Source organism: Cebidichthys violaceus, unplaced genomic scaffold (assembly GCF_023349555.1).
Source record: "Cebidichthys violaceus isolate CVI_PGR_0920_01 unplaced genomic scaffold, fCebVio1.0.p SCAF_3, whole genome shotgun sequence".
Classification (NCBI taxonomy): domain Eukaryota; kingdom Metazoa; phylum Chordata; class Actinopteri; order Perciformes; family Stichaeidae; genus Cebidichthys; species Cebidichthys violaceus.
This window is the reverse complement of record NW_027176483.1, coordinates 13,222,617-13,283,564: the sequence shown is the minus strand read 5'-3', so window position 1 is coordinate 13,283,564 and position 60,948 is coordinate 13,222,617. Positions and strand designations below refer to the sequence as shown.

Genomic DNA, 60,948 nt, shown 5'->3' with positions numbered 1-60,948 from the left:
AATCAAAAGACAGAAGATTGGACCTTTTTTGAGTGTTTTAAGCTCTTTCTAAGCCCTTTTTAGTTGTTTAGTTTAAGGTCACATACTGCTTCAAATTCAGCCCACTCTCTCTGCTTAGGGCTGTATCTCAGCCCCCCTTTCTCCGATTTTCACCATTGAGACATCCTTCGAAGCGTAGGAGCCAATAGAATTGTCTGGAATTGAAAGCTAGATGATTGACAGCACTATTAGCCAATAAAGCTCAAAAACGTCCCATCTGATGGCAGATCTGAAATCTAATTTGCTGAGCTTCCAACCCTCCCAAGAAGCCGAGGAGTGTCGGAGAGACACGAATCGAACGGATTCACACGGAGCACATGCAGCTGGACATACCAAGCAGTGGAAGTACGGAGATATTTCATTTTTTCGCTGAGATTCGACCAAAAGTGAGTACAATATTCGATGAAAGCTGTGTGACTTTTTGTGTTCGAAGCTGAATATCTCTGCGATGGTTTACCGGAGAGAGAAATGGAAAATATGTCCGTAATCTCCGTCAGGCGGACATGCTTTTTCATGCTGCATATTCGTAGGTAGCACGTTGCTAACGGAGTGTAGCAGCTGTTTTCGCCGGTCTTTTCCAGTCATATCGAGTATGATTTATGATATTTTGTTATTTGTTTGCTTGGCTGATGGGAGATGTGTTTGTCTCATGTAGAAGTGACCGAGTTCATGTTGTTCCCAGGACGCTGAGGTTTCTGCAGAACTATAACATCATTATATTCGTTCTTCGTGGGTTCTCTGCCAGTTACTTTTAACACAAAACTCTCTAAGTTTTTATGTACTCTGAGTCCAAATGGGGGACCCTCGGGTGTATAATAGAGGCTTTCATTGCATATTGATTGCGTACAAAATTTTGAAATGAGATTAATAGATTAGGATCCAGAAAGTTTCAGGAAATATGGAGTTAGAATGGTGAATGTACTAGCTCTGTCATAGGGGCTGTACTACAAAAATTGGAAAAGGACTTTGCAGATTTGTTTTCTGGCTGCAACAATTCATTTGATGATGTCTTTTAAAAGGAAATAAGTTTAAAAGAGGTAATGGAATCTGAAATGAAAGTTGATGTAAAGAAATCTAGTATGTTTCTGAATGCAAATTTTTCTATTGAAGAGGTAAAAAGGGTAATAAATAAATGCAAACTGAAAAAAGCTACTAGAATTAAATATATTTCAAATAAAGGGTTGCAGACGCCGAGGCTGTTGACAGTGTTGTATGAGTTGTTTCAGTATTGTTATTAATCCTATTCTTAAATCTTCAAAAAACGACCCCAAGCTGCCTCTCAGTTATAGGGGTATAAGTCTCATTAGCTGTGTGTATACATTGTATTCTTCACTTTTAAATGGCAGACTTGTAAACCACCTTGACAAGACAGGTTTTTTTGTGGACGAGCAAAATGGATTTAGAAAAGCCAGATTATGTATTGATTATTTATTATTATGTATTATTGATTATTTTTATTTTTATTTATATTGATATGTAGTCTCTTCCAAAAATACGTGTTAATATTACGGAGAATAGGTCTACATTTGTTTGTTTTATTGATTTCCAGAAGGCATTTGATTGGATTAATAGGGAACTTCTTCAATATAGGATAGATTCTGGTGTCAACAGGAAGTTTTATTTTACCTTTAAGTCTCTTTATCAAGCACCTGATGCCGATGTTCAAGTTAATGAATACACAACTGGTTGGTTTTCCCAACAATTTGGTGTGAAGTAAGGAGATTGTTTTGTCTCCAACATTATTTTCTATTTATATTAATGATTTAGCTCAAATTAAAGCTTCTAATTTTGGGGTTAAAGTTGATGATCAGATGGTGGCCATATTGTTATATGCGGATGATGTCATTTTACTTGCTCAACAGGAAAAAGATCTGCAGATTATTCTGAACTTTGTTGTGGAGTGGTGCTGGAAATGGAGGCTAGTGGTAAATCAAGACAAAACACGAATAGTACATTTAAGACAAAAATCATTAGAGAAAATTTCAGTTGTTTTGAACTGGTTCAACAGTTCTATCATACTTTGAACAGTATACATATCTTGGCATTACTCTCGACGAGCACATGTTATTTAAAAAAGCTGTCAGTGTTCTAGCTCAGTCAGCAGGAAGAGCACTGGGATCTGAACTGAATAAAATTAAACCATGTGGTAATCTGAGATTCCGTACTTATACACAACTCTATAATTCATGTGTATGTCCTGTGTCTGACTGTGTTTGTGGTGTTTGTGGTTTCCGTGACAGCACAAGTTGTAACACTGTGCATCACAGAGCTATTAGATCCTTCTTGGGAGTTCACAAATCTACTTATGTTTTGGCCATTAGTGGGATATGGGTTGGGAACCTCCATTTGATTTTGTGAAGATGTCTGATCAGAGACTAAAAATATATTTCATTGGGACATTTTTCATGGTCATCCCTAGGCTAAGGGTTTGAAATCTCTGTTTAACATGAACAATATGTCATTGATATTAAGGGGATTAGGACCAAACAGATTTTCATGCATAGAGAAAAATGGTCTGTTGATATATGGTGTAAACAAAAGTTACAAACGTATTGTCTCATAAAGAATAACTACAGTGCAGATCTTTATGTGAAGTATAACTTAAACAAAAGACAAATATCCATATGTACAGTTACGCTCAGGAACAGGACCGTTAGCCCTAGAGACCAGCAGGTTTAATTCCACTCCAGAGGAGGACAGAATGTGTTTGCTGGGTGAGCTCGGGGAAATTGAGAATGAGGTGCACTTTTTGTTTTACTGTCCTATCTACAAGGACATGAGTGATGCACTCTTAAGCAAAATTACTTCAGTTTATGTTAATTTCCATTGGCTGGATGACAATGAAAAACTTGAGTTGCGTTTCAGGAAAGGAATCTTTTCTGAAGCAGATTTTATTTGCCAGGCCTGGGAGAGAAGGCAGAACGTTTTGTATAAGATCGAGCAGTGAAGTAACCTGTCATTTTCTAATTGAATGAAACTTAATCAAATGTGTGTCCACTGCAGTTGTACTTTTGGTGTCTTATGAACCCATGGGGGTTGGGCACAGTATGTGTATGACACAAAAATAAAGTTATCTATCTATCTATCTATCTATCTATCTATCTATCTATCTATCTATCTATCTATCTATCTATCTATCTATAGAATCATTTGTTGTATTTTGTTTTGTTTTAGAGGAAGTGAAATATTACTGCCAGTGGAATTATGATATAAAAAAAAGTATTTACAGCACATCAAAGCCAATATCTTTTAATACAAATGTGTCTACAATATCTTTGGGGATCAATTTCATTTTTCCTGTGGGACACTTTTGCAGTCTTTTTGCATTCATTACAATATACAGCATGTCATATGCAAAGCTTTTCAAATCTTTTACTGGTCTCAGCCAAATTCTTGAATTCGACACTGCTGTTTATTCCTCAGAGGCACCCATGTTGATTGGTCCTACAGAAACCACAACCTTCGGCTCAGTCTTTCTCTGGTCCACAGCCGTGACATCTCTCTTACTTTTTGTGAAGCACACTGGTTCATAGGAGTAGCCCGCTGAAGCAGCGGACACAGTTGTACTGCAGTGAATGAACACCTGAACAAGTAAAACCATGTAAGCAGAGCAATACAAAAATATTTTGTTGCAGCAGTTTATCATCAATAAATTAAATCATTACCTGTTCCCTCAGGGCTTGCTTTGAATTGGGGTCCAAAAAGGTAAACATTTTGAAAAAGAAACGTCTGTAGTGACTGGGGAATTCCAGACCAGAGGAGGGACCGACTGGAACCAGTGAGGACAAGTAGCGGTCATCCCTGTATGGACACCTGGATGAAAAGAAAATGACATCAAGGCAACTCCTCTGTAATTAAATTTAAAAAGGAAGTCATTGTTTTCATAGCATTCATTTCTCTATCACTAATCCTGATGAGCAGAAGTGTAAACGCTGACAAAAATGATTGAACATGTTGTCATAAACAGGACAGTGTTAAATTGGTGTTTTAGTTACCCGTCTATCAGAATGTCCCACTGGGGCAGACTGTGAGCTTCGGGGCCTGATGTTGCCCAGCAGCGACCAAGACTCAGGACAAGGTTGGGATCTGTCTTTTCATAGAGTTGAACCTCCACGTACACAGGGTCCCTCAGTACTTTGTTCAGAGGAAGGTCAGCCAGAGTGTAGAACGAGGTATAGGCCGCATCCACTGTGAGAGCAGTGACCAGTTAGTATGACAGCCATCTACAAACACAGCAGCGCTGTGCCAGACAGACATCCACTTACCTTCATTACAACCCTTTATACTGCATTGTCCATTAGCCAACTTCAGGTGTACTCTGATGGGTCCCAGAGCAGCAACTGGTAGAGGAGGATGTAGTAATGGCATTACTTCTACAACCACAGTTTCAACAGAGGTGCCGATGTACCTAGCCTGGAAGAGCAATCTGAAAAGAGAAAACTGGCATTATGTTGCTTGGTCAGATCTGTTATTTAGATATTACAAAATTACTTTAAAAAAGGATCACCTACTCAAAGTGACTGTCCCTGGTAATGATTCCAAGAGGCCCGACTCCCATTTCATATGAGGAGGACATTCTGTTCTCATAGATTATAACACCATTCTCCTCCTACAAAAGGTAAAAGAAAATGGCATTGTAGGGTAAAAATATGCATAGGCCTTATTTAAAGTTTTCTTAACTGGTTGAAAAGTTGAGAAAATCAAAAGTCTTACCATAACAACAGAGCCACAGGAGGTAACAGGAAAGTTAAAGATGGCAAAGGCTGAATTAGAGTCCACATACGTACAGCCAGGACCTTGTCCCATTAATGAGATTGACTCGAGGTTAATGTTGGGCACAGTGGCATCTTTCGCCACTACAACAATGAACTGGCCGTCCTTGGTGCACTGAACGGTCACTGGTGGCACAAAGACAGGCATTGACAGGTTAAATATTTAGAACACCTTTTTTGATTCTTTTCAAAAACTCACCTGCCTTTCCAAAGTAGCACTGCTGACCATCAAAGCAGCAGTTTATGGCTCCGCATCCATCAGCAGAGATACCAGAACCTCCACATGGGATTCTCACGTTTAATGCGATGTCACAACTCTGGACAGGAAGCGGTGTTTGTTTGGACGGATTCTGTGGGATTTTAGAGTCCTGCGGCACCTGATCATGTGCATGTTGAAACTTCCACCAGACTTGATGGCTGTGATGGTGATGTGGCTTTGGCCAATGATGCCATGATGGATAGCTCTGTGCATTTGGTGGAGGACCCTGTTGCCAAGACTGCCATGGATAATGTGACTGATCAGGACCGCCCTTATAGTCCGCAAGTGAAGGGTGTAGATGGACTAAGCACCCTAGCAGTGCTAATACCACTAAAGAGGTGACACTCCAGCGTTTTACCATGGTTCAACAGCAGTTTGACCTGGACAGTCCCCAGGTGTACAACTTATGTTATAAATGCTGCCACATTTATATGTGACTAGGCTTAATGTTTTAAAAACTCCTCCTCTGAGGCTGAATAACCACCAATTACAGCTTCCTATCTTTTCATTAGCCACTTAAAAGCTTCAGGGGCGTATTATGTCATGTTTTTTATATTATTTAGTGGGATGATTTGATAAGCCTTTTGGCAACTTCACAAGATCAGACACATGTGTCCTATTAGATCAGGTCACTGGGTTGAATGACATTAAAGTATTTGTTGGCAAGTCATACCTTTGGGTCACAAAAACCTTTTTTTTTAAAGGTCTTTGTGGCCTCAAGGGTTATTTGTCACCAAATGTTTATTTTGCTAGTGCACAATGACAAACATATTGATCTTTTCTCTGGATCTGTAACAAAGTTTGCCATAATATGCGCCTCAGCTCAATAGGTCTGTTCATGTGTATACCTTGCAGCTGTGTCATTATGAACACGTTTTTTTAAACATAACCATGTTTCAGTTTCCTAAACAGAGGAGCTTTTAATCCACTGCAAGACAAAATGCTCTGAAGCTTAATGGGAGCCAAATATATCATTAAATCCCGGAAGACTTTATAGATTTATTACATAATACATACATACAGTATTACATAACTTGTGAGGTTACAGATGAAAAAGGTGAAGGTCTTTTATTATCTAGTTATAATAACTGGAAATTGTACAATGTCATAGGGAAATAAAATAATCATGATAATGTAATGTTTTGTAAATACTTGCAGCTAAGTTGATTTATTCCTACTGAATGAATTGTTAACCAACCTCACATTAGACCCAATGATAGGTTACTGATATCAATACCACCATTCTTTATTGTTTATTATCTGCATACCTCACTGTGTGGTAGCCTACTGATTTATGGAATTATATTTGTGTCAGTTCTGAGTGTGTGATGGGAAAAGATTTTTTTTAACCAGCACATACATTTTCTTATGCTGGAATAAAATTAAATGTGCATTAAAAAAAATCTATTCTGTCCACATATGTGCAAATAATAAGCTTAGCCCTATTCAACCTGACACAATGTTCAGGAGTGCGACAGAAAATCAGAAAATTGGACTAGGATAGAAGAAACCTACATAATAATGTGGTTAGTTAATAATGTTCTCCATTTTGGCTTTGTTGTTTTTAACTGGTTCAACAGTTCTATCATACTTTGAACAGTATACATATCTTGGCATTACTCTCGACGAGCACATGTTATTTAAAAAAGCTGTCAATGTTCTAGCTCAGTCAGCAGGAAGAGCACTGGGATCTGAACTGAATAAAATTAAACCATGTGGTAATCTGAGATTCCGTACTTATACACAACTCTATAATTCATGTGTATGTCCTGTGTCTGACTGTGTTTGTGGTGTTTGTGGTTTCCGTGACAGCACAAGTTGTAACACTGTGCATCACAGAGCTATTAGATCCTTCTTGGGAGTTCACAAATCTACTTATGTTTTGGCCATTAGTGGGATATGGGTTGGGAACCTCCATTTGATTTTGTGAAGATGTCTGATCAGAGACTAAAAATTTATTTCATTGGGACATTTTTCATGGTCATCCCTAGGCTAAGGGTTTGAAATCTCTGTTTAACATGAACAATATGTCATTGATATTAAGGGGATTAGGACCAAACAGATTTTCATGCATAGAGAAAAATGGTCTGTTGATATATGGTGTAAACAAAAGTTACAAACGTATTGTCTCATAAAGAATAACTACAGTGCAGATCTTTATGTGAAGTATAACTTAAACAAAAGACAAATATCCATATGTACAGTTACGCTCAGGAACAGGACCGTTAGCCCTAGACACCAGCAGGTTTAATTCCACTCCAGAGGAGGACAGAATGTGTTTGCTGGGTGAGCTCGGGGAAATTGAGAATGAGGTGCACTTTTTGTTTTACTGTCCTATCTACGAGGACATGAGTGATGCACTCTTAAGCAAAATTACTTCAGTTTATGTTAATTTCCATTGGCTGGATGACAATGAAAAACTTGAGTTGCGTTTCAGGAAAGGAATCTTTTCTGAAGCAGATTTTATTTGCCAGGCCTGGGAGAGAAGGCAGAACGTTTTGTATAAGATCGAGCAGTGAAGTAACCTGTCATTTTCTAATTGAATGAAACTTAATCAAATGTGTGTCCACTGCAGTTGTACTTTTGGTGTCTTATGAACCCATGGGGGTTGGGCACAGTATGTGTATGACACAAAAATAAAGTTATCTATCTATCTATCTATCTATCTATCTATCTATCTATCTATCTATCTATCTATCTATCTATCTATCTATAGAATCATTTGTTGTATTTTGTTTTGTTTTAGAGGAAGTGAAATATTACTGCCAGTGGAATTATGATATAAAAAAAAGTATTTACAGCACATCAAAGCCAATATCTTTTAATACAAATGTGTCTACAATATCTTTGGGGATCAATTTCATTTTTCCTGTGGGACACTTTTGCAGTCTTTTTGCATTCATTACAATATACAGCATGTCATATGCAAAGCTTTTCAAATCTTTTACTGGTCTCAGCCAAATTCTTGAATTCGACACTGCTGTTTATTCCTCAGAGGCACCCATGTTGATTGGTCCTACAGAAACCACAACCTTCGGCTCAGTCTTTCTCTGGTCCACAGCCGTGACATCTCTCTTACTTTTTGTGAAGCACACTGGTTCATAGGAGTAGCCCGCTGAAGCAGCGGACACAGTTGTACTGCAGTGAATGAACACCTGAACAAGTAAAACCATGTAAGCAGAGCAATACAAAAATATTTTGTTGCAGCAGTTTATCATCAATAAATTAAATCATTACCTGTTCCCTCAGGGCTTGCTTTGAATTGGGGTCCAAAAAGGTAAACATTTTGAAAAAGAAACGTCTGTAGTGACTGGGGAATTCCAGACCAGAGGAGGGACCGACTGGAACCAGTGAGGACAAGTAGCGGTCATCCCTGTATGGACACCTGGATGAAAAGAAAATGACATCAAGGCAACTCCTCTGTAATTAAATTTAAAAAGGAAGTCATTGTTTTCATAGCATTCATTTCTCTATCACTAATCCTGATGAGCAGAAGTGTAAACGCTGACAAAAATGATTGAACATGTTGTCATAAACAGGACAGTGTTAAATTGGTGTTTTAGTTACCCGTCTATCAGAATGTCCCACTGGGGCAGACTGTGAGCTTCGGGGCCTGATGTTGCCCAGCAGCGACCAAGACTCAGGACAAGGTTGGGATCTGTCTTTTCATAGAGTTGAATCTCCACGTACACAGGGTCCCTCAGTACTTTGTTCAGAGGAAGGTCAGCCAGAGTGTAGAACGAGGTATAGGCCGCATCCACTGTGAGAGCAGTGACCAGTTAGTATGACAGCCATCTACAAACACAGCAGCGCTGTGCCAGACAGACATCCACTTACCTTCATTACAACCCTTTATACTGCATTGTCCATTAGCCAACTTCATGTATACTCTGATGGGTCCCAGAGCAGCAACTGGTAGAGGAGGATGTAGTAATGGCATTACTTCTACAACCACAGTTTCAACAGAGGTGCCGATGTACCTAGCCTGGAAGAGCAATCTGAAAAGAGAAAACTGGCATTATGTTGCTTGGTCAGATCTGTTATTTAGATATTACAAAATTACTTTAAAAAAGGATCACCTACTCAAAGTGACTGTCCCTGGTAATGATTCCAAGAGGCCCGACTCCCATTTCATATGAGGAGGACATTCTGTTCTCATAGATTATAACACCATTCTCCTCCTACAAAAGGTAAAAGAAAATGGCATTGTAGGGTAAAAATATGCATAGGCCTTATTTAAAGTTTTCTTAACTGGTTGAAAAGTTGAGAAAATCAAAAGTCTTACCATAACAACAGAGCCACAGGAGGTAACAGGAAAGTTAAAGATGGCAAAGGCTGAATTAGAGTCCACATACGTACAGCCAGGACCTTGTCCCATTAATGAGATTGACTCGAGGTTAATGTTGGGCACAGTGGCATCTTTCGCCACTACAACAATGAACTGGCCGTCCTTGGTGCACTGAACGGTCACTGGTGGCACAAAGACAGGCATTGACAGGTTAAATATTTAGAACACCTTTTTTGCATCCTCCATTACGGTCCATTGCATGACATTCTTTTCAAAAACTCACCTGCCTTTCCAAAGTAGCACTGCTGACCATCAAAGCAGCAGTTTATGGCTCCGCATCCATCAGCAGAGATACCAGAACCTCCACATGGGATTCTCACGTTTAATGCGATGTCACAACTCTGGACAGGAAGCGGTGTTTGTTTGGACGGTTTCTGTGGGATTTTAGAGTCCTGCGGCACCTGATCATGTGCATGTTGAAACTTCCACCAGACTTGATGGCTGTGATGGTGATGGTGATGTGGCTTTGGCTTTGGCCAATGATGCCATGATGGATAGCTCTGTGCATTTGGTGGAGGACCCTGTGCATTTGGTGGAGGACCCTGTCCATTTGGTGGAGGACCCTGTTGCCAAGTAGGCCATGGAGGACCCTGTGCATTTGGTGGAGGACCCTGTCCATTTGGTGGAGGACCCTGTGCATTTGGTGGCGGACCCTGTTGCCAAGACTGCCATGGATAATGTGACTGATCAGGACCGCCCTTATAGTCCGCAAGTGAAGGGTGTAGATGGACTAAGCACCCTAGCAGTGCTAATACCACTAAAGAGGTGACACTCCAGCGTTTTACCATGGTTCAACAGCAGTTTGACCTGGACAGTCCCCATGTGTACAACTTATGTTATAAATGCTGCCACATTTATATGTGACTAGGCTTAATGTTTTAAAAACTCCTCCTCTGAGGCTGAATAACCACCAATTACAGCTTCCTATCTTTTCATTAGCCACTTAAAAGCTTCAGGGGCGTATTATGTCATGTTTTTTATATTATTTAGTGGGATAATTTGAAAAGCCTTTTGGCAACTTCACAAGATCAGACACATGTGTCCTATTAGATCAGGTCACTGGGTTGAATGACATTAAAGTATTTGTTGGCAAGTCATACCTTTAGGTCACAAAAACCTTTTTTTTTTTTAAAGGTCTTTGTGACCTCAAGAGTTATTTGTCACCAAATGTTTATTTTGCTAGTGCACAATAATATGCGCCTCAGCTCAATAGGTCTGTTCATGTGTATACCTTGCAGCTGTGTCATTATGAACACGTTTTTTTAAACATAACCATGTTTCAGTTTCCTAAACAGAGGAGCTTTTAATCCACTGCAAGACAAAATGCTCTGAAGCTTAATGGGAGCCAAATATATCATTAAATCCCGGAAGACTTTATAGATTTATTACATAATACATACATACAGTATTACATAACTTGTGAGGTTACAGATGAAAAAGGTGAAGGTCTTTTATTATCTAGTTATAATAACTGGAAATTGTACAATGTCATAGGGAAATAAAATAATCATGATAATGTAATGTTTTGTAAATACTTGCAGCTAAGTTGATTTATTCCTACTGAATGAATTGTTAACCAACCTCACATTAGACCCAATGATAGGTTACTGATATCAATACCACCATTCTTTATTGTTTATTATCTGCATACCTCACTGTGTGGTAGCCTACTGATTTATGGAATTATATTTGTGTCAGTTCTGAGTGTGTGATGGGAAAAGATTTTTTTTAACCAGCACATACATTTTCTTATGCTGGAATAAAATTAAATGTGCATTAAAAAAAATCTATTCTGTCCACATATGTGCAAATAATAAGCTTAGCCCTATTCAACCTGACACAATGTTCAGGAGAGTTTTTTTTATTTGTTGAAAAGAGAAAATTATAGTCATACCATAACAACAGAGCCACAGGAGGTAACAGGAACGTTATAGATGACAAAGTCTGAATTAGAGTCCACATGTTCAGCCTTGACAGTGTCCCAACAGTAAGATTGACTCGAGGCCAGTGTTGGGCAAAGTGGCATCTCTGGCCACTGCAACAATGAACTGGGCATCCTTGGTGCAATGGAAGGTCACTGGTGGCACAAAAACATGTATTGACAAGCTGAATGATTCAATATTACGGACCAAAGAAAATGTAACAAGACAGCAGGTGCACAGCTATTCAGAGGACTATTTGAGGTTTCACTTAGGGTACAGCTAAGCTAAATGCTGGCATCAGCATGCTAAGATGCTCATAATAAGGTAAGCATGTTAATATTTGGTAATTAGCACCAGCTTAATCTTATGGGCAAGACAGTTTTGCAGGAATTGGCCAAAATACAATTTTGACCCGATGATGTCGCTAAAGAAAAAGTCAAAAGAACACCAAAGTAATTAGAATTCCTCTTCTGAGGTTCTTGAATTTCTGTCCAAAATTACATGACAATGGCTAAAACACTAAATTAGACCATAACCGTAATAATCACAGTGGAATTCAATTCAGCAAATATTTATCAAAGTTAAACATATCAACATCAAAGCAGCTGCTAATCACTTCACATGCAGCAGCAGAGATATCAGAACCTCCACATTGGACTTTCTGGCTCTCTGCCACCTCACAACTCTGGAAAGAAAGTTGTTTTGCTGGGAAATGAAGGTGCCTGTGGTGATGTAGGTTGATGTGGTTTCTGTGGTTTATTCAGTTGATACGGTTGATGCGGTTGCTGTAGTTTATTCAGCAACCTTGTGGAGGAGGAGGGTGGAAGGGTGTTGAGGAGCCCACATTAATGGAGGGACCTGCACTTTGCCATGCTGCCAACAGCAGTTTTACCTGGATAGTCCCCAAGTGTACAACCTATGTTGTATATGCTTACTAGGTTTGATGTTTTACAACTCCTCCTTTGAGGTCAAATCATCACCAATTACAACTTCCCATCTTTTCAATAGCCACTTAAAAGCTTCAGGGGTGTATTATGTCATTTTTTTATATATATTATTCAGGGGTATGATTTGATAAGCCTTTTTGCAACTTCACAAGGTCAGTTGTATGGGAGAGAAAGGGAATTAAATGTCCTGTCAAATCAGCACTGGGGTGATTGTCAGTTTGACATTAAAGTATTTATTGACAATTTAGGTCACGAAAACCTTTTCAAAGTTCTTTGTGGCTTCAAGCTTTATTTGTCACCAAATATTTATTTTGCTAGTGCACAATTCACAGGACGTCTCCGATTTGGTTTAGTTGGCAGTTGGTCTTGCACCTAACTAAACATTCAAAGGTTCAGAGGACACTGAGACAAACCACTAGATCCTAGAAGTGTTGCCATACTAAAAGTGGGCTTCAGCTTACTTGCAACAATAGACCGTGATATTTGTAGTGAAAAAGGCTTTGATTGTCTTATTGAAAAGAACATTGCCTTCCTTCAGCTTGCTAGATGTTGTCTTCATTATCCACAATGGAGATTAATGGAAGAAAACACAAGCAATCCAAGCTTACCAGTCAGAGTTCTTGCAGCAATCTAGAATCAATAATTGCTTTAGCGGTATCAGCTGTTATCGCTGTATAAGACCAGCTCACATGCACTAGCATGCACTAAAAGCACACGCGGCTGGCCTGACTTTGTCAACAAAACAAGGAGAAGCTTATAATATAATATATAATTCAAAGAGGGGGAGCACCATTATTTGCTCCACTATATCTTTACATAGAAAACACTTGTTTGCTGCTGTATTAATGTTGAGAATGTTAAATACAGCTCCCTTTATGGAGGGAGAACTGCCAACACAAACCTCTCCAACTGTTATTGGTTTAATAAGTTCACTTTAAAATCAGGTGTTGGGAAAATATTAACCAAGCTGAAGTCAATTGTGTTATAAAAAATCCTCTTGAAAAGTAGTATTTCTGCGATATAACGCTGAGTCACATACTTATACGCTCTATGCAAGTAGTCCAAATGATATTCTGACTCAAACCATTTTTAACCAATCAATTCCTCTTCACTTCAATTATTTTCTCCTGAAGTTCTCCTTTTTTTCTCCAGAGACCTTCATCAAAAAGGTTGCTTTATGATAAGTTCAGTCTATTCTAAATAACTTAACTTAAAGAATGTGTAATATTTGCTAAACAGCTGCCTTTAAGGCTACAAGTTCCAATTACAGCATAACATTGCATTTCCCCTCAATTTAAAAAATCTCTGGTGTCAGTTGCTTTAAAAACAGCATGAAGCTGAGAGCCAGTGGAACATGACCACAAGCAGAAAAATAACATGCCACCTGCTAATTCTTGTTTTACTTTTTTAATAACAGCAGTGAAATTATGATCTGTTATATGCTGAAATGTAGCATAACAGTAGCACATATATAGAAGGGTCAAAGTCAGCAAACATACTCATTAATGTCTGTTACTCATCAGCATCTATCTGAAGTTTGGTAACATTAGCACACATTAGCCAGCATTAAACCAGACCATGTAAGGCTGTGGCAGAAAAGACTCTGAGTGTCTGGAATTGAGCAAAGGGTTTAATAGATTTTCAACTTTAAATTTTAAGAAGCAGATTATGTATTTCTTCTCTCAAAAATTGTGCAGTCTTTATTTAAGTGGAGGATCCTCCTGATAAATCAAGGATAACAGGTGGCAATATTGCCTTGCCAAAAGTAGGCAAATACAATACATCATCAAAATCTACAGGCAAAGTGTGTATGATTTGGAGGCCTCTAGAGGTGTGCTTGCAGATTGTACTAGCTGAATACACCTCCGCTCACTCCATTTCCAAGACTGCGGTAACGTGAGCCGAGTGCAAAACCGTGTTACCCTCGTTTGCCTCACTCAGAGGCTATTCTTACCATAATAACATTACTTTAGTTGCAAACGGAAGTCACAAAGTGGCTGGCGGTACCACGGTTTTGCACTCTGCGGCTCACGGTACTGCAATTTCACACACATGTTGGAGAACTACAGTGGCCTTCAGGTAGCGCAAAAACATGGAAGGCACTTTTTAAGGCCAGTGTTTGGTTTGTCTGTTCTGGGCTAATTCAGAAACATGGATGTGCAACATGGCAGACTCCATAAGCCGTTATAAGCTAATTTTAAAATGAAAATACAACAATTCTTAGTTGCAGGTGATTATACACTAATAAAACATACTGTTATACTGTTATTATTGGATCATTATTAACAATGTATTAATATGTAAGTGGTACTTTAATGTTGTTGTTGGTCAAGGTGAGAATAATTTTAACTACTTGTCTACTTTTGGTAGTTCAATCTGTGACAATGGATCATATTTCATAAACCATATGTTTATGTAAAATCTTACTTTGATGTAACATAACTCACCATTAACTCAAATCAAATGAATTAACCTCACTTCTCACACAAGAAATGTCCTAGTTTCACATTTAAGGAGAAACAACTGCAAATAACAACAAAGCAACAGTGTCATTTCAGGACATAATCCATAAAGTAATTGGGTAGTCAAAGTCAACGTCTGCTGGGGTGCAGTGAAGAACCAGAGCCTTGACCAGGAGTCTTAGAAGGGACAGTGTCGGACTGGCTAACTATCTCTTGGCCCGATGGAGAAGCAGTCGATGATGAGTATATAGTGGTGGAGGTGGGTGGGGAGAGAGGGCTGAGAGATCTGAGGGGCCAATGAGGGGAAACTGCTGAAGCCAGGTTTGTTGTAGGTCTTCCTTGCTGCAGACTTAGCAGGTTTAAAGGGCAAATCACCTGACAATGCAGTTAATCGAGGTAGCTGGGGCTGCAAAGTTGAATCACAAACAGGGGACTTATGTCCATGATCCGGCACAGGAGTATTGTAAGATCTGAGATGATTGTAATGGACAATCTGGGACTGATCCAAGAGGTAATGAATCTTGTATGGCACTCCAGGAGAATCCACATCAGATCCGAGTCACTCCAATATTTCAAAGGGGCCTTCACAGAGAGGAGCCGGTTTTTGTTTTGATGTAGTGGGGTCATTTAACCATACGAGGTCTCCAGAACCATAGGGAGTGTGGTTGACACTTTTGTCATACAGTTGTTTCTGTTGTTTGTGGGCATAGTCCCTGTCCCATGCAGAAGAACCAAAGACTGACTGATGATTCTCGGTCAACTGTTCAACATCGACAGCAGGAGAACCTGGAGTAGATGAAGATGGTGTGTTTCTAGGTAACAGGCAGGCATCCTGGCTTCATGACCATGTGTGAGGTAGGATGGAGTGAACCCTGTTGAAGAGTGAGGGCTAGTGTTGCAAGCTAAAGCAACTTGGTTAAGGCAGTCATCCCACTCACTAGGCTGTTGATAAAGTGACTTGGCTAACTGAGGAATGAGTGTTCTGTAGCATCTCTTCATGATACCGTCACACTGATGATGATACCTTCTGGTTCATTTATTCTGGTTGCACAGCAGTTGACACAGGTGTTGTACTAGGCCAGACTGAAATTGACGTTCTTGAACTGTGTGCATAATTTATGGAATACCATGTTCACAGATGAAGTGTTCAAACAAACATTTTGCGACTGTTGTTGAGCGCTGGCTCCTCCTATCAGCATGTCCAAGCGTCCTTGAGCAAAACCCTGAACCCCAAGTTACTCCCCACTGCTCCTAAATGCTTCAGATGGGTTAAATCCAGGGGTCAAATTTCATGAATGTGCTTCGATGTATGGGGCAATTGAAATAAAGTTCAAATTTGAAATAAAATTGACCCTTAGAGAAATAATTGCCACGACTTGTGATGGGAAGGTCAAGCATGTCAGCTGTAACCTTTAGAAAGGCTCAGTAGTAATACTTGTTTTCATTGGAGCTCTCTGGTGTAGCGGACATTCACAGAATTCTCTTGATAAAACTGAAATGTCTATGACATAATCTTAACTAATAAACTAATAATAAACCCTCAGGAACCCATAGGTCACTAAGTGGTTAGACTCTCAATTTACCATGTGCTTGGACAATGTCGAGATAGGACTTTGGGTCAATCATGGCCCTCAAATCATTAAGGCTGGCCCTACAATGTTTTATGTCCACACCAACGAACATCCACATTCCTGAGGCAAGAATTATTCCAATTGAAATAAACAACTCAAAGAAATTTTTCTTGATATGCTATCCTAGTCTTAGTAATTCTTGTATTTCGTCCTATGTATAATATCTACATAGGACTGTCGATGTCACGATAACAATGTCGATCCCTGTGTAATTGGTTAATTCATTCAATCTTGAGTTGGTCAGGTGTAATTCAGCGATTTCTATCAAACTGTTTAGTACCGTTCTGCAGCTGAGACAGCCGATGGTCAAATATGGAATAATTAAATAGACTATGTAAGTGACTATTAATTCTGTAAAGTAAGGATAAATGAAATAATCAAGACAGTTGCTAAGTTTCTGGCAGAAGGCAAACTCCTCTAAGGTGCACATTTGATAAGATTCACAACACTTAAAAAAAGAAAAATTAGTAAATGTATACTTACTTTGCACCATTGCTTCCTCTCCACCTCTGTAATCTATATACAAGCACTTTTTTTTATAGCGCAGTGTGATTTACATTCGAATTTATGGTGGGTTTCCCCTATTTAAGGAGCTCAACCACCGTGGCCTACATTTCCCACAATTCCAAGTCGTCTAATCCGAATCAGTGCGTCACGTTGGCTGAGATGAGAACGGAGTGTTATAAGACTTAACGCTGAGGTGTTTTACCGAAGGACATGTCTCTGTCAGCCGCACACAGCTCAGACACGAGCAGCCGGAGAAGGCGGCCGACTGAACAGACACAAGGTGAGCGGCTGAAGCTCATATTTAGCTTGTGGTGCTAAAAAAAACTTTATTTGTAACAAACAGAACGTGTCTTTAACAGCGCTGTGAATGCATTCTCCATTTTAAATCCGACAACATGGGCTGTTGTGCTTATTCAATCTACCGTGATATCATCATGTGAATCAAAAAAGTAAACACGGTCAGCTCGGTACGGAGAGGGCTGTTGCATATCGGACAGTCACCTTGTATTGATTACACACTGCGTGTGTGCGCGTGTTTGCGCGCGCCAGTGCCGTCTCTGTTTGTGTCCCCAAAAGAAGAGAAGTGCACATAACAATGTAATGGGACATCTACTGTGTTGTGTGCTATGTGATATCTATTTTTGTTTCCTTTGCTGCTATGAGGCAAACCGTAGGTGTCCATACTGGGGCTGCAGCTAATGATTATTAAATTAATCAGTGTATTTTTTGTAATGACTATACAATAACAGAAAATAGGGAAAATAAACCAACACCGTTTTCCAAATTTCAACATGACATCTTCAGATTGCTTGTTTGATCAAACCAACAGTAAAAAACTAAATACATTCCTTTTATTATAATGTTTAAAAAAGAAGCAAAAAATCCACCTCACTGCAGACGCTTGAACCACAAAAGGTTTGACAAGTTTGACTGCTAAATGGCGTAAATGATTATCAAAATATTTTTTTAACTAATTGATTATTGAAATATTATTGTAACTCTGTTTCACTCCATGTCAGCAAAATGCCTCAAAAACTGAGTCTATATACGTAAAGTACCCTTAGTAGGTTAATGAATTATATCTTGAATGGACACATTTTCTTTCATTTATGCCTCACTTTATTTAGGTTATACTAAACAAAAGAACAAACGTTTTATCTTTCACGATCAATGCTTCCTTTACGAGAAAGCGATTAGATGTCTCGACTTATTTTTTTATCCCTATTAATTAATTGTGAACCATAACGTCTTCCTTTTCTAGACAGATGAAAAAAAAACTATGAGTAATGATTTAAAAACTTACAAAAAGTCAGTGCACAATCATTAACACGATCACTAATGCTGCTTTTTTACCTATGTTTGGGCTTCAGGAAGCAAACACCAAAACAGAAAGAGGAAATAAAACAAGACTCAAAAGTGTGTGAAGGCACTGTTTTGAGCAGCTTAAAAGGAGAAGTAATGATTATTGTGCTTTCTTGTCTCATGATGCCAGCGGTTTGGCGGCACTTATTCATTCATCAAGTTTGTGTCTTGTAAGACTGAATCAATGGAAGGGCGTTTTTTACCCTTTACTTTATTGGTGTCAGGTCTCTGGTTCCCCCGCAGAACAAATCCAGCTGTTGTCAGCTGTCTGAGGCAGTTATCAGTTGAAAGATAACATTTCAGCCCCTGAGGCAAGACATCACCATCAACAAGACATATATATATATATATATGCATGCATGCATGCATGCAGTCAATGTGGTAATGCATTTAAGGCTGCAATGGAAGAGAGGACAATACTCTTGCAAAAATGTGCTTTTCTTACAGTTTTAAAGTCCTTAAATGACTGAAAAATGTACTATTCATGTACTATTGTGAGTGTTGTGAATGTGATGACTCAGTTCCTGAAGCTTTAGTGGTTGTGGGTGTGGAAGGGTAAGGATTTTGGAGGCAGTCTGTGTCTGATAGGGGCATTTTTGTTTTTTAGTTTTTTCTGACTTTACACTGTAAAGAAAGAAGGGCAGCGCAGATAGTCAGCATCAAGTCAGCAGATGCGGACATATTAAAATATTATTCACATCAGAGGGACAATATTAACCATATCATAAAAACGACACCATAGACAAATTAACACAGTAGTAACGCTACTGCAGATGTAAAAACAAAAGCAGTTCACTTAACACAGAACAGAACATGGAACACACACAGAACAGAGAACAGAACACGGAACACAGAAAAGGACACAGAATAGAACACGGAATAGAATATGGATCAGAACACGGAACACACACACACGCACACACACACACACACACACACACACACACACACACACACACAGAACACACACACACACACAGACAAAGTTCAACAGCTGCCAGATCTATATATGGGTCTTCCCGCCTTCTATATGTGTCGTCTCTCTGGTTCGAGTTGTTGCTGTGTCTGTGTGTGTATGTGAAGATCTGCAAAGGTTCTCCTCTTCATCGCCTCAGACTCAGAGAGACTAGAGCCTCATTCAGACGTATGTGTGTGTGTGTGTGTGTGTGTGTGTGTGTGTGTGTGTGTGTGTGTGTGTGTGATTATTCTCACCTTGTTCCAGTCGGGATTAAAACAGTTGATGGGACGATTAAAAACTTCTTGCTATACATGAAGCACGTGACTTTAATGAGCAGGAATAAGTGACATCACAACTAGTTGTGGTACAATATGCAACTTAACACCGACATGATATGCAAAACAGACCTACATTTTCATAGATTGTGGATTTTTCAATGAGACAGAAGAAGCTGATGTAATATTAGGAGTTTTTAACAAGGTAATTATGGAAAAGCCATGTCACTTACAAATCATTCATCAAAGCAAGTCTTAAAACATGTCTGAATGTGATCTTTAAATGAAAAATTGACTGCTGTAGTGACATTCATCTTATAAACAGAACAGTTGACTGTACACAGTGTGACTTTTGATCAATACGCTCAAAAGTCACAGGTTGAGGCACAACTTTCCCAAAATGTATTGTACGTCACTGCTATACCAAAACAATAAATTCAAATACATTTACACTAATTTAATGTTGTTTTAAATTGCCAGACAATTAAATATATGATTCTATACTCTTTTTACGACCCCAAATAATGAGATGTGACTCTCTAATGATACAGTGACATTATGGCTTTGAGTAGTACATGATAGTTTCAGTGCATACTGTCTTTGTACTTTTCGTTAAATCAGTATTTCCTATAATGGTTATATTATCATGTTGACCAGAATTCTGACCACTTGCTTTGTGACTACATAAAACATCTTTTAGTTTTTTTAGTGTAATTCTTTTTTTGCTTGGTGTTGCAGATCTTCCATGGGAACATGATGTCCAGGTCGGTCACAATCATGAACAGATTCATGACCAACTGTGCGGAGATCCACAACCGAATTCAACAGACACTCTATCTTCTCATCAGTCAATATGTCCTGCACTGTGCACAACAAAATGCATGCCTGAACATGCATGTGAGTCCTGACTTATTTAGATTTTTTTTAACAGCAATACTGATATGTTTCTCAAACATTTATTTGTCATCTTGTGGCTTGTCAATTTAGGTCAGAACCATCGGGCCTGTGATGATAGCTGGGAGGAGATCCAAAGCAAGAGAACCATCAGAGCGGAGAACGAGGTGGAAGCCAATAAACTGGTCAACAACTACAGGGTAAGAAGTCTAAAGGGGTTTGAGTGCAGCACAACAGACAGAACGGCTTTTCCCTCTAACTCAGTGTTTGGTGTCTGTGTCAGTTTGGTTTCAGAAAATGGAAGAGCCATGTGACAGAGCGTCCGTTTGAAGTCCGGTCAGAGGTTGTGAAAGAGCTCTACTCTGAACTCAACGTCATTAAACCACATGCAGGTCCAGGTACAGGTTATAGTATTCAAGTAGTGCGTTGACAATTCACTTGATGAGTTTGACGTTATTGTTACCGAGAGAAAATTATGACAAAACCACAAAAATACGATCAAAGTTGTATTAAACCAGCATTATCCTTTACATACAAATTTCATGAAAACAAATTGTTACCGTGGCTGCTGGAGAACTCGTCAGCCTTTCACTAATCTGTCTGTAATTTTGTCTTCTTGCTGTCAGGTCATCTCATCACATGTGGAAACGTAGCGTATGTGCTTCTCTTCGGTTGGTGGGTCTCTCTGGCATATTTCTTGATCGGTCTGCTTATGTTCATCACTATCACTGGTGTACCGTATGGTAGGTGAGCCAACCAACAAAGATTAATGATCTTGTTTATTTTTGCATATATTTAGTTTTTCTCTCACTCTTTAGGCAAACTTTGCTGGAAGCTGTCCTGCTACTTCCTGTGGCCATTCGGCAAGTCGATCCATGAGGTACAGTTTGGTTTCAGTTGATTTTTTTGGGATGTTTTACTTTTTCTACTAACTGAAATGAGGGAGATGCACAGTAAATCGTGTAGCTTCCTCACAGACTCGTGGTCATGAAAGCAGAGGTCTTGCTTCGCAACACCACAAGTCTGCAACACTACACAGTTTGCTGCAACTCGTTGTTGCACATACATCGTTGAGGTTTCAACCGCTTCTGCCGTATTGAGTCCTGAGCTTCTACCTCTGTCCCAACTAAGCACCCTAGCAGTTCTTTTATATTATTCAGGGATATGATTTAATAAGCCTTTTGGTAACATCACAAGATCAGTTGTGTGGGTGAGACAAGGGGAGTAACTGTCCTGTCTCACTAGGGTGATTGACAGTTTGACATTAAAGTATTTATTGACAGTTTAGGTCACAAAAACCTTTTTAAAGGTCTCAAGCATTATTTGTCACCAGATTTTTATTTTGCTAGAGCACAATTCACAGGACGTCTCCGATTTGGTTTAGTTGGAAGTTTGTCTGACACCTATAACTAAACATTCAAAGGTTCAGAGGACACTGAGACAAACCACTAGATCCCTTCTTCAGAATCTGGAACCAAGTGTTGCCATGCTAAAAGTGGGCTTCCGCTTACTTTCAGCAATAGACTGTGATATTTGCAGTGTAAATGCTTTTAGTGTATTACTGAAAATGTTGTCTTCACTATCAACAATGAAGCTTAATGGAAAAAAACACAGGCAACCCAAGTTCCTCCAGCAATCTAGCATCCATAACTGCTATAACTTTTACAAGTAGCTACATTTTAACAACACCTTGAGTAATAACTCACATGTTGCAAACCTGCCCAATTAGAAACATTTTAGTGGTTTATGTAAGCCCTGTCAATACAAACCTCTCCAGCTGTTATTGGTTTAATAGGTTTACCTGAAATCAGGTGTGGAAAGTGCTCTACGTATAGTTAATAATCATTATAGCGGTCTTTTGTATAACAACACTGTGCAGCCTATTTAGTAGATTTGCCCAGTTGTAATAATGGGACAACGATTTGTGTAAACTTCAGACTACAAGCTGTGTCAAGAGTCCCATTACACTAATGCAGGTGATTGATTTCTAATAGAAGTGTTGGTGCCATAGTTAAATGTATTAATGTTTCCTCTGGTTATGTTTCTCCAGATTGGAAATACATTGAGAAGATGTTGTGAACAAGCACCAGACTGTGAGTGTAACATAGACGGGACAGAAGATAATTCACCAGTTCTGTTGCCTTCACCCACAGAGGTGCTAATTCCAGAGCTGCCAGGACGACCTCTGCGTACTCCGTACTGGGTAATTTAGAATTTATCTATGGAACATTTATATAAAATACATTTTTGCTACATGGAAATCATTCTCCTTGTTACACAGCATCGTTTCTCGACTTACGTGTGGCTGCTGCTGGGATATACTCCTCTGGTGGTCATCCACTCCCTGGCCTGCTTCCTCTCCTGGATCCTGGTCTTCACTATCCCTGTTTTCAAGATGAACGCACGGACACTAGGTGTCATCCTTCTCTTGGCTCCTGAGGATGTCTCTGTCTCTACCTGCTCACGGAGGAAGGCAAGTGAGGGATTTAATAATGATCAACTACAGAACATAAACCTGGAGATATTCGTCAGTGTTGGTTTAACGAACCAGCTTCTTTATTTTCTACTTGACCCTTAGCCTCAAGTCTATGAAACCAGAGCACTGCTGTGCTGCTACCACGCTGCAAACTGGTATTACTACAAGTACACTGTTGATGGGATCAATGTGTTCGCTGTCAGTATCCTTTACCGTTATGTACATGAAGTGTGTATGTGTCAGTGTGTCAAATGAAGACCTGTTATCATCCTTGACCTCCATCTCAGACCTCCTCCCTCTAGTAGTAGTTGCCATTGTAATTGGATATATTGACCGAGATAACCAGTATGCCAGCTCTAATGTCAAGTTCGCCATAGCAATCTGCTCCATCATACCTCTGTCTTATTATATTGGTATGGGCATTGCCAGGTGAGTTGTTTTAATAAAATGTATTTGATGTTGCCCGATGCATCTAGTGTACCAAAAATGTTAAATGAGTTACAGATTTTTGTACAAAGCGTCTGATGTTAATTGTCAATCATTTTTGACACTTGCAGTATCTCAGCCCAGAGTAACTTTGCAGTGGGTGCAGTAGTGAACGCCACCTTTGGCTCCATCACAGAGTTAACCTTTTACATCACAGCCCTACTCAGAGGTCACCAGGCCTCCAACCCTTGTCTGCAGGAGGTTGTTAAAGCAGCACTGACTGGCACGCTGCTTGGATGCATCCTCTTCATCCCGGTGAGCCATCCTGCATTCACATCTAATTGTACAGCTATTACCATAGATGAAAAAAAACCATTTAAAATTAGAGGCTGTTTTCATTTGTAAATTGAGAGACAGCATACCAACATATATTTGCCTCTTTAAAGACTTTTTCCTTCCCAACTGTAGAAACAAAAATACATTCTTCCCCCCCAAACAGTTCACGTCCTTATTATACTGTATCATTTCAGCAATCAGTTACATCACAATAGAGACAAAAGTCACATTCAAATACACAACACAAATATTGCATGTGCAGTATGAATGTTGCTTCTTGCTTTGTCTTTTTCTAAGGGCATCTGCATGATAATTGGAGGGTTGAGACACAGTGAGCAAAGATTCAACAGTCGCTGTACAGGAGTGAGCTCCGCATTGCTTTTCATCTCTGTAGGAGGCAAGTATTTAATTGATATGGACTGTATGCCTTCATCCAGCCATACAGTTTTCGAAGTGTCACACACAGATGTTGATAACAATAAAAAAAAGTTACAGAACTTTTTTATTAAAATAAGAAACCATTTTCTCTCTTCTAACTGTATTTTAAGATGCAAACCACATCATGAAACTAGCTCCTGAGGTAGTCACAAACTGATTTGTTTACATTTAGTCAGCTCAATTTTTTTTTTTGGAAACCAGCAGCAGCAGCAGTTTAGACCTCCAGATACAAACACTTTTTGATTCGTAAAGGCAAAAAAAGTAGTAGCTGCTTCAGTTTTGACACTTGCTCCACCTGCAGACAACAAATATTACAGCTATAGTTGTTTTTTGCAGCTACTGTTTTCCTCGCAAGCTTTGCGTTTTACACTTAAAACTTGCATCACCTGTTAGCTGAAATCAAGTCTACAGATTCAACATAATTGTTTTACACAATTCTATTTTTAATGATATTAAATGATCAATCAACAAACTGTCCAACTAGTGTCTGTAAAACATTAAATGTTGAAGAGTTTGTAAATTCATACACTTGGTCCTTAGAGAAGTAATTGTATGGAGAATAGAAAGTCACATGTTCAAAGATATTCAATCAATAAAGAAGAGATGTGTAGATTATTTCAATAATGACCAAGTTTATACATATGTCAAATACTCGGCTCCAGGTGACATCAAATTTCTTTGCTGATACTCAAGTGATGGTGGCAGCAACAGAACCAGCTGTACACTGCCAAAACTGAAATCAAATGCAATGTAAAAGCTTTACCAAAACCTTTTACACTGACTAATCCTCCTGATTGTCAATGGTAGGTGTGTTTGCCCCCACGTTGTTCTCCAAAGCTTATGGAAATCTGGTGTGTGACGCGTGCACCAACTCCACTGGAGGAAACAGCACTGGTCAGTTTGTCTGCCACAACTGCCACTACGATCTGGTCAGTATCCCTTTGTAACAAGCACATTATAACAAACATTATATGAATTACTTACACTGTGTTATGTATAACATAATTTTTTTCCCCAACAGAACAACGGTACATTGTTCCGCAACCATGTTGAGTAAGACATTTTTATTATTATTTATATATTTATATATATTTATATATATATATATATATATATATATACTGACTGTAATAAAAAGGCTCTTTTTTTGAAAAGTCTCCTTGCTGGTGCATTTATTGAGCATTGAAGAGTTAACGTTTCCACAATGTCCCTGTTTGCTTACTTTCTGTCTTGGTTTAATTTAAGTTGACTAAAGTTGACTCTAGAGCTGATGCACTAACGACTTTTCAACACATTTCTCTTCAAAGTTTATTTTCATTCTAGTGAAACAAAAGCAAAACAGTAACTGTCTGGATGGAGATAAATAAATCTAAAAGTAGTCTATTCTGTGGAAAGTTGTTGGCGCACTTATAAGGTGTAAAAAGACCGGAGGCAAATAAGCTAAAACCTACTAAGCCATCATATAGTCTTTTGAATTTATTTTATTTCCCTTTCATTTACTGTGTGTGATCTTGTTGCCAGGCCACTGGTGTACACAGTATCTATCCTCTTGCCAGCTGCCTACATCATTGGTCTGATATTTACGCTGAAGACGCACTCCCACATTTATGACATTCATGTTGGAGATGGACAGGGTAGGAGTCTCCTTCTCATGAATCACAGCTAAAGAGATAGTTTGGTTTATTTGAAGTGGGGTTGTATTACGTACTTAAAGTCAGTGTATTACCTACAGTAGACACTTCCAGTATGGAGAAACAGACAGAAGTACCAGCACTGAAGCTAAGTAATGTACTGCTGCGGACGAGGACAGAAGCAAAATGTATTCTGGACTCCTAAAACAAGGCCCACCTAAAAAAAAAAATCCTTAACAATATAAGTGTACACTATATTAAGAATATTTTTACCGCTTTAACTTACTGTCAGAGAGCCCTTTTAAACAGTAAATTAAAGCTGGTATCTATGCTTTCTTCAAAGCCTCCAGATTCCATTGACAAAAACAGTAATTTTCTATCGCACAGCACAGGAGTTGCTGGTTTAACAAATTTCCCCCTGGGGAATATATAAGTATATATATATCTATCTATCTATCTTACCGCTGCCTCGATCGGTTCATTTGTTTGTGTATTCATGTGACTTTGGTGTTTTAAAGCGATACAATAACACAAACAAATTAACCAATTGAGTCTGGTTGCTTTGATAAGAGCATAATCACCTTTTTTAAGTGGCTAAAATACATTTTGCTCCTGCACCCATCTACTGCAGGACATTGTGTTGCTCCTCTCCTGTCTGTTTCTCCAAACTGGGGACATATTGATGGCCATCTACTGTAGTAACACACTGACTATGGATAAGTACCTCATACAATCCCACTTCAAAACATCCAAACTATCCATTTATTGGCTAACTCAAAATTGTACCTTGCATTATTCCACTACAAGACAGTGAATATAATATAGTGTCTTTGTTTGTCTGTGCAGTGACGGGCCACCATGGCGCAGTAGTCCACTGGTCACGGTGGAGGTCTCTGCTCATCCTCATCATGGCCACTGTGCTCACGTCTGCTTGTGCTGATCTTGCCACCGAGCACATCCAGCCAATACTAAACCAGCCCAACATCTCTCAGGTCAGGACGTGCCTCTGAGTTTTTATGTGGTCGTTTCCTCTGGCTGTCCTAACGTTTGACTCTCTCTCTCTCTCTCCAGTATTTCATTGGGGTGACAGTTCTTGCAATGGTCCCTGAGATCCCAGAGATTGTTAATGGGATTCAGTTTGCTCTCCAAAACAATATCAGTCTTAGGTAAATCCTCTCTTATTTATTAAGGTACTCTGCACATTTCAAAAAGTGACATTTATAATGATTTGTCTTTTTTCAGCTTGGAGGTGGGAAGCTGTATTGCTGTTCAGGTCTGCATGCTACAGATTCCAATTCTCGTCTTATTTAATGCCTTCTATGTAAGACACCCTACAGTTTCATCATTGATTCATTCATAGAAATACCTACTGTTTGCTGTTTTACAGTTTCTGTAATCAACTCTTTTTGGACAGGATGTGGGATTTGTGCTGTTATTCAGTGACATACACCTGTGGGCCAGTATCTTCAGTGTGATTCTTGTCAACTACATCTTCATGGACGGCAAGTCTGATTATTTTCAGGGTAAGTTTAGTGTGGTTTTTTTTTGTTTTTTTTTTACAGAGATAGAACATCCTTCATTGGAAAACATGAAATTAAATTAATCAAAATGAATTAATCTTCAAACTAGAAAGATGCAATTCTCTGTAAGGTGTGCCTTCATCCACCACTGTTGCTATGTAAGGTGTCATAAAACACACTTCATTCAAACTTAAAAAACAAGCGCCGTATAAGACACGCCATACACTCCAAATTAAACTCATACTTCCGGACTCTTAAGTGGTCGCTGCGTGTTCAAAAGGTTTTCGATTGATTCCAAGAGGCTGGTTTAGTCATTTGTATGGATAACTTTGCTGACCAGTCAATGATTCTCAGAGTGTTCGGGGTTTTATTCACCAAAGATATCCAGATAACTCAGAACGTTCCCCTGCAAGAGCTGTCACAACAGTTCCTGGTGGTTTCAAAATATCAAACTAAAAATGTAACCATATATTTATAGTATAGTTTGTTTTGTTTAAGAATATCTGCAAGCAAATCCAGTTTGGTGGTTTGATAGAATGTAATCTTAGACTTGTGTAACCCAATGATGTGTTATTTCCCCCACCCAGGTACAGCTCTTGTGGTTGTCTACCTTATTCTGCTGGCTCTGTATTACTTTGCTCCATCTCCACCAGGCTGCTGACTGGGCGACTAAATCTTTTCAGACCAAGTTACTTTTTTTTAAGCCTGGGGGACTCTGAACATGTAAATTCAACATCACTCCCTGCCATTAGACTTTTTCATGATCGTGTGCGAATCCTGATGTGCTTTTTAGTATTTTATTTTGTCATGCTGTTTCCTAAATTATACATTTTACAAAATGTTTATCTCAGGTAGGTACTTGATGCATGACTATATTACTACTGTAAAATGTAGTTTGTAAGCTAACATACTTAACTGTGTGTCCTCAGATTCATAACTTCTTATGATTTTTGTAAACTGTGGTGAAAGAAGGAAAAAAAGTATTTTTACAATGCAAATAAATGTTATGTATCTGCACTGATTATATTTTGTTTAGGGTACTGTAATATATTTTGTATACTTTTTAACTCAACATGTTAAATGGTACATGGCTGTTAGAGATAATGATATAAGTGTCATTATTTTAGATAAAACACTGGCACATTATTTGGAAAATGTGGAATGGTTGGCTGTGCTAAGCAAGAACAATAACTATGTCTGATAATACAACAATTTGAAAAACTGGCTGCCTGTGTTTTTATTGTTTGTACAGACAGGAATTACAAAATATATTGTACATTACAGCCATAATTGCTTTTAAAGAGACATTGAGCTTTTCTCCCGAGAGTTTATGTAACATGACATGTACAACGTACCTTCATGCAAGAGATAATTCAACTTTCATTAACATCACAAATGATGCAAATTTAAACATCTCAATCTTAAGCAAGGCAATACATTTATCAAGTCTGAGCACGTAGTGAAGCTGTTGCTTCAGAATAAGATAAATAAGGCCATAATATGTCAAACATAAGAAAAAGTAACTGAGGTGGAGTTTTGAATATGAAAACAGGCATTATGATACAATAAGTCATAGAAGAGTTAGCTTAGTATTGTACCAACAGTTACAGTGATTGTTTGAGAGAAAATGCTAGTATTTAAATAAAAAGGTAAATTTGACAAAATAGGAGAAAAAGAGGCAAAAGGTATGACTGGATACAAGCAGCTGGTGGGTTACCACAGTATTTAAGATTTAAAGTGCGCAGTAATGAGAAAAAGATTTGTTTCATCAGTCATCTCTATATGCATAAATCTGCTTTTGCAAGAAAGACTTGACATTTTGGCGATGTTGAATGTTTGTGGAGCTCTTCAGACTGAGTCTGATCACAGTATTTCACATCCTGAGTACGCCTCAAGACTCTACCTTGTTACTAGTTTAAAAAAAAAAAGTCCCATGCCACTTATTTTTAGTAGTAGTACAGCACAGAGCAAAGTCCTCTGGAAAAACAAGACCAAAAGTAAGACCTTTTCTTTTTCTACAATACAGCATGTATTGTAACACGTTACAGTAGAAAAGGTTAAAATGGAGTTTAAGCATAAACTTAAATGAAATGACAATGAAATCCTGTGAAAAAGAAAAGAAGCTCACGTTTTGCTACAATTAAATTTTTTTTAAAAATAAAATAGAACAGCAGCACAGTGATTCAAATAAATAGGTAACAAATGTATATTTAAGTTATGAAAAATCATTAGCTGCACCTCCTTATTACTCATGAGCAGAAATGTTCAGCAACAAAAAGCTCCTGTGGCAAACACCAGGTAAATCACATGGGGAAAAAAGGCTACATGTGCACAGAGAACAAAACAAAAATCTTAAAAAAGGACTGATTTACTGGTGTAAACACATGTGCGACATTCAGGAAATTCGGAAAGCACTAAATGTAGAAATAAAAAGGCTTGATAATCACTGTGGAGCTACAGGTGTATGAATTAATTTCTAATGTCTCCTTAAAGAGGAATAATAACCCAAGAGGCACTAGAAGATTCACAGTGGTGCCATGTCACAGATGTTTTAGAAAGGCTTTTGGGTTTTTATCTGCTCACAGGGCCTAATGCCTACTGTACATTTACGATCACAGCTCGATATCAGCATTCACTCAGAAAGCCCTTGAGGCTAAAACATGATGCTTTAAATAATTGACCTACTTAGCTTTTTAGGTATCACAGTTATAACGTGTCCATTCTTTATCAGCAGCGTGCCTCTTTTCAGATAAACTGGCCAATTTCTAACTAACTAAATGGAAATTTAGGTTTATATCAGCAATGTTTGATCCAACCTATGTCTGACTGAAGATGTGTCTGAGCGTGTGTAAAAGATGGCAATGGTGTGCAACGCGTAATCACTTCAGCAACAGTGAAACTAGCTGAGCTCAGCATCTGAATTGAATCCAAGCACAAGAAAGAGTGATTCTGGTGTCCACACTGATGCATGACTTCTGATGGATTCATGCAAACTCAAATATGACCCACCACATACAAAGAAACTCATGAAAAACATTGCACTTTGCTTTTTTTGCTTTTTTTTTTTTTTTTCCAAGCACACATTTACATCAAAATAAAGTTAAAAAGGCATTCAAAGTTTTTTTTCAGATCCATCTGACATCACACTGTCTTTTCCTAGTCATCAGGGATTTTAGAGTCAGAGCTGTTTCATCACATACCCCTTCCTTCAGTCTCTGTGCTTTGTCTATTTCAGCCGCTGAATTAGTGTGTGTGTCAGTCCCATGCTGAGCAGCTGAAGCGTGGACTGCTGAGCTAAGTGAGGGAACGTTTTCAGCAGTTTCTCCCAGGTCAGCTCCAGCAGGCTGGGCACCACCAACCACACTTTGTACAAAGAGCCGGTCCTTCTGTTCCCAGACATGTTGACGACACCGCCGTGTACATACATGCAGCCAGCCTAAAGGATAGAAACAGTTGCAGAAAATAGAGCTGAAACAACTAGTTGATTAATTAATTAGTCAATCAACATAAATTTAATGAGCAACTATTTTGATAATCGAAAAATCATCTGTCATTTTTTAAGCAAAACCCAAAAATATTCTCTAGTTTCAGCTTTACCAATGTGATGATTTGCTGTTCAAACGATTGTAAATTAAAAATCTTTGGTTTTTCAGTTGACAAGTGGGACATTTGAAGATGTCACACTGGCCTCTGGGAACAATAGAGATTTTCACTTTTTTCTGATATTTTATAGACTAAATAATTAGTTAGTAGAACAAAGTAAATCTGCAGATTAATTCATAATGAAAACAACGCTTAGTTGCTGGCAAACAGCACAAAAAATCTGATTTCTTTCTCACCCAGTGCAGAAGAGAAATCTGCTGACCAAGTTAGATGTTGACATGTGTGACAGACAATTTACTAACCGGAGTGACTGCAGCACAGTGAAAATAAGCTGGTTCTGGCATGACGGCAGGCAGCTTGGTCCACTGAAATGTCTGCAGGTTGATTTTCCACAGGTCGGATAGAATCAGCTCTCCGTTATAACCCCCGCAGAGAAACACCTCTGGAGGTAGAAACAGAGCAAGACATGGCAAAAAATGTAAAACATTTTAGACAGTTGTGTCCAGAAAATGCTGTGTTAATTACTCCTTACCATCTTTGACCTGCACACAGCTGTGACAACGGCGAGCAGCAGGATATCCTGTCACAATAATGACAAAGTAAATTCAATGTGTGGTCATCAAATACTTTATTCAGCATAAAAAAGCTACAAATGGATCACAAACCTATTTTTTCATGGGGTTTGCTGACTATTTCCTCCCAGCAATTTGTCTCCAAGTTATATGCGTGAATCTGATGGAGACAAATAGTACAAGTAAGTAATAAGTAGTAAATAGTAACACACTATGATAAAACTATGTGTCCGTTTCTCTCACCTTGTCCAGGGGATATGACGTCCAGGAAGTCCCACCTCCTAAAATGTATATTCTCTGTCCATCATGAGCTAGTTCATGTCTGTACCTGTAAAATCATGTTTTCATTTTCAGTCTATTCTAAAGTTACTGTGAAGAACTGATTATGAAACAGTCTCAAATTAATATGAATGCCTTTATAGGACCTTCATAAGTAAACAAGACCATCGGCGAGAAGATTGGCTATTTCTATGTAGTTATTCTTAATGCTTGTCATCGGTGCCACAGGGTCAGACTCAACAGACGGAGATCCGGCTTTGAAGCCGACTTAGACCTGCAGTCGGAAGCTTCGGCGGGACGAGGAGAGCTTCGTACCCGGCAGAGCAGTGTCTCCTACCCCTGCCAGGAGCAGAGCTTCGCCTCACTGCTCTGCCGGTCCCCGCAATGACACAATACTGCTGCTACAATGGGCCTGCTGGAGGGAGCCCGACTGTCAGACCCTGCTGCAGTATAATTACGTTTTCTAAAGGAAATCTGGTGCTTGGAAACTGCAAATATTAACACAAAATTAAAGTTCCTTGTAGTAGCTTTAATTAATATTCTGGGAAATAACTATGACAGGGCTCCAACACATTTGCTATTTCAAAATTCCATACTATTCCGGACTCAAATTTCCAAACTCTTGCTTTCAGCAACATCAAGTTTGCTCTGGACCGCACTCTCTCACACAGTGGTAAACAATGTGGCTGCCTGCTCCAAACCACATGAAAAACACTGCTTGTTTGATCAATTTATTTTCAAAAGTGTTGAATTCTATATTTCAAAAAACAGAATAGGGACAATAGTCTGGAAACAAATATTTTACCATTTTCTCTTTTTGATACTTATCTAAACCTGGAAATGACTAAAATCAAATTCCATACATTTCCATACTGCGTAGGGACCCTGCTACACTGTAGTTCTTAAAACAATCCTTGCTGTCTCACCTCTCCTCCGGTAGATCTGAAGGTGCATTGTTGGGTTTGAGGTGGGTCCACTCTCTGGTGGTCAGGTCCAGCCTGTGCAGGTCGGTACTGTAAAGGTAGCCTGTTGTCCCGCCAAACACGTAGAGGTAGCCATTAATGATGACCATGGCCTGGAAAAGGAGAACACTTATAGATGTTGTTTGGTGGAATACACAGCTATATTTAGACAGAGAATAACATTTTATGACTTAAACTTTATGTCTAAACCAGCTATATAGAAACAAACACTGTTACCTGTCCGTAGATCTTGTTGGGTTTCTTCCCTCTGCAGTTGAGCAGGTTCCATCGTTTGTACTGAACATTGCAAACATGGACGTCATTGCCGTTGTTTTCACCAAATGGAATCCCAGTGCCACCAAACACAAGCAGGTTGTTGCCATGTAGAACAGCTGAGAGTGAGAGAGACATGAAAACAACTGGTCTCTACGACAGTGAATCCCTTACACGGTTGGTTTAAATGTACATACTGGAACACTTCACTCCCTGAAGCTTGGAGTTGCAGTTTCAAAAATACAGTATTAAAAAAGTATGAAACGGCTTCCTGTGAATTTTGACCACTAGTGACACCTTGGATGCAATGTTTTGATGAATTGGTCCCCATGTTGTTAGTTGCTCATGTTCAACCAGCATGTATATGATGCAAATGCAGCCACTAGCACAAGAGTGACTTCTCTGCTGTCTGCTGAGGGCGGTGGTGAATAACAGTTGATGGCAATAACAAACTAGTTAGCCAATAAAAGAGAGACAAAGACCACTTATGTATACATCACAGTCAATATTAAAAAAACAAAACAATTGCAATAGTTGTATGATGTAGGAGTGTTTAATTCTATTAATTTGCCAATTACTCACCAAATACTCAGTGTGGACCGTGAGCTCTAACAATCGTGTTGATTACATTTGCTTTCTCATTAAACATTTGAAAAGCTGATTTTTAGTTTGAAACTAGCATTGTTTACATATTAAGCATTAGCAGTAATTTTCTTCCCTGCCTTTGTTGGCGCATTGCAGGGTTTCTTGGTGCACTACTGCCCCCTGCAGATCAGTGGAATAGTTTGAAACCACTGGCAGGATTGGTATTGTGTCACCTTTGTGCAGACACCTCATGAAACTTGACGCCCCAGTAGTCGTATTAGTGGACATAAACTCAACAGGGTGCCTTTAAATAAGACCAGATTAAGGCTCTAAAAGGACAACAACTGGTTGTGTGCAGGGGTTTAATTCTGATAAGCAATGAAGGGCAGCGCACCAATCCTTACCTGACATAGAGGCCAGCTCAGTGGGCATGTAACCCTCTGTGCGGACCTGCTGCCAGGTGGCCGTGGCAAAATGAAACCGCCAAAGCTCCCTGAAAAGAGGGTAGTCTTCATTCTCTGACCCGCCTGCCTCCTCAAAGTCTGGGTTGTAGCCTCCAAACACATACAGGTTGGTGCTGTCTGCTACACAGCGGTGTCCGCTCCGGGCAGGGGGTACACAATGTCCTGTGGGAGGAGCAGGTTGGAGACAGACCGAATATGAGAGTCCATCATACAGCATAAATATCAGACAACTTGATGCCGAAATACTTTAAGTGAAACAGGTAGCCCTTTGTGGGTTTTACAGCACAAAGTATGTATTTAACATGAGCGGGATCACTCAGTGCATTTATCTTCTTTGAGGTATAACAGTCTGATGGGGAGGTCATACTTTCAGCACCTTCTCTCAGAAACCTGTTGGGGATCCGCAGGTTGGGGCAGGAAGGGGAGAAGATGCGCCGAGCCTGAAGCCACCGTGCCCGCTTCTTGGAGCCTGTCAATCATACAACAAGTGAAAAGACAGAGAGAGACAGACATATGTAGAGTTTATGTACTGCCTGTATGTCAGAGGTTGAAATGACGCGACTAAAATCTGCAGGATTTCAAGAGTGGCTCTTATCACTGTCTGGGTGTTAATGTCGACTGTTTTTGTCTCCAATTGAAACCTTTTTATTTAGCTTATTGTAAATAGTTCTGCCATCTCTCATTTCTGTCTTGGCACACGTGTGGAGTTGACATGTGGAGATGAAGGCTGTTTGACACATCGAACATAAAGAGTTTAACTTTTATAAACTGAATATTTTCTAAATTGCTGCCTCGGGGCGATTGGTTGCCCCGTCGCTCAGAGGTCCCTGCGGCCGATCGACCCGGTCACGGCTGTTTTCTGTCCAGGCCCCAACTGTTTTTCTTTGTTTCTGCACTGTACTTTGGCTCTGAGTTATGCTCTGCTTCATGCTCTTAGATGCTTGTTTGGAAAAGGAAATGTACTTATGACTTCTGGTGACTAGTAGTTCTTTTGATTACCAATGTTGAATGCACTTATTGTAAGTCGCTTTGGATAAAAGCGTCTGCTAAATGACTGTAATGCAATGTATCAGTGAGGTAACGCTAAAAGTGTCCCCAGCATGACGCTAATGTTTGTCTCTCTTTCCATCACCCTCCCATATTTTAAGAGACCCATCTAAAGAAAATAACAATGACAATAGCGCTGTAGATACCTGCTGGGTGTTCATTCACTCACTCATGTCTGCTGGCTTCCGTAGCCACGTTAGCTAGCTATGAGCTGGGTGCTGTAGCGGTGGTACAGCACGTCGCTGACTCACAGACACAAAGACAGACAGTGACTAACGTTACCCACATTATGCGTTGGGTGGCTGTTTGCTTTGCTGCCTGTACCAGAATACTTGTTCTTGCAGAGCAGAGGGTTTTGTTTACAGACCTGAGTCGAGGTTGAGGGGCCTCCACGACAGTTTCTCAAACTTATTGAGCTGACTGAAGGTTCCGTCGTGTTCGGCCGACGACATCTCGACAGAGAACCACAAGCAGACAGGGTTCACACCCAGACCTGGACCGGAACCCGCTTCAGTTTAACCGCACGGTGTGGCATGGGCCTGCGAGCTCCAGCAATCACACTAAAATAAAAGAAATAACACAACGCAGCGTCACAGCCAGCTGGCCTGAACTGACCAATGAGAGGAGCGGAGACCCCTCATGTCGCGTTCAAGAATCACATGGTGATGTTTATGTTTCGAAAAACTGCAGTGGCTCCAAATATTCCAAATACAATATATAAAATATGCTTAAAAAACAGCCAAAAATATAGCCGCACTTAAAAAAAGCTTTGCATTCTTTATTAGGTCAATGAGTATACAAATCCTTCAGTTACTTATAGTACCACTAGTAACAGGCAGAAGTACCAGAGAATTAGAATTACAAATTCACTGTAGTTTAAAATAGTATTTTTAGTCAAATTGACTTAAATAGAAAATAATGAAAATGCCCATCACCATTTCATAAGTTCAAGGTGATGCGTTCAAATTGCTTGCTTCATCCAACTAACAGCCTAAAACCCACATATATTACATTTACAATCTCACAAGATAAAGAAAACCAAAACATTCTGACTAGTGAGAAGCTGGAACCAATGAATGAAATTGACATAGACATAGACATAGGGGTGGTGAGATTCTAAGTTATAATTTCAAAAAAGGTGTTTAATGTTTTGATAACTAAAATAAATAAATATAAACAAATGATTATTATTTATTTAAAATGATGTCTATTTTATGTCAGATAACTGCAGGGCATAACTCTGATATAGTTAAACATCTGGGATTTACAAGGTGTGGAGAATAACCTTAAATTAAACAAACCTAAAGTGAAATATAGGGATCAAAGCAATGTGCTATTGCATGAAAATCCTTTTTTCTCAGAGTTACTATTGCACCATTCAGATTAATGTCACAGGGCCGTCTCTCTTATTGTTATTTGTCTACTTGAGGTCAAGATATGAATTATCCAACAAAACGTTTGAAGATGTATGGTGAATAATATTCTGCAAAGAAACACATAAAACCTTCTTACCAAAGTACAGTTTAGATGATGAACAACTGTTTAGCTACTTTGAGAGAACCACGTGTTTGGAGTGACTCCTTTTGATTAACTGAACCAAGAGTCAACCTTTCCCCCAGATCTTCTGAGTCTGCTTTGCTGACATGTGGTAATCTGGATTTGAAGCTCATTGGGATAGGTTGAAGAAGCAAAACAGATCAATCCCACGAGAAACTGATTAAACAAAGTGTAATCAAGACTTGTTATAGAGAATTGCATCAATGACTGTCACAGTTTAGATAGTGATCATGAAAAGATTGGATCAAACACACTCTTTTATTTGTCTTTTCAGTGTTGTTTCCCTGCAGCTCACACTCTTCACATGACACAAAAAATACAGCAGGAGTGTTATTTTTTCCTATGTTCATGTTAATGTTTAACATTTGACAACCTTGCTGCCTGTTAAGACCCTATAGTTGTTATGATAAAATAACTTCTTTTTTTTTTTTAACTCTTAGCCTGTTTCTGCTGATAACTGCCCACAATGCACCAATCAATCAACTAGAGATCCATGTCGATCACCGTGTTCTTTCACAAGCTTCCTTCTAGGGGTACAAATGTTAACCAGAGGTTTAGTCATTTGCCAGTAGAAATAATGAAAGGTCCCAACTCCAGCAACACTTGTAGTATATAGAACAACTTTATTGTTTAGACCAACTCGTATTGGCCTGTGGCCTTTATTAGGGTCAGCAGGAAGAATCTCAGCCTCAGTTGTTAATAATATTGCCTCTCCAAATAATTCCTCAATAGACTGACAGCAAGTAGGAACTGAAGCCAGTCTATGAAATGTCACTGACAGCAAGAAATTCTGAACAATGAGCAGCAGCTGTGTTAATGAGATTAAACTGGAGATGATTTGACTACTTCCAGTCATTCCAGTGATCTACTCACAGATTCACGGAGGTCATCACTTGAAACCATCTCATCCAAAGTGATTACTCTGACTGATGCACTAAAGTACAATTATGACTTCTGTTTGTTCATGCATGAAGAGATTCAAATAGATAAGCAAATCCTTCTGAATAATGTTATTCAAATCTGCCATGTAAAATAGGCTTAGCAAAGTATTGTTTTGTATTAACCTGGAAACATGGAAGGCCAATAAACAACTTCTGGCACGAAATGAAATCTGACTTGAACTTAAGAATGCGTCATTAACTGAGACTTTTGTCATGTCTATGCAATTTGATGTGGGGAGAGCAATGTGGCGCAAACACATTAACACGGTTGACACCATTTCAAATCCACCATGCCCTTAATACACAAACACAGATATTTACACATCATATGTAAATAACTACAGCATGAGCAACATTTGGCAGAGAGTAGTGAGAGCTCTTGTGACTCAGAAGAAGAGCAGCTGCTGTACGCCACATTATCAAGTAAGACAGGTAACTTACAGCTTACTTATATCAAGCCAAGTGTTTACATTTGTGACAACTGCGCTTAGACTTTTTTTTTGTCGCATTCATGGCTCTCTTCTTGGCTCCACATGGCTGGAGAAACACATGCAACAACATCAGCAAAACAAGGGATTTTATGACAAGCGGGGGTCTCATGATCTAAGGAGGTCATCATATGACCACTCAAGAACCATCTCAGCTCATGTGAGCTAAGATGGCATATATGTGACATGCCAATCCAGCAAAATGTACCTTGAGTGTGTTTTCACGTGCTGAGTGTTTACATTTACAGGCACACATTATTTCAGACATGGACGCAGGATTTAGGCTGCTATAGCAGAGTTCCTTTCAAACAGAAGTATGAGGGAAAGGATTTTAGATGACCTGAGCTCACCAACAAACCATTATGTTAAAATTATTATATTTGCCAGTAGTTCAATGAAAATATATTTAGGTAAATTAATCATAAAGACATTGGATTGACAACGTACCTCTCCCTGTAATTCATTAAGATTTACTACTCAAGTCAATGTCATTTAACAAAGTCTAGTGTTTTTATAATCCAAAATCACAAATTTGGCTCAAAGGGCTGTACTGTCTGCACAACCCTCTTTAGAGTCTTAAGACCCTTGATGTGGTTAATAAAGTGTCATATGTGGAGCAGAGTATCATAACGATATCAATGAACAGTATACAATACAAAACTTAATATAAAATATTTTGCCTTACAAGTTTGAGAGCATTTCTTGTTTTGGCTTTACTTCATCTTTTCTGGATTCATTCTACTTTATTTTATCACCATTACATAATTTACTAATTGTAGATTGTTATGTATTTTTCCCCTCATGAGATGTGGAGCATTAGTTTATGATGGGTAGTGAGAATGAACACTTAGCTGAGTTGGTGTTGAAGGGGTTGAGTGGAACGGTGTTTCTTTTGTTTTATTGTTGCACTTTGGTGCACCTCATGATTTTGTTTAGGTTTTTTTCTTTTTACTCCAGATGTGGGGGACACATTCAGTTGCATATATCAATGAGGGGAGACTAAATATTAGAAATGTCTTTCACTATAAAGCAATATAGAACAGCAGCATAAACTATAGTTCCCCAAAATAACCATTAAGTCAAAAACTACATTTCTTTGAAACAGTTTTCAACAAAAAACTGAACATCATAAACTTCACGAACACAGGATGTATGCAGTAAGCTACTGTTGTATTGGACTGCATTAGTTAGCTTTGTGTAGGCTACTTGTATTATCATGTGACCTCGTACTGACTGTAGCCTACTGGGCATGTTACGTCTCCACCAGTTAATGGCTATTTACCAAAATAAAGTGTGGGGTAAGAAGCTAAAATACTCATTAACTAGTTATATTAAATATTCTACGATCCTTGGTATCAGTCTGCGAAGAAACACAACTTCGGCCTAACGTGCTTCTTTGAGCCTTCCACTAAGTTAATTTCATCATAGACGTTGGTATGTTAGAAAGGCATATATTTATCTTTGACAAAGGATCTTTGAGCTCTATTTGACCAGCCTTGCTTACAAAACAAGTCAGAAATAATATTACACATAAACATCGACTACCATCTCCGCGAGAATGATGAAAGTAGTTTTATTCGCTGTGACAAACAACCCACTCACAGTGTACTCGTGTTCTGTGGAGTGTATTTCTATACCTGAGCTCCTCCTCTCCTCGGGCTGGTCGCTGTAGGTTGATGTCATTGGCAGAGAGAGAGAGAGTCTTCAGGACAGGACACAACTAGGTAGAGCTGGTCAGGGAAATACTGAAGATCAACTGAGAGGAGGACAAGTGGGCGATGTTGCAGCAAGGATCTCGTTTATGGACATTGTGGAGAGGTTGTTGATACAATCCGGAGGGTTTGTAGGTATTTTCAAGCTGAAAGGTTGAGGTAGCCTCGTCGCCGCAGTATTTTTAGATTACTTCTGAAAGGAATACGAAAATGTCGTCTCCAAGTCCGGGCAAGAGGCGAATGGATACCGACGTGGTGAAACTGTATCCTTCTCTGAACATAAACAACAAGCCTAAATAGGCAAATCAAATATAATTGTGTTTAATAATTGTTGATTAAATACAGCATCTGTTCCCGATGGCTGCTGTAAGGATGTATATTCTGTCGCTGTCGCTACGTGATATTAATAGATTTTGTGAGAAGTGTGTAATGCTTAACACTTCGATGTTATTGGTCAGCTCTGTGTCTAACGTTACGTTAGCTAGCTCGCTGTTAAGTTAGCGGAATAGCGAGGAGGCTAAGTTGTCCTAACGTTATTCGTGTGAACTCATTCGCATTGTTAGCTCGATAATACAGTAGCAGTGCTGTTCTTGTTTGTATCAAATCTAGAATTACCAACGGAATGTGTCGCAATACAACGTTGGCTGGAAACTCCGTGTTAGCATTAAACGTTGTTAGCCTTAGCTCGGAAGCGATAAGTTAGCTTGTTAGCCAACAATTTGTGGTCCAACCGGACTGACAACGCAATGCGAAGGATTGGCAAAAACTACTTTACATTTTGTAAAGGCTTCTTTTGAAAGACATGTTTATTTGTTCATGATTTAGTAACGTCAACGCAAATGTAGCTAGCTGTGGAACGTTAGCCTGCTAAGAGAGAACCAAAAGGGACGATGTAGCGTAACAGAGACGATCTTTGACAAAGTCAACAGCTAATGTTAACTACATTAGTGTTAGTTCACGTTAGATAAGACAGTAACCACGTTTTAACTTTTTGTGTGCTTTACATTGTTGCCTTAATTACAAAAAAACATCTGGCAGATTGCAGATAAACAAAACCTAACTTGTATAACCTTCATGGTGAATACGTCACGGCTCACATTTTTACCACGAATTATACAGTTAAGAATTTAAAGCCAAATTATAATTATATCAATTTTTACGATGCCAAAAAGGGGGAAAAAGAAGCGAGTGGTTATGTATTGTCATTGTAATTACATATTTTTCTCAACACTCTGTGACATCACATGTTTTGTTTATATTAGTTTTGTATTATTACTCATTATTTGCAGTTATCAGCTAAAGTTAAGCATGAAAGGATTTCTAGCAGCGTGAGCTGCATTGTTTTGTTTTTGTCCTGCAGCTAGATGCTACTCTCTGATTGGTCAGCCTGTTACCATCCGGAACATGGTAGAGGGCGGGGCTTCACACACAGCTGATCGAGGAAAAACAAGCGTGCCGTACGGGGCACATACGGGGATCGGGCTGGGAACATCCAGTCCATGGCAGGGACGATATTGTGTACTTACGCAACAACATGTCGTTAACAAAACTAGGTAGAACTACATTTACCAGTTTTCTCAGTTTTTGTCAACTAAATATCTTTATCTTTTGGACTCCACTAGTCGGCTAAAACCAGCAATTCAAAGACGTCACCTTGGTCTCTCGCGGAAATGATGATACGGATTTTTCACTATTTTCTGACATTTTATAGACTAAACAATCGATTAATCAGGTTATTTAAATTTTAATTGAAAATAATCCTTTGTTCCTACAGATGGCACAAATAGTGAGTATAACTTTATAATTGAGTATGTTAAGGTTAAAAACCGTTAACCTCAAATGTTATTAGTAAATAAAAACTAAAACACGTTTTAAGTTGTTGTTTTGTAAGATGTAGAAAGTTTGAGTTTTACACTAAAACCCTTTTAGACTTAGACTCAATCACAGTTTATTAATAGAAAATGTGACCCTAATACACCCAAACATGTATTTGGGAGGGATTGATAAGATTTGATCAGTGGTGACTCCCATAGTCAATTTAATAATTTAACACTTCATTTTATTTGTTTACATTTACATATGAATAACGTAGTATTACTTCATTATAATAACCGTGTCGTTAGCCCTCACTTAAGACTATAGAGCTGTAATACACGTCTGGTTCTACCCTGAGTGTGCAGGCAGATTCAATTATGCCCAGGTAAACTAACGTGCGATGATTGTTTTTGTTTTGTTTTATTGATGTCATTATAAAGTATGGATGAGAAATCTAAGAATAGACTTATGGAAGTCATTAAGGAAACTCATGTTAGGATCCATCACTTCTTGTTGTAGTGAATCTTGTTTCAGCTATTATAGGACCACTGTTAAGCATGAGATGCCACACATAGTTTCATGTTGTGGCTTCAAATCAAATATGTTAGATTGAAACACTGTGACAGAGCATAGCTGGTTCTGGCCTGCTTCCACAGCTGCCATTCCTCTCAGATTATTTTACTGTCCACAGAAACTGACACAAACATCAGTGTACATCTAACACATGTACGTCAGGCTGGACCAAATTTATTGCCCTACAGCTTTTTAAATGTATAGTTTTATTGCACATATAGGATTAGAGATGACAAACGTAATGTCACATGAACTACACATGGATTGTTTAAAACATAAACAACTCTTCTCTTTGTGTCAGAAGAGGTGACATAGCTTTTTAAACTGTCTCTTCGGTTTGTAGTTATTCTGCCGCCTGATAAGCTGTCTCGCATTGTTATTTGCGCTCCAGCAGTTTGGTTAACTTAGCAGACATGCGTTTCCTTGGTTAGATTGTTGGGCTAGAGATGACACAATGATTTATGACAGGATGATGAACACTTGACTAGTGGGACTTTGTGTGTTTGGTTTTGTTTTTTCTCCACCTTTCATTGTGTCAGACTCACACAGACTGAATACGCCCAACCTCTCTGACTCGCTCTCACATCTCTCTCTGTCAGCACACACTGTGATTATGACACATCCCACCCAAGTCACCTCCCATCTTCTCCAGCTGTAGTTACCTGCAAGTTCCCATCAGTCCTCCTCACAGCAAAGGTGGCTGAGGGCACCACATTGATGATTAATAAACTCAGCCTTTTATGGGTGTGTTTCTAGGGAATTATAGTTTTAGTTGGACAGTTGAAGTTGTGTCTCTTCCTGTATAAAAAGGGAAGATGTGTTCATTAATATTATCTCTAGTCTAGTTGTTGGTTGTTCAATTTTCCACTGTAATATTGTCAACTATCGTCATGTTTGATAAGTTGTTATCTTGTGCTGTGTGTGAGGTTGTTTTTCTGTTAAGTAGACCTGTTGTCTGTTGGGTGAGTTTGTTGACACTGCATTATTGATCTCACTGCCATGGCTCATGTTATTGATCCTATATTTGACCTCAGAGAGAGAGAAAGAGGCCGTTTGACCCTAAAATGTACACACAGCAGCTAGTTTTTGATCCATTTTTGTTGAACATGTGTTTGAATTCTCTGCCTCTCCTGTCGTGTTTCGAGTGAGCCTTTTCCTTAACCAGCCCTCAGCATTGAGAGTAAGCATGAGGTCACCATCCTCAGTGGACTGAATGAATTTGTGGTCAAGTTCCACGGACCACCTGGATGTAAGTTTAAAAATTTCACATTGATTCTCCCTCTCACGGACAGACATTTCAGCAGTGTACTGTACATTTAATCAGTGCTCTTTGTGAATTAAAACAGTAATTTTAACATCCTAAATCAAACTGTTTTGTGAGACCCTGTGTTCCTTTGTCAATGTGTTTAACCTGAGTGTATTTATGTTTTTGTCCAGCATCGTACGAAGGAGGTGTCTGGAAGGTCCGAGTTGACCTACCAGATAAATATCCCTTCAAATCACCTTCAATAGGTGTGAAATATTTCTTCAAGTGTTGTGGTGAAGCCTTGAAATGTCCATATTAAATATTGCTCTACAACTATTAAAACCTGCTTTTCTTTTTTCACAGGATTCATGAATAAAATCTTTCATCCCAACATTGATGAAGCGTAAGTGGGCCCACTGTATTTTAGATATTTAGTGATTGAAGTATAGCTTTATATACTTATTAACCAGTTAATGTAGCACAGAGTGAATTTATTTCTATGGCAACAACTTAACAGACGCACGCAAATAATTTCTTAATTGTAAATATTGTTGCCTGAAGCATATCCTCATGTTCAGCATAGAATAAATGATTCATACTATGGAGGACAAGCTGATGTTTTTTTCTTGTTCGGGTCGTCATGGCCGGCCTGCTTTGCTTTTCACAACCTCTGCTGTTGTACTCACAGTGTTGTGTCTTTTTCAGGTCAGGAACCGTGTGTTTAGATGTCATCAACCAGACATGGACAGCTCTTTACGGTGGGTCACACAGCCACAGCTCTCATTGTTGACATTAATAGCCAATAAATAAACACAATGGGCAGCTTATACCTGGACAGTGCAGCTTCAGGCAGAGCATCTTGGTTTAATCGGCTTACACTTAAGTGATAACTGCTGCTTGTATTGAAGTCATGCACTGATAGATAAAAAGGTCCTGAGGCTGAGAGGTTTCTTAACAGAATATGGTGAAATCACTCACCTGGAGGGTTTTTTTCTCACTTCAAGTGAACAACAAACAAGTTTACCATGATCTTTCAAACTTATATTCCATTTGCCCAGGTTCACATTTGAGTCGTAGGTCATAGGTCATTAGATCAAGTCATGGGTCATATTATTAGTTATCTCAACAGTACATCACTATTTCAAAAAAGTGGACCTAATGGAAAAATTCTAACCACCTGTGTTTTTAAGACGAGAAGTGGCAAGATACAGTAAGAAGAGATTTATCTCAGCTGAAGAAGAACAACTTTGTTTATCTGATTCACTCAGTTAGACATTGTTGTGTATGTAAAAAAACACCCCGATAGGTATTTGCCTACTTTGCAAAGGGCAGTGTGTCACCGGTGTAATGTGTGGTTAGCATTGTTGATAATCTTTAGCCTTTAACTGAACATTTTGTTATGGTGTTATTGAAACCGTAACATCATAATATAGAATGTAGTCAGTCAGTATTAATTGATTATTTAATAAAGATTCAGTACTTTATGTATCTGAAAGTTGTTTGAACCAAAAGAGGTCATGCTCAGCTGCAGCTGACAAAGGTTTAACTGGACACACAAAGATGGTGGTAAAATCTTCAGAATGTCCCAAAGACAGATTAACTTGCGCTATATTAGCATGTATTTTAACGTTTCAAGTCTATAATGTTTATTTAACTATAGTGATTGTGTGTTATGTTGCCCAAATGTGGGTGACCTTCACTCAAAAGGCCTCCAGTGTCAACAGTGTTGGATGTTAATCTGTTTCTGTTCACTACAGTATATAGTATATGTATATACAACAATTGAGATTACTCTATATGTCAATGAAATTAGAGCAGTTACTTCTCTGTGTTTACTCACACTTTCAAGTATTGAGATGAATTAATCCTGACCAGAAAACAATACAAGTGTACAGCCATACTACTGTTTGAATTGAACATTTTATTACAAGAGAGACCTCTAGTGGATCATGTTGGAACTACACACAAGATGGACCGACCATGTCGGAGTGATGACGGCTCATCCAGCTTGCTGATAATTCTCTGTAGCTTTGTTGTTCTCTGTACTGACTAATCTTTCTCCCCCTATCTGCCAGACCTCACCAACATCTTTGAGTCGTTCCTCCCTCAGCTGCTCGCCTACCCAAACCCCATCGATCCTCTGAACGGGGACGCAGCTGCCATGTACCTGCACCGACCGGAGGATTATAAACACAAGATCAAAGGTAGCACACAAGAGTCTAACACTGACAATCTGCAGTGGTGAATGAGAGGCTGAGATACAAAAACAACATGTATAGGGTCAGTGTAGAGTATCCCTGTTTTTCTCAGTATTTCTGCATTTGGGGAATATAGAATTTAGATCTTGTGCTGTCCCAAAATGCAACTTTGATTTAGCAAGGAGCTACTTAAGCTAAAAGGATAAATATGAACTTACGCCATGTCAGGCATGGTTGCAACTTGCAAGTCAAATACAGTCTGTATTTTATAGAACAGACAACATTATTAATAGCACACTTGTTTTGCACCTCAGACCAAAATCTGCAAAAGAAAATGTGAATTAATGTGCGTTTCCATCAACTACTGCTATGCGAATATAGGGAGTTTTGTTTTCGAGACAAACAATTGTTGGTGCTAATTCTCCGAGCTTGTGCCATTTAACCATTATAGAAGGAGAGGGTGCAACGAGATGATGTTATTAAAAAGTGTCAGTCAAACCTCAAATGGTGTAAATTTATTTCCACAGGTTTTATTTGTATGCATAAATTTCAAATGTGCTTAAAAACAGGTTGATGTATCACAGGTTCTTTGTCATCAGATTAAGTTCACACAGGGTCAACAGTTCCAGCGGGTTTCACGCCCATGTCTCCCTTGTGTGTCTTTTTCAGAGTACATCCAGAAGTATGCCACAGAAGAGGCTCTAAAGGAGCAGGAGGAGAGAGGGGGTGACTCCTCTTCCGAGAGCTCCATGTCAGACTTTTCGGAGGACGAGGCTCAGGACATGGAGTTGTAGTGAATGGGGCGAACCTGTCCCCTTCATCTCATAACAGACAGTCTAAAGAGCAGAAACTCAGTGCTATATTCATATTTAAACAAGACAATTTTTTTACAGCAACACAAGGATTTTTATTGCTACACAAGGACTTGCAGTATGATATTGCAGAATATTAACCTTACTTAGGAATTCATGACCACCTGCCCCCTTGTGCCCTCCTCTTTGCCTCGAGAGCCTGTTTAGATCAGAAAGGAGTGCATCATTCATTTCCACGATCTTTGGTGGCTTCAATCAAGGCTTTCACAATGCATGTCCAAACTGAGCAGTGAGACCAATGCAGGAGGAAGGAGGACTGACATAACATGCCCAAGTTTTTTTTCTTCTTGTATTTATTAAACACTTTACTGCTTCATCGGGCATCTCTCCGTCGCCGACAGAGGACTGCAGGATGACAACCCCCGAATTTCTGAGCAGTCTCAACTTCAAAAGGGCGTGGATTCCCATTTGTGTTCATCACCGTAAATCTTTTTTTACACCCGTCTCTCGAGGAGTTCCCATTACAATAATCACGTCCAATGAGCTGAAGACCGGAAGACCACAGCGCGGCAACGCGTTCATCGTGTACAGACTGCTGTGGCTGCAGATGGCATCGCTGACAGGACTGCCCTCTGTGCAAACCTGCTAACACATCACACAAACCATCAAACAACCAATGCATCAAACCCCGACAACACCACAGCATGTGTGTGACTCTCGGTGTGTGTGTGTGTGTGTGTGTGTGTGTGTGTGTGTGTGTATGTGTGTGTGCGCGTGTGCGTGTGCGTTTGTGCATGAATGTAATCCAGGGAGAATCACGTTGTGTATTGAAAACCTGTGTTGTATCGACCCCTGTGCAGAAATCACTAGAGAAGGCTCACAATCCCGATGCCTCTTTTCTCGAACACCCATCTCCGCCTCCTCTCCGTTTTAGGAAAGTGTTTGTCATTCTCTGAGTATCTTTGTATATTATGGCATGACACAGAAGTAAAGTTGTGTAGCGCTTTGTGGAGCTGTAGAAATGGGGAGGACGCCTGTGCGCAGGGCCTCTGTGAGCCGGGCGGGTTTGGTGGAGATTATCCAGGTTCTTGTTGAATAATTGAATTTATTAACTTTGCCTATTGCTTGTGTTGAACTATAATAGGTGTTTGACTTGCGTAGGAATAGTTAGTTGTTTTTTTTTTGCGGGTGGTGAATCCTATCATAATGTATTGTTTGATACTTATATAACACAGTAGTTTCAAGACTAATTGTCCTGTAAAGATGAGGAGGATTAATACATCTTTGTCTGTAGGATGACTCTTCAAAAGACATGTTGCACCTCTGCTCCACCTGCACCCCCTTCTTATGCAAATGCATCAAAGATAATTTTTCGCTCAGTGCTCTTTGTTTCAGCCATTCAACGCTCTCATTTGCGTCTTTTCATGCTGTTGTTTGGCCTGTTGTTTTTCCAAAATGGTGGGACCAAAATCTGACGGATCCACAGGCTTAGTTTCATATATCCCCCAAAAAACTGGATTAGGGATAAACAGTTTTCAGTTTAAGTGAGAAGATAAAGTGATGATGTTCCTGAATGTGTCAAACTCTACAGAGTCTTGGATTAGTTCACACTTAAATGCAGGCACAGGTTTCTTCTTCTTCAGAGGACAGTTTAAAGGTTTCAGTCCTGGTTTACCTTGTTTACCCTATTGTTAAATTTCATGATGGTACACTGGTATGTGTTTTAACGCAGGCTTGAAGCTTGATACATGTTTGTAACATGCGTTCATTGCATTGCAGATCAATTTGTATTATGTGTTATTTCTGGAAGGGAACAAAAATCTGAATCGTACTTTATCACCATTAAAATGGACTATTTCTACTTGTTTGGAGAGAAATGGATTATAATCGAAAATTTGATTGATAAGCCCTTTATATATTTTGAAATTATATCAGGGTCTCTTCCATGGTTTCTTGCAAGAGGGTTTACCTTAATTTGAGAATTAACATAGGTTGGTAAAACTAGCATGTCACAATTTTTTGAAAACCCAGATTAACAGCCCAGTTAAAATGGCTCTATTTAACCTCGATAACCAGATGTATATGTTGGTGTAGGTCTTAGAACTACATGGTCCCACAGTCAATTGTCTTTTGCAACAAAAAACAAACCACTGTCCAGCCTGGATAATCAGTGTATTATGCATTTTTTATTAATAAGACACATATATTTGATGCCTATAAAGTGTTTGAATGTTTTTATTTTTGTCTTTTAAGCCCTATCTCCAAGAAACAAGTCGAAATAATCCTGATTTTTTGAAAAGCAAAAAAATTAATAAATGTGCTTCCCTTGTAACTTGAAAAAAATAAATAAAAAACTACAAAATATATGAACTATGTCAGTAGTTTGCTTTGTGTGTGTGTGTCTGATTGTTTCAGGTGTTGAGGTAAGAAACAACTATTTATTCTTAAGATTTCCATTTAATTAAAATTAATAATTTAAAAGTCACTGACAGAATATAGTCAATGATTTAATTTTAACACTGAATGAACGACTGTCTGCCCACTAGATGGCAGTCCCACCTGTCTGTCTCAATAGAAGTCTATCTTAATGAGGAGGAGGTCCACTAACAAAGTTTGACATTTATTAGAAAAAAAACTCATTTAAGTTTCTGTAATTCACTTTTTGAAGACGGCTTCATTCGTTAAAAATATCTGTTGGAAAAAAATCCCTGATCTATTAAATCACATGTCTATACATGATCCATATGTGTGGGACATATAAGATAATCCTTTATTAGTCCCGCAGTGGAGAAATTTACAGGATCACAGCAGCAAAGTACAGTGCAAACAAGGAGTAAAAAAACAAGCGCTGCAAGTATTATAAATAAGTAATAAACAGTAAAGAATATCAGCAAAGTAAAAAAGTACACATGTAACACATGTGCTTTAATTCCTACACAAAATGTATATGTTAAGGGCCTGTTGATAGCCGAGTAAGTAACGCCTTTCCAATAGAAATGCTCATGGTAAATAAAACATCTCAAATTCTGATGAACTATTCCATCATTTAGATTACGATTTTATCCTGCCTATCTTTTCATCTATTTTCTTCCTTTTTATGTGTTTCTTTACACATTGTCAAAAAAGCCCTGAGCTTCCTTTTAAACTATACATTTTAAGGTTTCTCTTTTTACTGGTTTCAGCAATGGATCACCTTAAAAACGTAAACGAATGAATGGACTGGTGGTCCTCTTGCACGCTGTGATGCTGGAGCATGACGCTCTTCATCAGACAGTAGCTCATAATGATCTTATGAAATATTCATTGTTGTGTGGCCATGCAGCCTCTCTCTGAGCTTATTTAGGTTTCTTGTTTCAACATCAACATTTAATTTGGCTGGAGAGTAACGACTACAGGCTTTTCACTATTGTGCTTATTTTCACCAGAAACCTTTAGAGGTTTAAAAAAAGTACTTTTAGGATAACGAATTTTAGATGACCTGCTACTATATATGAGAATATAGAGCCTAAAATCTCAAATTCTCTCAAAATGTAGTTTGAAAACAGCTACTTATGGTTGAGGTAAATATGTTTTCTTTGTACTTCTGTGTGGAACTACTTTTTAAGAAGATCAACAAATGCATAATAATCGAGAAACGTGAGTAATGAGTTTCAGGAGTAAATCAGAGGCATCCGTTTTTTATACAACAGGGTTTGAATATAAAGTAGGAGTGATGATGAGTAAAGTTATTTTAGAGTAACGCGAGCAGCAGCAGCAGCGCTGTGCAGAGGGCGATGAGACGCTGCTGGCCGGCTGCGCCTCCTTCATAATGTATGGAGAGGACAAAGGCTGCACGGGTGGATTTCAGCGTCAACTTTGAAAGAGCCGTAACCCAAACCTGTCCTATCCCACTCTAACGGATTCGCATCAGCTGAAAGGATGATGCCTCTTTTTCCACCTGCAATCTGTCTAATAATCACCGACAGCCGGTAAATGAGCCCTGCAGGGACCTTTGGGTGCCCGTATATAACGAGGAGCAGAGGAGGCCTGGAGAAACTTTTAGTCTCGTGCAGGTTTGAGACGGAGCGGAGCTTCAGGCTGCAGCAGGGTGCCACACCCGCTGGATGCTGGTAGGTCTGCTGTCTGGATCAGGGTTTTGTTATGTAATGTGTTGAATGGTTGTCTTAGAGTTTACATTTGTATGCGTCCTAAATTTTGAATTAGATTATTTTTAAAGAAGCTTACATTATTATGATTGGGATCAATCTTCTATATTTTAAGGGTTTTGTGGTTGCTTTAGTCTTCCCTTTGGGGCTTTATTTTTATATGACGATGATCCTGATTGAGTTACTAATTTGGGCAACATTCAATTCCCAATCAACCGGTTTTCCAGCGACCCTCATCACCGCCACCGCAGTGCGCGTGCTGTGCGTAAAGGCGCAGAGGGAATGCGCCGTAGGCCATGCCTCAGAGACAGCAGAAGGAGATGGAGGAGGGCGGCGTGGATTACTATACCGCCAGTGGGTTAAGATGCTTAGCAACTAATTACCTGTCTACTAAAATCCCCTGCCATACAGCCCAAACAAGCTGTGTGAGGGACATGGAGAGTTGACTGAGGCCGAGCGGACTGAAGAAGTACCAAAAAAATAAATGTAGCTCTCCTCCACAGGCCCGGTTCATCCAGCTGAAGACCACCACTCAGTATACCATGCTATTTGTCTCATCTTTGATGCGAATGAAAGGCTGTCTGGTCGTGAAGATACTCTACTGATGGGTGCTTTTTGAGACTTTTCTTAACAAAGATGTTTCTTCTTGTTTTTTTATGACTAAAATGTAGTTGAATGGAAATTGAGGGTATTGGATCATCTTTACAAGGTAAGAGTCAGACCATCACTGGGTGTGAGAATAATGAGGCTAGCACTTATATTTTATTATAATAAGTATGTTAAGAGATATTTATGTTATGTATGTATCTTTAGCTGCTCTGCTGATCATCACATCTCTTTTGTTTTCTACAAAAGATTGTAAAGTTTTAAATTGAATTTAAAGATTTAATTATGTAAAGGTTTATTATCCTCCTCTGCAGCATTGATTATAATGTGAAAAGACCTTATTGAAGGATGTGGGTAATAATGTTCTTTGTGACCGTAAGACAGCAACCAACATGAGGAGCAACTAACTGCAACAACTCCATGAGATTTATGTTTACTCTCTCTCTCTCTCGCTCTCTCTCTCTCTCTCTCTCTCTCTCTCTCTCTCTCTCTCTCTCTCTCTCTCTCTCTCTCTCTCGTGCTCCCCTCTAGCTTTTTACTCTATTGATCTCTCCCGGAAACGGGAAGATGAGCCCTGCTTTGGGACCCATTTGGAGCATCTCAAAAATCACTTAGCACATCATTCCCTACAGCCAGAATCAATCTGAGCAGCAGACCTGCTCCTCCACCAGCATCAGGAGGGATCTCATGGAGGCCAGAAATGTCCCAACAGCTAACAATAATCATATGTTGATTTTCAGAATGCTCCAGATGCAAGCTAATTTCTGTGAAGATTTTCTTGAAGAAACTGGGTGACAAAGCACCACTGCAGACCTATCTACCCGCTGTAGCAGATGGCATGACTGGATTTACTGTCCATACTGTGTGGTAAACGAAACATAGATGAGGGATGAGGGAAGGTATGCCGGTGATTCTGATACTGTCTGATTTCCACTCTGCACAGGACTGTAAATACAAGACTCTCCAAACTTTAAAGAGGTCAGCATAAGTTCTACAGGCAGACATCACATGTGAAGAAATAGATTGTCAGGTTATAAGATGGCTTAGCACATGTAATGTGGGACTATATCTCCTCCTGTTCTGTGTATGGCACTGGTAGAATTCACTGTCAAAGCACACTATCAGTGAATTACCATAGGGCCATAAACAGAGTAGAGACAGAACCACACTGCCTGCGTCCGGGTCCCCATCTGCTTAAAATGTAAAACCAGCAGACAGGTCCACTCATTTCTCATCTTCTTTGCCCATTTTGGCACTAGCACATTTTTGCTTTGTTTCTCGTTGTTTGAGCAAACATGTGTGGTGCCAATATAGGACAAGACAGACACCCAGCTGTTCATAAACGTTCTGAAACATAGAGAGAGGAGAGGGAGGGACGGGAAGGATGAACTATGGATCTCATCGATTGCGTCATCCCTCTCAGATATCACAGGTTACCATGGAGGCCCGTGCTCCATCTCCGAGACACTGTCCCATGTAACCTGAACCCTACTTGTCACTCAGATCTGGTGGCCGTGATGGCTGCACTCTCCCACAGTGTTTGGCAATGGTAGAACTCACTCTGGTGGGCTGGAAGGATCCGGTGGTTCTAGACTTGCCAACAACTGACTGAGAGCTTTAAACTGCCGTCCGTCATCCAGGGATTCATCACAGGAAGAAAATTATTAGTAGTAGTGCGTGTTAGAAGCTGTCATTTTAGTTAGAAAAGTTCATGGGGTCAGGGTGGCAGGTTTAGGGTGAGGGCATGGTTGTTTGGGGTGACTGTGGCTCTGGAGATAGAGCTGGTTGCCTACTAGATCTGCAGTTCAATCTTCAGCATCTCCAGCTTGCACGTCAAAGTGTCCTTGGGCAAAGATACTGAACACCAAATTGCTCCAAAAGGCTAGGCCATCAGTGTGTGAGTGAATGTTTAGTTTAGACCCTGATGAGCATGTGGCATCTTGTAGGGCTGCCTCTGCCATCAATGGATTGTGTGGAGCGTGTGTGAATGGGTGAATGTTATCATTAAAGCGCTTTAATTGGTCAGAAGACTAGAAGGGCGCTTTATAAATGCAAGTCCATTTGCCATTTGTTGGGCATGTGAGTGACTGCAGGCGGAGCAGGGAGGGGTTCAAATTGACTAACCCCCTGAGCGTTCTTGCAGTCTCAGAACACCATAGAAACTCCACAAGAAAGAACACAAGGTGCACCATTTCTCTGAAGATCGAGCACAGAACAAGCCACATACAGACATTCAACACAAGTCCAGTTAGTCTGCTGGTTTGGAAAACACCCCCAGAGATTATAAATAATCTTTGTCCTGCCTCTGCTACAGATTTAAGCTATAATGTCCCCTCAGGGTCGTCTTGGCCACACTTAGCTGATCATGACACCAAAGTGTAATCTTTGACCTCAAACACTGAAGGTATGAACCTAGGATTCTTTTAACTGTTGGGTCATAACCCATTAATCCATACACAGACCATTAAGCACTGGGTTGACCATTACCCTGATCAATAAATCAATCGTGTTCATGCGTTTGGCTGTGAAACCAGCAGCTGAAGGCCTCTATTAGTAAATCCTCAGTGTTGGTTTGAACAGCAGTAGCAAGCTCAATTTATGGTGCAACCTGATCCTGCTCAGTCACAAATGGTCTGAGATGAGTTCCTGCATAGGATCATCATAAGTGATGTTAGTGCTGCATCAAACCATTAAAAACTCCTCAGATGCTTTGGAAGACACATCACGATAAACTCCTGATGCAGGGTTACAGCAGCATTTGTCATTAAGTACTTTACAGAGACGTAGCCACCAGGGACTGTGCTTTCTGGGAATTTGAGAGGTTTTAATGGTCTGTGGATTAGTTTACAATCTACAGTTACACACAAACTACACATGTTGAACTTTCTTACCCTGATTATAATTAATCATATAATCACAATTCTTCAATTCTGTTTGTTTTAGGCCTAAAACATATTGACATACAGCAATTAAATTGTGAAGCCATTGAATTACAATTCAGACAACTGGTTATGGAGGTCAAATTTGTGGAAAACATACTTTAAATCAGTTAAATTAATTTAGACATTTCAGAAAAAGAAAAAAAGACTTCAGTATTTCTAAAATCCTGGCCAAGTTCCTGGAACTTTATTTTACATGTTAGTTAGGAAGCCAATATTCCCAAAGATGCTAAATATTTCTGGCAGAATTATAATAAGATGTGCATAAAATGATCCACTAAAATGTTCAATTTGTCTCTTGATTTATTAAAGTTGTATGTAAGTATAATTGCTGAACTGAAGCAGGTATAGAATATCCTATCTGTGATTTAAGTGTAACAGTGTGGAAGAAAATATTTAACAAATTTTGGGAAACTGCGAGGAAATCCTTAAATTTTGAAAATAAAGAGAAAAATGGAGACCAGGGGGAAAACCAAAAGAAGGGTAAGGGAGGATAGAAAACATATCACTGGTAGTGCAGTGTCTGTGTTGGTTGATTGATCAACCGCTGATAAATGTTCTTCATGTTTCATATAAATGCTGAGAGAGTCCATTATGGCCGACTGCAGAGGATGTGAGGTTAAGTGGTGCCAGCTGACGCACAGAGAGGAAGGAGGGAGGCCGACACGCTGACAGCTGGTACGAGTGATTAGTACAATGTAGTGATGCAGGGAAGGCATCAAAGCTCTTTAGGGAGAATCCCTAACAGGGAGGAGGCAAGGACACACACACACACACACACACACACACACACACACACACACACACACACACACACACACACACACACACACACACACACCGAAGCCTGATACACAACTTCCTGGTTGCTAAAACTGTTATTAAACTAAGCACACACAGGTTCAACAGCGTATAGGCTACACAGGCCATCTGTCATTCTCAGATGCATCACTAACCAATGGATTATCAGCAGCTCTGCCCAGGACACACACAACACAAACACACACACACACACACACACACACACACACACACACACACACACACACACACACATACACACGCCCTCTGACTATGGGGATACTGTTAATAAAGGGGAATGAGTTGTGACATTAGATTAGATGGGTGTGGAAGTCAATGGATATCCTCATTTATCTCTCATCCTAATGGTTATTTAATCGCTATTGTCTCCATTGTTCTTTTGTACTGTGTCTCACTGTTATATTAAAGTTATTTTACACAAATTGCAACCTCGTAGTGAGTGACACTTTATTCAGCACGTAGAAGATTAGAACATAGTGCAGAGAACATGTGAAACACTGATTCATTTATTGTAAACAGGCATCAGGGAATGAGACGTTTGATTTAAATGAATACAATTGGTTTCACTCATCAGAAAGAGGAAGGAGGAAGAGGAGGAGGAGAAGGAGACACTGGTTGCAGTCTCCCTGGTGTTGCCCTCCTGAAACACAGTTCAATGAGGATTTTCAGCCATGCCTTGGCTCTCACACACAAACACTGGGAGACTCTGGATTACAGTAATCCAGGGACTGGGGGGTATTTATAGGACTTCATGATCAGAGACCGACAGGATGCAACAATTGAGGAAAACAGATAATGATTGTCATCTGACTGGCTGGATTTACTTGGAACATAGTTTATTACTTAGCATCTACCAGGAACCAAAACTTATTCAGACACCTAATTCAGCGAGTAAATGTGCTGTAAGTATCAGAGGATCAAATATGAAAATAAAACGTTGCCCCAAAGGTAATAAATTAAAAAGTAATAAAAAGAAATTCGTTTTTTTTGTTCCGATACAAATTTGTTTCTTACTAATTTTCCCAACTGCAGAAAGGCAGAATCACATGGTCCCTTAAATAAAATGTCCAGTGTAGAATTTCTGCAACATGACAAAAACCCTCTAAACATATAGAGATTCTAAGGTAATTAGACATTTTTCTATCAACAAATATTTGAATGGTTCAATAGGTATCAGTACAGTGTTGGACATGAGTAATGGGGTAGACCTGTGACCTTCCCCTTCACATTAATAGGCCCTTGTCACAGCAGCCATTTTGACATAGCAAGGTAAGCACAGGTGTACTTGATACAATTAAATATGCTCCCATTCTATTTAGTGTCTCACAGTCATTCCAGTGAGTCAGCATGCACATTACCAGGGTCACAATCAATGTTATTAATTTCACCTGTGTTTACCATGCAATGACATGCAACATTGTGTGTGGGCCAGGGCCCTGGTAATGTGCACACTGGCTCACTGGGATGACAGTGACACTAAATAAATTGGGACCACAATTTAATTTGTATCAATTGCACCTGTGTTTACCCAGCAATGTCAAAATGGATGTGTGAAAAGGGCCTATTGACACTGATTGGTAGTAGTTTTGTGCGTGTGCTGAGTAGAGCGATTTCACATTTGCTGTGATCTGATGGCTGTGATTCGCCGCTGTCTGAAGAGTTGGGTGGAATGTTGCCAGTCTGGTCCATGGTGGTATGTCAGAGTGGACCACCATTGAGTGAGGTGTAAAGTTGACAATAGACTGTGAAGAGGCAAGCAACCTAACTTTTGACCTTTGTCTGTTCTCTCCCTTTTCCTGTTAGGAACTGTGCATTCCAATATTCGTACTACCATGCTTTCTAATATGCCAGAAAAAGATTTAGTATGTTCCAATACATATGTGTCATATGCCAAAAATACCACGAGGTCCTACTGCATACGGTTGGTTGTAGCAGTTGCCAACATGCTTTTCTGACAATTCTGATCCACAAATCTTCTGTGCATTGGATTTGTGAGCAAAGTCATAAAGAGTGTCAAAGTTCAAGGTGCAATGTTATGATGAAGAAGAATGTCCCAATTGAATGCTTACTGCAGTATCCACTTTGTAAGGGCAGCTGCAGTACGTACTGAAAGTAAAAAGAAAAAGTATGCGTTTTGTAACACAGCTTTGCACACTGACTGTTTCCCTTCCTTGTTTACAGTTGAGAAATCAAAATTATCTCCATGAGCCTAGATATTTTAGCATGTTAATACGTTAATAAACTGAGCATTTAAACCTTTCCTGTGGTGGTGTGGTCTTTGGCCGCTGCTGATACTGCTTGGTCAAATTCACAATCTGAAGGCCCACTACAAATACTGCAGCGGTTGTGTTACATTAATAAATATGATGACTACGATGCCCCTGATAGGTCTTCATATTATGTAAATGATACAAACATCTATCCACAGAATTTTAGTGGAGTACTATTTTGGTGGTATCTGGGTTCAACACTTGCAATGCTACCTGTTTTTGAATTAATGTACATTAGATTTTACAATTAATTATATTAAAATTTAAGGGAAATTTCATGTGACATCCAACATTTACAGGTAAAACTGTCCCATCCTTTGCACCAGATGTGTTGATTTTACAATTATACTTGTATAACCAACAGCATCGCTTTTCATAAAGGACGTTATCAATACGCTGCAACACAGCATCATATTCAAGTCCACTTTTAAAAAAAGGATGTCTAATATAACATCATCATACACTGTTCAAGTAATACAGTTACGTAGAGTAATTGAATGATCCTTTGTCAGTTTGGGTTAAAATGGCTGGCCACACTTATACTACACACACTGATAATTTCTGATAATTTCTGATACCTTCTTAATGTAATAAAAACACTTTATTACTAATTATCCTAATAATACCCACAGATGCACGTTTATTTGTTAATGCAGTCCATCATACATATCTGCCTTTATATATTTAGCAGATTATGATCTGATGTCTGTGCATTTTTAGTTTCCTAAATAGACACCTGATACATTCTGGTAGATAATGTTGTATTTGCATCTTTACTACAAAGATCTCTGTGTTTTACTGTCTAATCTTTGACTGTTTTTTGTTTTGCATCTTACAAGGAGATGATTCACTAAATAAAAATATTGATTACTTTTCTTTTTATACCTGAATAAACAAAGTTGACGTGTTAGCACAGGTATTCCTACTTCTCACATCTGGACTTTAGTAACTACTAGACAGTCAGAGAAAATTGTTCAGGGAGACTTTAAAGCCCTGAACAATGGGTAGGGGGTTCATTCAAAAAAATACTGGAGCTAAATAATTAATAGCAGAATAAACGGTGAGGCCTTAAAATGCCATAAATATAAGTAATTATGCTTATTGCCAGTGTCACTCAAAGACAACAGCACTCTTACGCCCCCAAGTGGTCAAACAGTCACTTAGTAGGCTGCTAAGTGAGCTGACTCCAACCAGCAGGTCGAACTGGTCAGTGTCCCCTTTAGTCATTGTTTGTTCAGGGCAATTTAGATTTGAATAGGCATTTTAATGGATACACCTGTATTGATGGGGTTGTGAGGTTGTGTTATGACTACAGATGTGAGCACAAAGTAAAATGTTCATGAAGGTAGAAATGTAAGATGCCTCCCTATTTTTGTGATACAGAGAAGCAGAGAAAAGCTTTGAGAAAGAGCAAATATGTTCTTTTTATTATAATATACTATGCATGTTTCAATCTTTTAGAAATCAATGAAAATATGTTAACTTTGTTTCATTCCTTTGTGTTGATGGTCCACTTAACAATGCATCAGATATTAAACAACACTGTCTCGACAGGGAATCAGCTAACTAGCTGTGATTTATATGTCAACTAGACAGTCACAGGCTTCATTTAAGGTTAATATGAGGTTTAGGTAAACGTGGTAATGTTGCATATGAATCAGGATCATAGAGCATGAGACTATTTATCTGCTGATGAATCAGCAGATATTTAGTTGACAAAGACTGATGATCATTTCTTGAGATGTCAACTTTTACTCGACATGTTGTTGGTTAAATATATGTTACTACTACAATAATTAATGGTGTTGTTATTATTTCATGCAGTGGAATAGATAACTCCCATTCAGCATTTTGTGTTTCTCTCAACTTTAACTCTTTTAGTTTCAATTCAGAATTTACTGTGATTACATTGTGAACATTTAAGGAACAGTGTAACTCATGATAACAGATACAACTGCACAAACAGAAAAAACAGTTAACAAAAGTAAAATGTTGAAGTCCACTGTCTGGCAGCAATGAGCCTGGGTAAGCCTGAGACGTAGAGGTTGTCAGTGCTTTGTCTGCAGGACTGAGAGGTTGTTTTACATTGTCAAGTCCACCAGAAGGTTAGTACCTGTTTTTATAAAAAAGATTTCAGTTAAATCATAAAGATAATATCCCTGTTTTGATTTTTTGTAAGAAAGTGCACATGTCCTCACCTGTAGTAGTTTGGTTTAAAGGGTCCATGTTTGCTGATACCCAGGTACTTGGCCTGGTCATCAGTCACCTCTGAGAGGTGAGCGTCAAATGTTGGCAGGTGAAGACTGGCCACATATTCATCTGAAATTATAAAAATGGAGTGATTGTCATGTCTGAATGAAAATAATATGAATGTGGAAAACAAGAAAGGTAATAACTGTTTAAGGATATTTAAGATGAGGACTTGCCCATCTTCTTTGGTAGCAGGTAGACATCCTGCTTGTATCGTCCTTCTGGAGCGCTGTACAGCTCTATGAGAGCCAGAGCCTGGCAATAAACAGTAAACCTTAACACAACTAAAGGTGACGACCACCAGCCTCAACGTGACAGAGCCACAGATCCTCTCTAATACATTTAGGGAAGAATAACACATTGAACTTAAAACATATCATCATACCTGAGTCGTGGCGGTGATGGAGAGGACAAATGAGGGCACTGTGGAGCAGCTCAGATTCAGCAAACGACCCTGAGTGAAAATTAAAAAACTGACGTACTGTGATGTGACAGCAGCCATTGACAATAACCTAAAAACATCTGGACCCCAGTTAGAGCACACTGATAGGTTATACCTTACTTTAAAAATGTCTGTGCATTATCCCTCAGTGCTGGTGTATAAAAATAATAATAATAATAACAACAATAATAACAGTAGTATCACCTCAGCCAGCAGGACGATTCTCTTGCCATCCGGCCAGATAACGTGGTCCACCTGCGGCCTCACACGCTCCCACCTCAGCTCTGCAGTCCGCAGACTCACCTGAGAGGAAAGAGTCAAAAGCTAATTTGTATACAGGTGTACACACACACACACACACACACACACACACACACACACACACACACACACACACACACACACACATAAAAAACATGCACAAACACACAAACAGTTCATACCAAATCTATCTCGGTGCTGGAGTGTCCCATGTTGCAGAGTATGCAGCCATCCTTTATTCTGTCCAGATGTTCCCTTCCCACCACATTTTTATTGCCTGCAGAGAAACAGAGATGAAGCAAACTGCAACAGTATTTATATTTTTAATAACAGCTAATATTTCTGTGTAGAGGACAGCAGTTACCTGTACAGGTGATGACCATGTCTACCTGTCGTGCTACTTCACTCAGTTGAATCACTCTGAAGCCATCCATGCTAGGGGGAGGAGAGAAAAGGGGGTCACACCAGCTAAAAAATATTTTGTAATGTTTTGTAGAGTGAAACACTCTTTCCATCTGTGCTGATAAAAGCTTCCTCCATTCATTCATACCAGGCCTGAAGGGCACAAATGGGATCCACTTCTGTGATGTACACGACAGCGCCCAACGCTTTTAGGGCAGCACAGCAACCTTTGCCAACCTGCAAGAAGAGACAAAAGAGCTTGGTAAAGCTGCTTTAAATGTATGTCATGTACACAGCAGCACTGGGAACATTCATTATATTTCACTGACCTCCCCATATCCGCACACCACCACCTGTTTTCCTCCAAACATGACGTCAGTGGTTCTCTTTAACCTGACAGAAGAGATCAACATAGTCGGGATCTGTACTGTAGGGGTTTCACCAAACGTTCACAATGTGAGTCATTACCCGTCCAGTATGG

At 39.3% G+C, this 60,948-nt stretch overlaps 6 protein-coding genes across 8 annotated transcripts in view; 2 read left to right on the top strand and 4 right to left on the bottom strand.

The window, feature by feature from the left end:
• Window positions 1-3,342: 3,342 nt before the first annotated feature.
• Window positions 3,343-5,431, bottom strand: LOC137880824 (zona pellucida sperm-binding protein 4-like). Its single transcript, XM_068722358.1, has 7 exons — window positions 5,011-5,431; window positions 4,753-4,937; window positions 4,551-4,648; window positions 4,305-4,465; window positions 4,035-4,227; window positions 3,705-3,852; window positions 3,343-3,622 (listed from the first exon to the last, which is right to left on the bottom strand). The coding sequence occupies exons 1-7, from the start codon at window positions 5,429-5,431 to the stop codon at window positions 3,452-3,454; spliced, it is 1,377 nt and encodes a 458-aa protein (XP_068578459.1). The 3' UTR covers window positions 3,343-3,451.
• A 2,514-nt stretch (window positions 5,432-7,945) lies between these two features.
• LOC137880823 (zona pellucida sperm-binding protein 4-like) lies at window positions 7,946-16,375 on the bottom strand. Its single transcript, XM_068722357.1, has 11 exons — window positions 16,333-16,375; window positions 15,387-15,535; window positions 14,957-15,155; window positions 11,986-12,045; window positions 9,642-9,719; window positions 9,356-9,540; window positions 9,154-9,251; window positions 8,908-9,068; window positions 8,638-8,830; window positions 8,308-8,455; window positions 7,946-8,225 (listed from the first exon to the last, which is right to left on the bottom strand). Exons 1-11 carry the CDS (start codon window positions 16,373-16,375, stop codon window positions 8,055-8,057), a joined length of 1,485 nt encoding a protein of 494 aa, XP_068578458.1. The 3' UTR covers window positions 7,946-8,054.
• A 681-nt stretch (window positions 16,376-17,056) lies between these two features.
• On the top strand, window positions 17,057-28,427 carry LOC137880996 (uncharacterized). The gene is made up of 20 exons (XM_068722652.1): window positions 17,057-17,167; window positions 20,221-20,379; window positions 20,470-20,576; window positions 20,660-20,774; window positions 21,003-21,119; window positions 21,195-21,256; window positions 22,427-22,579; window positions 22,658-22,849; window positions 22,955-23,054; window positions 23,140-23,281; window positions 23,410-23,593; window positions 23,912-24,011; window positions 24,860-24,981; window positions 25,074-25,105; window positions 25,574-25,686; window positions 26,530-26,675; window positions 26,755-26,849; window positions 26,926-27,004; window positions 27,098-27,206; window positions 27,791-28,427. Exons 1-20 carry the CDS (start codon window positions 17,098-17,100, stop codon window positions 27,862-27,864), a joined length of 2,271 nt encoding a protein of 756 aa, XP_068578753.1. The 5' UTR covers window positions 17,057-17,097; the 3' UTR covers window positions 27,865-28,427.
• Window positions 28,422-35,553, bottom strand: LOC137880997 (kelch domain-containing protein 10-like). Of its 2 annotated transcripts, none has more exons than XM_068722653.1 (10): window positions 35,356-35,553; window positions 34,309-34,410; window positions 33,882-34,103; window positions 32,857-33,011; window positions 32,584-32,732; window positions 31,622-31,706; window positions 31,472-31,538; window positions 31,339-31,386; window positions 31,109-31,248; window positions 28,422-30,639 (listed from the first exon to the last, which is right to left on the bottom strand). In XM_068722653.1, exons 1-10 carry the CDS (start codon window positions 35,438-35,440, stop codon window positions 30,430-30,432), a joined length of 1,263 nt encoding a protein of 420 aa, XP_068578754.1. In that variant the 5' UTR covers window positions 35,441-35,553; the 3' UTR covers window positions 28,422-30,429. The 2 variants fall into 2 exon arrangements, with proteins under 2 accessions (XP_068578754.1, XP_068578755.1); XM_068722654.1 differs by having other exon boundaries at window positions 34,318-34,410.
• Window positions 35,554-39,674: 4,121 nt separating this feature from the next.
• Window positions 39,675-48,696, top strand: LOC137881201 (ubiquitin-conjugating enzyme E2 H-like). The gene is made up of 7 exons (XM_068723008.1): window positions 39,675-39,949; window positions 43,247-43,323; window positions 43,512-43,586; window positions 43,684-43,723; window positions 44,026-44,078; window positions 45,396-45,524; window positions 46,188-48,696. The coding sequence occupies exons 1-7, from the start codon at window positions 39,897-39,899 to the stop codon at window positions 46,310-46,312; spliced, it is 552 nt and encodes a 183-aa protein (XP_068579109.1). The 5' UTR covers window positions 39,675-39,896; the 3' UTR covers window positions 46,313-48,696.
• Window positions 48,697-58,884: 10,188 nt separating this feature from the next.
• Window positions 58,885-60,948, bottom strand: part of LOC137881138 (putative adenosylhomocysteinase 3) — an 8,967-nt gene continuing 6,903 nt past the window's right edge. Inside the window, exons 6-15 of one of the 2 annotated variants that reach the window (XM_068722917.1) lie at window positions 60,936-60,948; window positions 60,797-60,860; window positions 60,616-60,704; window positions 60,430-60,500; window positions 60,248-60,342; window positions 60,009-60,107; window positions 59,748-59,816; window positions 59,539-59,617; window positions 59,311-59,431; window positions 58,885-59,225 (exon numbers count right to left, since the gene is read on the bottom strand). The exon at window positions 60,936-60,948 is cut by the window's right edge and continues 104 nt beyond it. In XM_068722917.1, the coding sequence (XP_068579018.1) occupies window positions 59,219-59,225; window positions 59,311-59,431; window positions 59,539-59,617; window positions 59,748-59,816; window positions 60,009-60,107; window positions 60,248-60,342; window positions 60,430-60,500; window positions 60,616-60,704; window positions 60,797-60,860; window positions 60,936-60,948 (707 nt within the window). In that variant the 3' untranslated portion in view covers window positions 58,885-59,218. Of the gene's footprint in view, window positions 59,226-59,306; window positions 59,432-59,538; window positions 59,618-59,747; window positions 59,817-60,008; window positions 60,108-60,247; window positions 60,343-60,429; window positions 60,501-60,615; window positions 60,705-60,796; window positions 60,861-60,935 lie in introns of those variants that run through there. The other variant, XM_068722919.1, reaches the window with a different exon arrangement.

Bases quoted from the DNA above. Each gene is read 5' to 3' on its own strand.
- LOC137880824 (XM_068722358.1), bottom strand. From the start codon at position 5,431: ATGGTAAAACGCTGGAGTGTCACCTCTTTAGTGGTATTAGCACTGCTA. The intron at 4,938-5,010 runs GTGAGTTTTTGA...TTGTGCCACCAG, and splicing joins GTGCTACTTTGGAAAGGCAG to TGACCGTTCAGTGCACCAAG. The intron at 4,466-4,550 runs GTAGGTGATCCT...TTCTCTTTTCAG, and splicing joins ACCAGGGACAGTCACTTTGA to ATTGCTCTTCCAGGCTAGGT.
- LOC137880823 (XM_068722357.1), bottom strand. From the start codon at position 16,375: ATGATTGACCCAAAGTCCTATCTCGACATTGTCCAAGCACATG. The intron at 8,456-8,637 runs GTAACTAAAACA...CTTTTCATCCAG, and splicing joins TGGGACATTCTGATAGACGG to GTGTCCATACAGGGATGACC. The intron at 8,226-8,307 runs GTAATGATTTAA...TTACTTGTTCAG, and splicing joins AGCAAGCCCTGAGGGAACAG to GTGTTCATTCACTGCAGTAC.
- LOC137880996 (XM_068722652.1), top strand. From the start codon at position 17,098: ATGTCTCTGTCAGCCGCACACAGCTCAGACACGAGCAGCCGGAGAAGG. The intron at 21,120-21,194 runs GTAGGTGAGCCA...CTCACTCTTTAG, and splicing joins TATCACTGGTGTACCGTATG to GCAAACTTTGCTGGAAGCTG. The intron at 23,055-23,139 runs GTATCCTTTACC...CCTCCATCTCAG, and splicing joins GATCAATGTGTTCGCTGTCA to ACCTCCTCCCTCTAGTAGTA.
- LOC137880997 (XM_068722653.1), bottom strand. From the start codon at position 35,440: ATGTCGTCGGCCGAACACGACGGAACCTTCAGTCAGCTCAATAAGTTT. The intron at 31,539-31,621 runs GTGAGAGAAACG...TGTCTCCATCAG, and splicing joins CGTCATATCCCCTGGACAAG to ATTCACGCATATAACTTGGA. The intron at 31,249-31,338 runs GTAAGGAGTAAT...TTCTACCTCCAG, and splicing joins CTGTGTGCAGGTCAAAGATG to AGGTGTTTCTCTGCGGGGGT.
- LOC137881201 (XM_068723008.1), top strand. From the start codon at position 39,897: ATGTCGTCTCCAAGTCCGGGCAAGAGGCGAATGGATACCGACGTGGTG. The intron at 44,079-45,395 runs GTGGGTCACACA...CCTATCTGCCAG, and splicing joins GACATGGACAGCTCTTTACG to ACCTCACCAACATCTTTGAG. The intron at 45,525-46,187 runs GTAGCACACAAG...TGTCTTTTTCAG, and splicing joins TTATAAACACAAGATCAAAG to AGTACATCCAGAAGTATGCC.